The sequence below is a fragment of the Schistocerca piceifrons genome, chromosome X (assembly GCF_021461385.2).
Source record: "Schistocerca piceifrons isolate TAMUIC-IGC-003096 chromosome X, iqSchPice1.1, whole genome shotgun sequence".
Classification (NCBI taxonomy): domain Eukaryota; kingdom Metazoa; phylum Arthropoda; class Insecta; order Orthoptera; family Acrididae; genus Schistocerca; species Schistocerca piceifrons.
The window spans coordinates 15,736,953-15,809,041 of record NC_060149.1 but is presented as its reverse complement, the minus strand read 5'-3'; the positions used below and the strand labels follow the sequence as shown (position 1 = coordinate 15,809,041).

Below are 72,089 nucleotides of genomic sequence, written 5' to 3'. Positions count from 1 at the left end.
GCGACGATAGTGGGTGCTAGAACGCTCACCCAGGTGTCAGAACACAGAGGACCACACTGTCCTGGACACAAACCACTACATCCCCCCCCCCCCCCCTCCATCCCTCAAAGTCAGAAGTTTGGCTGCTACTGTAAAGAGCCTGGGAGCAGCTCATCCATCACACAGCACCAAGTCCATGGGCGTAGCAGAGGTGATGGCCCCATCTGACATTGGCTGTTTGTTCACCCAAAACCAGGAGGTGATTGGCCTCGCCCTTGCATTGTGGTGGGTGCTACTAGACTGACCCTGTCTCTGCTACAATCAATGAGTATTTATATTGGTTAATGACACATTATTTATGCCAATTCACAGTTCTCAACCACAAACAAATCAACACTTCTGTAGCTCAGTGACGTAGAAAACCCCTGGCCCATCCCACTGTTGGACTGCACTTCTGCTTTATCACCAGGACTGTGAGGTGTGGCTTGGCCTATTGATGAACTCAGCATACCATTGTCTCACCACCCATCTGTTGCCCATAGTTTTCAGCACAGCCATAACAGAGCTAGTATTTCCTGGGTAGTGCCCAAAATTTAGTGGTGGCATTACACATTTTCCCCCTTTAAGGTGACATGACCACAGGTCTCTACCCATGACCAGCCTGTAACAAAATACTCCACATACATGAACACAACATTATATTATTTACAGTTTCCATCTTAAAATTACATGACTTGAAGCACAAGGTTCACAGGCCATACATTCACTCTACAGTTCTAGTGCATTGGCTATAACACATCCATTCCCATTCAGCCTTGCATACATTATTACACAAAATTTCCCCTTTTGTTGCTAACTACCCAATATGCATTACATGATTTCTCACTCATTGTGCCATCACAACTCTTATCCATTTCAGCAACCAACAATGCTCGTACCGACAGTTTACTCGGGGTTTCATGCCCTCTAAGTTTCACACATTCTTCATACTATAATTCACATCCTTTATGACTATATTGACATTTACCTGAAACATACTGTGTTCTGATCCTCTATTTTTTGCACAAATAGTCAGCCAGTCAAGTAGTATTTGATACAATGGAGGATCACAAAGACAAATGGATCTCCATCTAAGGTAGATAAAGGCTGTGCAAAATAGAGTCAAAACTACCCATGTGCCCATTACTGTGATGCTCATAGTCATGACCTTGCATTGTTTCTCCTCGCAGTACTGCTGCACTTGTTGAAGCATCTTCTCAGCTGAAAGTCATTCCTCTTCTACGTCTATTGGTAAATTCAAGGAAAGGATTGCATCAGGATCTAATGTTTCATTCATGTAGGCCAAGTTTCGCATTGGGAGTGCTTCTAGTGGCTTATCTGTGTAGTACAACTGTGGCTGCATAATGTTTAACTTGGTGTCTCCTGTAATGGTGGCTGGCAGGTGAAATTTCAGCCCTGTAATGTTGCAAGCTGTTCTGTTAATCATCAATTCACTAACATGAGTTCAAATCACTTTGCTCCTACAAGCTTCCTTGCTCACAGCAGTTAGCTACCACCACTATGATACTGTTCACGGAATAAATCCAGTGTGGCCCCAATTGTTGGAACTAGGGTCATGCCTCTAGGATGTTATGCAGACAACCCTAGCTGTCTGCCTTATCTAAGAATAACTGAATTTCACATGTATCCGTGCTAGTCTGAATTATACTGGTTGGACAGTTTGTAGCCCTTTCCCTCTGACAATGCTGGAATTCTCTCCATGACATCGCTGCAAGTCAACCCCATCCCCTGAGATCAGCAATGCTTTGCCTGTTTTAACCTGTACAAACTTCCCTAAGGTCCCCCCACTTTACTGGGAAAGGGTGAATGGTGAAACACTTAAACCATGTATGACTATTGGTAATTGGAAATCAAATCAACACATAAAGATGTGTCTGGTCCATCTTAGCCCAAACTGCAGCTATGTTGTAGTACAACAGTAGATTCTCCTTGCTTGGCTCTGCAATGAGTTCCAGCTATGGTGACAGTTCCCTCTGTACTACTTGTAAGCCTAACAGGAACTAGTCCAGTGTTAGTAGTGCTGGACTCAGTTATCCATACACAGCAAGGAGAATGGCTTTTTAAAACCGTGTTGGATAGATCGTCAGTGATACAGCACCTCATGTTCTTGCTGCTACAAATGTGAGTACACCATTCATTTGTTGTATATTTTACAAGCTTCCAGCAGGAGCGACTTGTTTATTTATAGATACCTGTGTAGTTACTAGATTATTTTTGTAATTTCTTGCATGTTCAAGTGCTTACTACACACAAGCTTTCATTTTAATAACAATGTGGCATCCTGTACCACCATTGCTATCAACCCTTGGAACGTACTGGCTATTGTTTGTTTTGGTTAGTATAGCTCAGTGTTGGACAGACCATCAGTGACAGAGCACCTCGTGTTCCTGCTGCTAAGAAGATGAGTACACCGTTCGTTTTTTGTATATTTTTATGAGCTTCAACCAGGTGTGACTGCAGTAATGGATAGGAATTGTGATTGCTGTATACAGATGCAAGCTGAGTTGGCGACCCTTCGCTCACAGCTCCAGGCTGCGTTGGCTTCTGCCACACAGCTAGATGCTGCTGCCAAGGGGCATCGCTGTGGGGGGGTCAGATGCAGGGATGCGAGAGATGTCGAGCACATCTTACGTGTACCCCATTCGGTCCACTGCTGTGGCCGCCCCAGGTACTGCCTGCACTGAGGTTGACCCCTCATCGTAGGGTCTCCCCAGTTAGGAACATGGCTGCCCCAAGGGGGGGGGGGGGGGGGGGGTAGGAAGCCAGTGTGAAGTCCGTGTGCATACCAGGGGGAGTCATTCCGGATGTGGAATGGCTGGGTGCCATGAAGAGTACATTGCTTTGGATCAGAGGAGATTCACTCTGGTTTTGGGCAGCTAGGGTAAATGGTAAAGACTGCCAGTCTTGCTTGCAAGATAAAGGCGGAGCTCACCATCTGCAGCATCGTCAATACAACCGACTGTGGTCCTGAGCCGAGTGGAGGGTCTGAATCAGAAGCTCAGGCAGTTCTGTGACCATGCAGGCTGCAGATTCCTTGACTTGCACCATTGGGTGGTAGGTTCCACATTCTGCTTAATAGGTCAGGAGTCCACTACACACGGGTAGCGGGGGCTGTGTGAAAGGGACTGGGCAGTTTTTTTGGGTTAGAGGGCCCCAGGGAACCACAAAAAGGGGCATCCATCTAAAAGGGGGCAGGTAAAACACAGTAAGTTAGTTGTAGAAACAATCAGTATTGTAGTTGTAAATTGGCGTAGCTGTGTTGGGAAAGAACCAGAGCTTCAAGCCCTAACAGAAAGCACTGAAGCTCAAATAGTTATAGGTACAGAAAGCTGGCTAAAGCTGGAAATAACCTCAACAGAAATTTTTTCTAACAATCTAACAGTGTTCAGAAAGGATAGTTTAAATACAATTGGTGGTGGAGTATTTATTGCTGTCAGAAGTAGTTTGGCTTGTAGTGAAACTGAAGTAGATAGGTCCTACGAAATAGTATGGTGTGATGTCTCGTTTTGTATCTGCTCGATGGTGATGGTTGTCCCAGTCGAGATGACGTGGAATGGAGTCCGTGGATCACGACAACGCCAATCTGTAACTATTATAAAAACAAACTCCTCACGCAGTTTGGTTATTTTTCAGATACTGTCTCTCAAAACTGATATCAATGTCTCGATGGAGCAGCACGCCGGAGTGTGTGCACCGCCCTTGCTTGTAATTAAAGCAATGGTTTTTGATGTCTATTGATCTTCTCCACTTATAAATACAGTGAATGCACCACTCAATAACGCGATGACTCCCCTGATCTGAAATGATAACCAAAAGTCCTTTGGGTGTTCGTGACAGACTTTTCAGTTCACGCGAACTTGCTGACTGTAGTTCTTATGCCCAGTTTCAGAATGAGTATTCAAACATCGAAAATATAATGTCTTGAATCATCAATCCATCACCCGAGCCAATGTCACATCATGATTTTTGTGAGGATATTGAGTTGTTAATTATTATTCCATCGTCAAGGCATCGCTACGTCGCGTATTCAACAACTACACGACATAATTCCAGAGATAACATACCCTTGAGCAATGTTCAGAATGCGTCGTATTTCGGTGTAAACATATTGCTGTTTATTAATTAAAGTTTATTGTTCTTCGTAATTATTTGTCCCTACACTGAGCACACACGCCGATTTTTCATTCAGGGAATTGCGTCTGTTAACATCAGCAATTCTGTCTTTGACGATAGCTTCTGACAACACGGCGCAATTGTAAGTTCTTCGTGATTGCGTTTATCTGCTGCCTACTCAAGTCTAATAATTGAGTTTATGTTGGCGATCAGTCTCTTTCTGTGTCCTTTGATGCCAATGACTATTAAGTATCACGAAGGCTAAGTCCCATCACAAATCAGCAATCGCACAAGTTATTTTTCTGTCACATGTATCAACTTTCCCATTATCTGTCTAAATGGTAAAGATGATTTTACTTCAGTCCAACTTCTAACTAATACTTCCAACCTATACCGTAAAACTTTAAACTTCAGATAGGTTTTAAAACAATCTAGTAGTGCTTAACATGCGTACTACTATTGCAGGAGTACAAGGGAGAAGTGAACATCTCCATTGCCGAGTTACATTGTAGTCACAGCGAACTTACAGCTCGATGCAGCTACAACTCTCTTCTAGGATAAATGTTATCTTTGATCAATTTAAGGACTGGGCTTTAACCTTCGTAAATAATAATTTTTTGAATCCTTTCTTTAAGGTTTCTGTTTCATATCATAAGGTATTCTTTCATTTAGTCCTTTCTTTATGATAAGCATTAGTATTTACATAACATTCTTGTTAAACTGTCAAGAGTGTAAATTTTGTTGTCGGTAGCTGTCATCGCTGCCAGGATGACCGATTTTTCCTATTTCTTTTTGCAACAAAAGGGTTTTCATTATGGGTTTATAATGGGCGTGTTACAATGGGTAGAAGTATTTGACAACCGGACTAAACTATTAATTGGTGGTTAAGTGACAAAAATTTACAAAGATGTAAGTACTAAACATGTTCACGTTGTCGGTTTACCTAGATGAAAAGCAGTTTTACATTTATTTTTTAATTACCGACAATTACTTTAGCACAGTTTTTGAGATGTTGCTAACATTCCATCGGGCACAACTGTTCAAACTGATACATGTTGAAATTTGCTGTAAATTACTTGTCAACAACTGGCACCACTGGTGCTTCCTCACTAGTACCTTCTCTTCTCTTCTCTGAACACTTTTTATTATTGTGTGCTTCAGTATCAACACAACTGCTCTTGTTGAGATATGTGGTGATTGCTCTGTTTGATACACTGCATCTGTTCACATTTCATTCCAACAGATCATTTCTTTGGTTATCAACATAAGTTAGCAAAGTAGTTCGAAGCTAATTTAGAATACAAAATCCACTTACTTTCTTTTGGACTGTTAACTGTCTGTTATGGCTGTCTGAATATCAAGTATCAAATTGATACACTGCATCAGATCACATTATTTTATAAGAATTTTATGATTTTAGCTGTGATATAGTTGATCACAATAGGCTGCATTAAGATGTATAGCCTCCTTGACCCAAATCGTGTTGAAGAATGTTGTTTAAAGAGAATAGTAATGAAGTTCAAGAGGATTCTGACGACAAAGTCGACACAGTTTGTGATGTCTTAGCTGATGTTTGGTAGGAAGATTCAGAAACAGAAGATGAAGCTGGAAATGTAGAAGAAGCACTTGAGGGGAACTACCATTCCTATATTGGAAGGAGCTAAGAGAGAAAATGGAATAAAGTTCCGCCATCACAGAGTGTATGTTTCAGGACTCACAATATTATTCAGAAGTTATCTGGACCTATAGGTGTCTCAGAAGTAGCAAGAAAACCTTTGGAACTCTGGAATTGCCTCTTAGATGATGGCATTTTGTCTATTATTTTTTATACAAACCAGTATACTGAGAGCTTCAAAGCTTCATTTCAGTATGAGAGAGAGAGAGATGTAAAACCTGTAGATGTTACTGAACTGAAGCCATCAGTCATTTTTAGCTTGTATTAACAAAAGAACAGATTTAGTGTAGATGATCTCACATGCGGCCTGTAATCAAATTGTGTGAATTTCGTCACAGTTATGTGACTGCATTCATGATTTCCTGTCATAGAGGTCACAGTTCGTAGCAATTGATGGAAAGTCAGAGTAAAACAGAAGTGATTTCTGATGTTCCTTATCTATATAAACAATTTAGGAGACAATCAGAACAGTAGTCTTAGGCTGTTTGCAGATGACACTGTCATTTACCACCTAGTAAAGTCCTCACGAGATCAAAACAAATTGCAAAACAATTTAGAAAAGTATCTGTTTGGTGTGAAAATTGGCAATTGACCCTAAATAATGAAAAGTGTGAGGTCATCTACACAAGTCCCAAAAGCACTGCATTAAATTTCAATTACACGATAAATCAAAGCTAAAGCCATGAATTCAACTAAATACCTAGGAACTACAATTACAAACAATTTGAAATGGAAAGAACACAGAGAAAATGTTGTGGGGAAGGCAAACCAAATACAGCATTTTATTGGCAGAACACTTAGAAGATGCAGCAGATCTACTAAAGAGACTGCCTACACTACACTTGTCCATCCTCTTTTGGAGTACTGCTGCATGGTGTGGGATCACCACCAGATAGCACAGCACATTTTGTGCTACTGAGAACTAGGGGACAAAGTGTCATGGAGATGATACAGGGTTTGGGTGGAGATCATTACAGCAAAGGCGTTTCTCGTAATGACAGGATCTTCTCTAGAAATTTCAATTACCAACTTTCTCCTCCGAATGTGAAAATATTTAGTCAATGCCGACCTACATAGGGAGAAATGATCATCATAGGAAAGTAAGGGATATCAAAGCTTGCAAAGAAAGGTACAGGTGTTCACTTTTTCCACATGCTGTTCAAGAGTGGAACAATTGAGAATTATTGTGAAGGTGGTTGAATGAACCCTCTGCAAGACAATTGAGTGTGATTTGTGGAATATTGATGTAGATGTAGATCTGTGGGGAACTGGTGGGGATGGCACTGAAAAATTCCACCTCATAACGAATATAAAACATTTGAAATTCATTACATTGTGCCTTGGATTCGCCAGTCACGTGACTTATAATGAAAGATAATTAGACAAGATAACAGTGATTCAGGAAATATTTTCTCTGTTTGTACGGGACCACCACAAATCCCATACGCTCAGAGGAAATGTTACAGTAGATGAGAAAATGGAAGGATTCTATATAAGATGCAGTTTTCGCCACTATATACCTAGCAAATGAAACAAATATAGAATTGAGGCATATGCTCTTGAGGATTTCCAAGTATGTTACCTGAATAATTTGGAAGTACACACTGGATGGCAATCAGAAGGCAATAAAACTTCAGATTTTGTTCTGTGACTGTGTGAGCCTATTTATCAGTCACGTCAAAATGTGACAGCAGACAGCTGGTTCACTATTATTGATTTGCTAGAAGAGGTATGAAGGAAAAATCTTCCTTTTTTTTTTTTGAACAATGAAGAAAAACAAGCACTGAATTCCTTTGGCGTATACTACCAGTAAAGTAAGGGCTGTCCACAGTTCCCTTTTTGGCTTCAAGAAAGGCTGTACTCTTTAAGTTTCCTATGTTTCTAAAGAGGGGAAGTGTGGGATCCTGGTATCATCAAGTTTGCATGAACATGGATCAATAGATACTGCCACTGGGGATACATGGATGTCATCCCTTTTAACATTTTGTAGCAGCACCATAGGTGGAGTTGATCGACACTATGGACAAGTTGACTGCTTCGTACAATGTTGCAAAAAATGTTTGTTGTTGGCGCATGGTTATATTTTTTTGAAACGATCAATACAAGTGGAATCAATGCATAAGTAATTTATTGTGGCAACAATGAGAATTTTATCAGAATTTGAGTAAGCTCCCTGTTGCCGTTGGATAAGCAGCAGCCATCAGCAAGTCAAACTCTTACCTCACTCATTAATTTTATAGTTTAATTCTTAGTTTCTTTGAGTGTTTTTGGGTACTTGCATAGTTTAATTCACAAATTTCGGGCGTATTATAGTATTTGAGAGTTTTAGCATCGCGTTTTAGTACCTGAATAGTGTAAATTTCAGTCGTCGTCAGTCATTTGTTGGTTTTGAACAGCTTGCGAGATAAAAGAGAGGGGGGAAAAATTGTTAGGGATGGATAGGGACTGCGCCTGTTGTGTACGGATTCAGGGGGAATTGGCCACCATCTGTAAACAGCTGGAAGCTGAGTTGGCCATGGTTGACAGGCTCCAGGCTGTTGCCCTGGGCCACGGTGACACTGGGACACCCGAGGCGAGCACTTTGGCACCTCTGAAACCTTTAGCATGGCCTGGGATCTCTGATGCCACTGCACGCTCCGATTCGGATTTCCCTGCCGATCGTCACTTGCCCGACGGTGATTGGCGAACCGTGGTGGGGTCGCAAATCCTGGGCGGAAGGCGAAAGTTTGTGCTGGCCGTAAGGCTGTACCTTTACACCTCCATAACAGGTTTGAGGTACTGCCCACTGCTGGAAGTGCTTCTGAGCCAGCAAGGGCGGCCTCACCTGCTGTGGCAGTGACCGGTCTTCCTGAGAGGTCTGGACAAGCGCAGAGGGTGGGATTGCTTGTCATTGGGAGCTCCAATGTTAAGCGGGTGATGGAGCCCCTTAGGGATATGGCAGCTAAGGACGGGAAGAAAGCCAATGTGCACTCCATGTGCATACTGGGAGGGAGTCATTTAAGATGTGGAAAGGGTCCTTCCAGATGCCATGAAGGGTACAGGGTGCAGCCAACTGCAGGTGATGGCTCATGTCAGCACTAATGACTTGTGTCACTATGAATCGGAAGAGATTCTCTCTGGTTTCCGGTGGCTATCTGAGTTGGTGAAGACTGCTAGTCTTGCTAGCAAGATGAAGGCAGAGCTCACCATCTGCAGCATTGTTGACAGGACCGATTGCAGACCTTTGGTATAGAGCCTAGTGGAGGGTCAATCAGAGGCTCAGACAGTTCTGCGACCGTGTAGGCTGCAGATTCCTCGACTTGCGCCATAGGGTGGTGGGGTTTCGGGTTCCGCTAAATAGATCATATGTCCAGTACACACAGGAGGCGGCTACACGTGTAGCAGGGGCTGTGTGGCATGAACTGGGCGTTTTTTTTGTGTTAGACAGTCTCGGGAGTGATCAAAAAGGGCTCCAGTCTCAAAGGGTACAGGGCAAAGAAACGATGAGAATAGACCAAGCAACAGTCGGTATTCTAGTTGTAAATTGTCGTAGCTGTGTTGGAAAAGTACCAGAGCTTCAAGTGCTGATAGAAAGCACTGAACCTGAAATCGTTATAGGAACATAAAGCTGGCTAAAGCCAGAGATAAATTCTGCCAAAATTTTTACAGAGGCACAAACTGTGTTCAGAAGGGATAGATTAAACGAAGTAGGTGGTGGTGTGTTTGTGTCTGTTGGTAGTAGTATATCTTGTAGTGAAGTTGAAATACATAGTTCCTGCAAATTATTATGGGTAGAGGTTATACTCAACAGCCATACCAAAATAATGGCTCCTTCTACCGACCCTTCGACTCAGATGATATAATAGCTAAACAGTGCAAAGAAAACTTGAATCTCATTACAAGCAAATACCCCAGTCATACAGTCATTATTGGTGAAGACTTCAATGTACCCTCGATTTGGTGGTGAAAATACATGTTCAAAGCCGGTGGAAGATAGGAAACATCTTCCGAAATCGTACTAAATGCTTTCTCTGAGAATTACTTCGAACAATTAGTTCATGAGCCCACACAAATTGTAAATGGTTGCGAAAACATACTTGGCTTCTTAGCTGCAAATAATCCTGATTTAATAGAGAGCATCATGACATACAGGGATTAGTGAACACAAGGTCATTGTAGCGAGACTTAAAACCATATCAACCAAAACCACTAAAAATAAATGCAAAATATATCTATTTAAAACAGCAGATAAAAATTCGCTTGATGCCTTCCTAAGAGAGTGTCTTCATTGCTTCCAAGCTAATTATGTAAGTGCAGACCAGATACGGCTCAAATTCAAAGATACAGTATTGACAGCAATAGATAGAGTCATACCGCATAATTTAATAAGAGACAAGACTGATCCACCATGGTACACAAAACACTGCTGCAGAAGCAACGAAAAAAGCATGCCAAAATCAGAAAAACGCAAAATCCCCAAGACTCGCCAAATTTCACGGAAGCTTGAAATTTAGTGCAGATGTCAATTTGAGATGCTTTTAATAGTTTCCACAGTGAAACTGTCTCAAAATATGGTAGAAAACCCAAAGATATTCTGGTCGTATGAAAAGTACACCAGCGGCAAAAAACAGTCAATACTGTCACTGCGTGATAGCGATGGAAATGTTACCGATGATTGTGCCACTGAAGCCGAGTTCCTAAATAAAGTTTTCCGTAATTCCTTCACGAAAGAAGATTAACTAAATACTCCAAAATTCGAAACCAGAACAGCTGTTAGCATGAGTGACATAAAAGTAGGTATCTTAGGAGTTGCGAAACAATCAAATCACTTAAGAAAGGCAAGTCTTCCGGTCCAGTGGTATACCAACCAGGTTCCATTCAGAGTATGCAGACACAATAGTGCCTTTCTTAGCAATCATATACAACCGCTCACTTGATGAAAGGTATGTTCCTAAAGACTGGAAGGTAGCACAGGTCACACCAATATTCAAGAAAGGAAATAGGAGTAACTCATTGAATTACAGACCCATATCACTGACCTCAATTTGCAATAGGATTTTGGAGCATATACTGTACTTTAACATTATGAATCACCTTGAAGAAAATGACTTATTGGTACATAACCAACACAGATTCAGAAAATATCGTTTTTGCACAACACAGCTAGCTCTTTATTCCCATGAACTAACGAGTGTTGTCAACAAGGGATCTCAGATTGATTCCATATTCCTAGATTTCCAGAAGGCCTTTGATACCATTCCTCGCAAGCGACTATTAATCAGATCGCGTGCATATGGAGTATCGTCTCAGTTGTGTGACTGGATTCGTGATTTCCTCTCAGAGAGGTCACAGTTCATAGTGATAGATAGTAAATCATCAAGTACAACAGAAGTGATATCTGGTGTTTCGCAAGGTAGTGTCATAGGTTCTCTGCTGTTCCTGATTTACATAAATGATCTAGGTGATAATCTCAGCAGCCCCCTTAGATTGTTTGCAGATGATGCTGTAATTTACCATCTAGTAAAATTATCAGATGATCAATTTCAATTACAAAATTATCTAGAGAGAATTCCTGTATGCTGCGAAAAGTAGCAATTGGTACTCAACAAAGAAAAGTGCGAGGTCATCCACATGGGTACTAAAAGAAATCCGATAAATTTTGGGTATACGATAAATCGCACAAATTTAAGGGCTGTCAATTCGACTAAATACCTAGGAATTACAGTTGCAAGGAACTTAAACTGGAAAGACTACATAGATAATATTGTGGGGAAGGCGAAACAAAGACTGCGCTTTGTTGCCAGAACACTTAGAAGATGCGGCAAACCCACTAAAGAGACGGCCTACATTACACTTGTCCGTCCTCTGCTGGAATATTGCTGTGCAGTATGGGATCCTTACCAGGTAGGATTGACAGAGGACATCGAAAAAGTGCAAAGAAGGGCAGCTCGTTTCATGTTATTGCGCAATAGGGGTGAGAGTGTCACTGATAAGATATGCGAGTTGGGGTGGCAGTCACTGAAACAAAGGCAGTTTTCTTTGCGGTGAGATTTATTTATGAAATTTCAATCGCCAACTTTTTCTTCCAAATGCGTAAATATTTTGTTGACACCCACCTATGTACGGAGAAATGATCATCATAATAAAATAAGAGAAATAAGAGCTCAAACGGAAAGATTTAGGTGTTCCTTTTTCCCAAGCGCCAGTCGAGTGGAATGGTAGAGAAGTAGTATGAAAATGGTTCGATGAACCCTCTGCCAGGCATTTAAGTGTGAATTGCAGAGAAGGCATGTAGATGTGGATGTACATGTAGAAGAAAATGCTCTTCAAAACAACTCATATACATTAGTTCTACTTCACTTGGTTCAAAGAAGCTTGGACACTTCAGAAATTCACAGGGATCTTCCACTGGGTGCTACAACATCATAGGCCAATGTGTTAAGAAGAATCAGAAGCAGAAATGGAGAAAAAGGAACTGGGATCACAATGGAAAGTTGTAATATCTGCACAGTAAAGAAAATACTGACAAAATATTGTTGCAAAAGACGTCGAAAGTCCATCTGTTTGATATACATTGAAACTTTGCTCAAATTGCAGTAAAATTTCTCATTTGTTACCACAGTCCATCACTGAAAATAAGAAAACTGAATAATATTTCTATGCTGTTGTACTCTTCTGCCATCTTTGTCTTTCTTTAACGATACTTTCCATTTACAATGTGTGTTGATAACTGAATTTAATAAATAACCATGTGAATAAGCAATGTGATCAATTTGATACACCACGCCCAACAGAAGGTGTCACACTCACCCCCCCCCCCCCCCCCCCCACACACACACACACACACACACACACACACACACACACACACACACACGCGTGTGTTTTGAGGGCCAATAGCCAAAAGCTATAATTGTGAAAATCATTTTGTTGGGCCTACCTGCGATTCAGCATCTCCACTATATGGTGAGTAGCAACTTTCCTTCTCATAATATTGTAAACAGAGTATGAATTAGAATCAGAACAAAATTCCTCACCATTAGATTACATCACCTTAAGTTTTTATTTCATCACTCAGTCAAAAGCTGAATTAATCCTACATAACAGACGTGTATACAAGAAACTAAGAGTCCTACATGCCCCTATCTTTTAAAATCACTTTTCCATTTAAAATCAGGCATTGAACATTATTTAACACATTGCTACTTTATTATTACCTTAAACTTCAAGTGCAACTCATACAATAGATGATAAAATTCTGTTTACTTAAAGTTATGATAAAATGTATATTTTCCACTTTAAACTCCCACCATAACTCTCTCTCTCTCTCTCTCTCTCTCTCTCTCTCTCTCTCTCTCTCTCTCTCTCTCTCTCTCTCCCCCCTCCCCCCCCCCCCCCCCCTTTTTATCTCTCAGCGTTTTCGTGTTAAAGTTATTATGTGTGGCCCAGAAATACTCATTTTCTTCCAATGTGGCCCACATAAGCTAAAAGGTTCGGCACCCGTGACAAAACCCACCAGGCAAAGGAGCTGGTGGTTGCATTTTTCAATTTTCAACGCAAACCTGACAAATGGGTTTGTTAAATTTTGATTGCCTAACAAAGTACCCCTATTGAAAAGACTGCTAGTCCACTGTCAAGCAGCAATGTGAGACTAAGATGTGAAATTAACAATTCCTTTCCTCAAAAACTGCTTGAGAAAGAATTAGTTCCTGTGTGTGCATGGTGAGCACACAGACCATGTATCAGAGCAGCTACATGCTGTTGTGGCGGGAAATGCATTCTGCAGCAATCTGGTGACAGTACTGCAGGAGACATTGCATTGCTAAAAATCTCCATTGCACGACATCATTAGTAAGGGCTGTATCTTAAAATAAGCGTCACAAGATTCAGATGTGATTCTAAATGTTGCAGCAGTCACAGCACTGTTCCTGCTGCATCAGCATGAAGAACACCTTATACAAGAACTGTTTATCCTACATTCAGTCTTGCCATAATTTGAAGATGATTAACTTTGAACCACCAACTGATTTTTCTGAGAATTTTGTTAGTCGTCTTATCTATAAGAGGGCTGATAGTATTAATTATTCCTATACTTGTAACTTCATCAGCAAACATTTCACATCTTTACTTTCCAACAATGCAAGCTGACGATCATTTGTGTAAATTAAGAACAAAGGTCCCAAAATAGAACCCTGTGGTACATGTCTGACTACAAGTTTTGAGTACATACTGCTACGTGGTGAACATAGAATAGAAACACATTGTTTTCTGTTCTGCAGCAAGATGAAAGCCACGAACCTACTAGTAAAGTTACTGACCTGTTTTAGATATCTCTCAAGTCATACAAAGGGCGTTTGTTTTAACTTGAAATAACTAAGTATCTCAAACAATGCATTGTACAAAAAATTGTTGAAGGTGAAAAGTTAACATTAGTAAAGGGGACATCTGTTTAGGCTATAACTGACCATCTTCTAACCACTCCTCTTGTGTGGGTTTTGTATTTTCAAATAGGAATCCTTTATTTTCACAGCATATTCAAACTCTATGCCAAAAAATATGTATGGTTTACTCAAACCATTGCTTTCCATTAGTGGTATATGGTGCCGTAAACAACAAGTATCAAGTGTGCCTGTTTTCCCAATTAAGAACCAATGCAGTCGATTCTATATTTCATTCACAATTTAAATATAAACCTTGATGTTCAAAACAACTGATACTGATATACAAACATTACTTGAGAGTGGCAAATGTGACTGAACAGTACAAATAATACAACTAGATGGTGATATTTCTGGCAAATAAACCTACTTGTATGGTAACATAACTTTATGTTACCTATAGGGTTGATTGTGGTGAGTCCCCACAAACCATCAGAGTGCGATTTCAGTGGATGATACCGTACCCTGCCATCAGGGTGTTTCCATCCAACTGCTGTACCTCTCATGCTTGCCACTATGCAGCTACTGGCAGAATACAAACCACAACCATTGTAATAAGTTAAAATGTCCCTGAAGTGGCAGTGAAAGGCAAACCTGCCATGGATACCATATTCACTCAAATCTAAGCCGCACCTGAAAAACGAGGCTCGAAATCAAGGCAAAAAAAAAAAATTCCCGAATCTAAGCTGCACCTGAAATTTGAGACTCGAAATTCGAGGGGAGAGAAATGTTTTAGGCCGCACCTCCATATCGAAACAAAGTTGGTCCATTGTAATATGAGAGACAATTTAGGTAGAATGAATGACGATACAGCTACAGTAGTTTGGTTCAAGTTGTAAGCTTAGAAGTTAAGCTTTACCAGGTAGCCATTGCTATGTGTCAGGCGCTCCATCAATATTTATACGGGTACCCTTCCTTCTTCATGTGCTTCGTCTGGTTTGAATTGATTGCTTATTTTTCTTTGATCTGATAAGTGCCGTTCTCTTTGTTATAGGCGTTTACGTCACTCTAAGCCGAAGATGCATTACTGTACTGTATCACGCATTGTTTGTCGCATTCTGATAATGAGTGTTTACGGCCTGTCGCGGCTGGGCTTGCTTTTGTGTGTGCTACCGCCACTTAGAATTAGAGAGAGAGAGAGAGAGAGAGAGAGAGAGAGAGAGAGAGAGAGGAATCGTCTCATTAGTCTCATTAGCGAAACAATGGCAAGAGACTGCTATTTGTTGTTACTTACACTGCTGCTTTCTTTGATATGATCAACTGCGTATGATAGAAGATGTTCTGAATGAGAGTTTAGTGAAAACTTTTCTCCGTTTGAAAATCTTTGCAGATGCCTCTTTAGTACATTACATTCTGCACAGGAATTAGAGTCACCTTAGAGTTAAAAATCTAGTCAATTGCCGTGCTTCATTTCTGACTGTATCACTATTACGCATAAGGATAATACGGATATAAACATGACATGATATGTACATTCTTCCGCATTTGCTTTTGTCTCACTCTAGTTTCGTAGTTATTAGGCAGACAATTTAAATGAGATAGCAGCAAACACAAAAGAATACATGGCAAAATGTTTATATTCGTATTATTCTTATGGTGAAGAGAATACTGCACGAGATTCACAAGTCATAAAAGTTCCTATTAACAACCATCTCTTCTCACAGGTAGGAAAAAATTCAGAATGTAGAGTTGGCCATATTGACAAACATCCCTAACAGTCTTGCCAGTCGGATTTTCGTAGTACATTGAAACGCTGCAACATTCGAAGTTGAACAATACGGAATTTGTATATACTTTGATGGATAACTTATGAAAATGCAGTGGTCAAAACTCGGGGCGGAGGAAAAAAAGCTCGTCTTCCACCTTTTTTAATTTATTTACTGACGCAGAGGTTGTGGCACCAGTATTTATCTTTGTGACTGCAAAGCATGCCTGTGTAGCGCTACATATATTCAACGGCAGAAGTTAGTTGTGGTGGCACCTACCAACATTTTTCAGAACTTCCGCGTACTTTGCACTCGATTCTAAGCCGCAGGCAGTTTTTTGGATTACAAAAACCGGAAAAAATGTGCAGCTTAGATTCGAGTAAATACAGTACTCACTGAAATCAAGCACCAAATGGTGAGAGGCAAGGGGACTCACCGAAATAGAGCACTCTGGGAACTCACCAATATCAAGCATCCTGATGAGAACAGGAAACTACTACATCCACATTATTGTTTGTCGATCATGTTAAATGTAGTTTCTAACCAAACACTGAAATGGCTAGCCATATTGCCATATTTTACTGTACACTCAAATTTTAACACTAAGTTTCAAACCTGAAAACCATCGAAACACAAAGGTTTACATGTACATCGTGAATGAAATGTAGAATCAAATGCGCTTGTCTTAATCCCAAAAACAGGTCACTCTATATTTGTGGATTACAGCACCTTCCACCATGAATGGAAAACAATGGTTTGCACAAACCATACATATTTTTGGTGTAGAATCTGAATATGCAATAAAAATGTGAGGTTCCCATTTGAAAATATAGAAGTTGAATGTGCCATGCAGGAGGGATGGTTAGCTGGTGGACACTTCTAGTACAGACAGATGCCCCCCTTTACTAATAATAACTTTTCACCTACACCGTGTATATTCACATTTACCAATTTTTTCTGTCGATTACTGGGTAACTAAACCAGTTGATGACAATTCATCACAACACTGACAAATTTAATTTCTACTTCATTTACCTTTATTACTTTAAACAAATGATGATCAGCTTTTATGTAATAATTTTAACAGGTAGTGTAATACAGATCAGTAATTCTAAATCTGTGAGTGGTCAAACACCCATTCAAAAGTGGTAACAAGTTTTCATGTGCTCAAACATGACTGACTAAATGAACAAGCTGATGACACAGCAACTGCACTGACATACAGGAACTTTACATGATGATTACTAGACACCGAAACTATGCACTTTAAGAGCTCAACCATAACCGACTAAAAACAATGACCAAACTCTCAATGTTCATGGCTGACTGATGCTTTGTAAATGACACTTATGCAGGATGTCCCAAGAGGAATGGTCAGATTAGATTAGATTAATACTAGTTCCATGGATCATGAATACGATATTTCGTAATGATGTGGAAAGAGTCAAATTTTCCAATACATAACATAATTAAGTTAATTTAACAACATAATTAAGTTAATATAACAACTTTTTTATTTTTTATAATTTTTTTGTTTGGTTTTTTTTTCTTTTCTTCTTAATTTATATCTAAAAATTCCTCTATGGAGTAGAAGGAGTTGTCATTCAGAAAGTCTTAATTCCCTCTTAAATACTTGTTGGTTATCTGTCAGACTTTTGATACTATTTGGTAAGTGACCAAAGACTTTAGTGGCAGTATAATTCACCCCTTTCTGTGCCAAAGTTAGATTTAATCTTGAATAGTGAAGATCATCCTTTCTCCTAGTATTGTAGTTATGCACACTGCTATTACTTTTGAATTGGGTTTGGTTGTTAATAACAAATTTCATAAGAGAGTATATATACCGAGAAGCTACTGTGAATAGCCCTAGATCCTTAAATAAATGTCTGCAGGATGATCTTGGGTGGACTCCAGCTATTATTCTGATTACACGCTTTTGTGCAATCAATACTTTATTCCTCAGTGATGAATTACCCCAAAATATGATGCCATATACAAGCAATGAGTGAAAATAGGAGTAGTAAGCTAATTTACTAAGCTGTTTATCACCAAAATTTGCAATGACCCTTATCGCATACGTAGCTGAAAAACGTTTCAGCAGATCAAAGCGTTTCTTCCAATTTAATCTCTCATCAATGGACACACCTAAAAATTTTGAATATTCTACCTTAGCTATATGCTTCTGATTAAGGTCTATATTTATTAATGGTGTCATACCATTTACTGTACGGAACTGTATGTACTGTGTCTTATCAAAATTCAGTGAGAGTCCGTTTACAAGGAACCACTTAGTAATTTTCTGAAAGACATTATTGACAATTTCATCAGTTAATTCTTGTTTGTCAGGTGTGATTACTATACTTGTATCATCAGCAAAGAGAACTAACTTTGCCTCTTCATGAATACAGAATGGCAAGTCATTAATATATATTAAGAACAACAAAGGACCCAAGACCGACCCTTGTGCAACCCCATTCTTGATAGTTCCCCAGTTTGAGGAATGTGCTGATCTTTGCATATTATGAGAACTGCTTATTTCAACTTTCTGCACTCTTCCAGTTAGGTACGAATTAAACCATTTGTGCACTGTCCCACTCATGCCACAATACTTGAGCTTGTCTAGCAGAATTTCATGATTTACACAATCAAAAGCCTTTGAGAGATCACAAAAAATCCCAATGGGTGGTGTTCAGTTATTCAGATCATTCAAAATTTGATTGGTGAAAGCATATATGGCATTTTCTGTTGAAAAACCTTTCTGGAAACCAAACTGACATTTTGTTAGTACATTTTTACAGATATGTGAAGCTACTCTTGAATACATTACTTTCTCAAAAATTTTGGATAAAGCTGTTGGAAGGAAGATTGGACGATAATTGTTGACATCAGCTCTATCCCCTTTTTTATGCAAAGGTATAACAATAGCATATTTCAGTCCATTAGGGAAAATGCCCTGTTCCAGAGAGCTATTACACAGGTGGCTGAGAATCTTACGTATCTGTTGAGAACAAGCTTTTAGTATTTTGCTGGAAACACCATCAATTCCATGTGAGTTTTTGCTTTTAAGCAAATTTATTTTTTTCCTAATTTCAGTGGGAGAAGTGGGTGAGATTTCAATTCTATCAAATTGCATAGGTATGGCCTCTTCCATTAACAGCCTAGCATCTTCTAATGAACACCTGGATCCTACTATATCCACAACATTTAGAAAATGATTATTAAAAATATTTTCAACTTCTGACTTTTTGTTCGTAAAGTTTTCATTCAATTTGATGGTAATACTGTTTTCCTGTGCTCTTGGTTGACCTGTTTCTCTTTTAATAATATTCCAAATTGTTTTAATTTTATTATCAGAGTTGCTGATTTCAGACATGATACACATACTTCTGGATTTTTTAATAACTTTTCTTAATATAGCACAGTAGTTTTTATAATGTTTGATAGTTTCTGGGTCACTACTCTTTCTTGCTGTCAGATACATTTCGCTTTTCCGGTTCCAAGATTTTTTATACCCTTAGTAAGCCATGGTTTGTTACATGGTTTCTTACGAGTATATTTAACTATTTTCTTGGGGAAGCAGTTTTCAAATGCATTTACAAAAGTATCATGAAATAAATTATATTTTAAATTGGCATCAGGTTCACAGTACACCTCATCCCAGTCTAACTGCTGTAGGCTTTCCCTGAAATTTGCAATTGTTAAATCATTGACTGAACGTACTACTTTGGAGGACTGTTTAGTACTGCTGAATGGAGCTATGTCATATATTGTAACTAGCTGTGCACCATGATCAGAAAGACCATTCTCAACAGGCTGAGCATTTATCTGGTTAAATGTATCTTGGTCTATAAAGAAGTTATCTATCAGTGAGCTGCTATCCTTTACCACCCGAGTAGGAAAATCAATAACGGGTGTCAAATTGAAAGAACCGAGTAATACTTCAAGGTCATTTTTCCTATTACCCTCTTTCAGAGAATCTACATTGAAGTCCCCACAAATAATAATTTGCTTCCCCCTGTCTGACAGATAGCACAACAAGGAGCCCAAATTTTTCAGAAATAGATGAAAATTTCCTGATGGGGACCTATATACAGTTACAATTATAAATGTGCCTTTATTTAATTTAAGCTCACAGGCACATGCTTCTATGTTTCTCTGCACAAAATTTTTTTGTTTCTATACTTTTTGCACAATGACAACTTTTGACATATATGGCAACTCCTCCTGTCTCCATATTTTCTCTAATTACATGTGCAGAGAGCTTATATCCACTTACATTTACCTTATCCATATCAGTAACAATGTGATGCTCAGACAGGCATAGTATATCTATTTCATCTTCAGCTTATAAATCTTCTAAACAAACCAGAAGATCATCTATTTTATTCTTTAAACTCCCAATATTTTGATGAAATATACTTATATTATTTTTAATTATACTTTTATGAGAATCTTTCCTTATTCGAACATTTGGAGTACTCTCCTGTCTGAGTTTCTCATTGTGCTTAGGCCTAGTTCCTATATTCAGGGATATAATGGGAACAATCATTCGCAGTAAAAACCCTAGCAAACATGGGCTTTAAAACGCCTACCTTAAGAACTACAAGCACTACTTCATCTCCACCACTGAAGTAGTGCCCATAGCTCTTAAGCTACGCGTTTTAGAGCCAGGTTTACTAGACTTTTTTTGCTTCGAACCATCAATCCTGTCACATCTCTGAATATCAACCATTCTAATTGGGACACATTGCATAAAGATGCTTTTAGTACATAAATAACAAAATTTTAAAACACAAGATATTTAGATATTAACGTAAGAGAAAGAAAAGCAAAAAATACAAAAACACAATATGCAGTGATATTCTCTTTATGGGCACAGGGTGTATACACAAGGAAAGAAGAAGAAGAATTCATAGATTTCAGAGTGAAAAATATAGCTTTTCCCAGGTGAAAGAACATTTTTTCCATGTTAAGTGACAATATATGTTCTCTTGGAGCTGTAAAACTTGTCAATCCTTTGAATGGTAAAGGCTCTTAACACTGGCAGAGAACTCCCTGGCACTTTAGGAAATGATACCCAACAAAAGCATCATGGTTTGCAAAGAGTATTGATGTGTGAGCAACATGTAAACTGCAGTTTTCATATTATGGAAGTATAGATACTAATTCTGCCAAATACAGCGCAGTAGCTACCGAAACACTGAAATCGAAATTGCGCTGCACGATTAACTTTTGTCAGCCAATTATAGCTCTTGTCATGTGGTCTTGCCAGCCAATGACAGCAGATATTCAGAGCACAGGACACTTTATGTAGTCAGCCAACAGCAACATCACTTAGGTATCATAAATAGACAAACAGGAAAAGTTGTTCGTTTAAATTTATATACACACAGTATAGCTACAAAAAAACTGAGCTTTCACATATAATATTGATCTCTCTTAGCTTGTGTTACCCTTTAAAATATCTCAAACAAAAATGTGCCAGTGAAACTTCAAATAATGGCATAAATAGCTGGTCTTTTGGGCCCAAAATTTTTCTAAGAGGCTGGTCCCCAAAGTTTTAAGTTTTGAATGAGAGTCAAACACTCATTGACTTAAGAAATTCATTGCACTCTCTCACAGATAATGTAATTCATCTCGCATAAAAGGAAATTTTCTTTGAAAGTAATGCATCTCGATCTACCATTCACAATATTTTCCCACGAACTATTACAAATGTTAACAATTGTGATGTCACACTCATCGAAAGCAGTTTGTTGTTAAGTAGTATTGCATGGTCTTTGTCCTAAAGCCTTAGACCCAATTTTCCTGTCTGCAGACACTTGCGTGTGCACTGTATTTTGTGTTGTAAATGGTGCATTTCCTTTGCAACTAAAATTTTATTTTTATGTCATTCTCTTGTTTATGTTTTATTGCTGTGTATTATTCTTCAGTAGTGGGCTAAGGTAAAATTCTCTGTTAGACTATCAGTTCCTACCAATCAAAAGTACAAAAATTTAACTGAAAACTAAGTAATGAAAATTCCCAGAATTCTAAAACATTCTGTTTTTTCTGGCAAAAACAATTCCCACATTTTTCTCAGATTTCTGGTTGTCCCAGGCTGTGTACACCCTGTGAACTACAAGTCGTATAACAGAAGAATAGCATAATGATATCCACCGATTTAACATGCACAGGGAACTCCAAAGCCAGCGGAGTGATTTCTGTGAAGTTAAGCTATGGTCCTGTTGTTCATTAATAATTGTTATGTCTAAGAAAATTATGGACTGGTTTGCTTCAGGTTCTATTGTGATTTTTATTTTATTATGGTGTGAATTAAATAATACAATAAGTTCATCTTTTGTACAATCTAATACAATTAGTGTCAACAACAAACCATTTTTCTGCCAAGTTTATTTCCCCTTTAAAAAAATTTATTTTCCCTATCACCATTGTGCTCTCTGTCGGTCTCACACCACACACCTACCCTGGTAACTGGCAATGCAGGAGTGAGCACTACACCTGGTCAATGTTTCTGCTTCTGAATCTGCCTAGCAAAATTTATACGCTCAGAGAACTATTGCTTTTACTTCTTAACACACTATGTATCATAATTGCTTTTTGTCACCCATTATGAACACCTCCCCATACATAAACTAACATGGAACATTCTGCATGCATCCTGATGCACATGCAAAATGATGCTATTGGTTGGAGCATCACGTGATACACTGCGCCTTGCTACTGCACATCGCACCAACAGCCATCTTCTTATGTACAAACTGCTGTAGTTTAAGTAAATCAACTGAACTCTCCAGAAAGGTTACTTTTTGCTTAATAATGTTTCTTCAAAGAATTTCGATTGTCCCTTTGACAGGTATATTTGTGAACATAACAATGTCAAATAAGGCAAATCTAGCTTCTCTGGAGATTTTTATCTCTTTAATAAAAATTGTTAGGCACATATTTTTTTTATAGAATATGGGATCCAAAAGTGTAAAATTCCCTGGGGATATTAATTAATAATTGAGAAGGTATGCTGATGTGTTCTTGGAGATAACAATGGGTCTGAATGGGGTGACAGGATTGGGATTTTTTGTTGTGCTCCGAGTTTGGGGGCAGTGGGGTATGAGACAGTAAAAGTTACCTGGATTGTGTAAGCACTTTTTTTTTCAACATTTAGTGGTTGGATCATGGTTTTTTTTTTCGAGACAAAACTAACAGTTTTAGCAATGTAATAAGTTTTGTAAGGACAACAGTGGAGTTTCCAATTATTTAAGGAGTAGACTTCTAGTACATGGAGCTATTCTACCTTTCTACATTTCACGTTGCATGTACTATTCTGCAGTATGTAACTTTTTCATTAGAATAACATTGTTCACACTGTTAAGATCCCTGGTTAAGTCAAAAATATTCACAAAGGTGACAATTTGTTATTTATTTATTTATCTTAGTATATCACCAGCCAACATTGCTGTTCCGTTGACAGTTCTTTGAGAAATCCAAATTGTCTGCCACTGGGAAAGTGCTTCTGTAATAATCATATACTCGTTCGACTGCACATCATCCTTTTCTTAAAAAAATTTACAACAGATTTAAACCTACCTTTCTGATATATGGTTTTAAAGGGGGAATATTTAAGTGCCTGGGAAAGTACCAGTACAAGAAGATAAATTACGTAAGTTATTGTTACAAATAAGTGAATATTACAAGTCTCAACTGAGCAACATCTGACATTCACAAAACTTTCACTGAAATGATATTGTTAAAAACTGTGTGCTATCCACAAAGAAAGTGTTCAAACTTAAATTACTCGCTGCTGACAGATTATTAAAACTGTCTGTAGCCCTGGGGCCAGAAGAAAAAAAACCATTTCCTCTCTACTAAGATCCTGAATAGTAAAACAACGTGGTGTTTAAACCAACCTCCATAAACTGTTAACAAAATACCCTGCTTTGGCAAATGAATTGCCGATGAGTATCATGTTGCTGCAATGCTATTACAGAGTACACTAAGTTTTTTTTTCATATCTTATGCTAAAATACTTCTGTACACCGCATTCAGCTAAACTAAATTAACTTCAATCTAAGATTATTCACATTTCAGATAGGAAGAAAAAGTATGTTTTCAGCTCAAAACTATTCCCTGAAAGTATTTCACTCTTTTTTGTAGAAATTACGTTCAAGATCACTGCAATAGCTCTGCAAAATGTTCATGCTACAAAGTAAAGAGTATCTTGATCACATTTCAATGTTTTAAATAATTCTATTCACAAAAACATGAAAATTATCATTTAAAATGTTACTTTGTGGGCTGAAGCTTGAGAAATTACTGTATTTTTTAAAACTCAAAAATAAAACCACATACAATTTTTTATTCAGCATTTAATGATTGTGGAAAAACAGTAATCAACACAAAAACCACCAAATCTCAAAATGACAGCTGAACATAAAAGTGTGTAAAAATAAATGAAGTAACGGTATACACAGAAGTAACTGATGGTGGAAGACAGATGGCAACCTATGACTAGGTTCACTTTAAAATGTTTTATAATGCTACTTAAAGTTATTTCTGGACACAAAGTAACTGAAGGTATCTTACAATCATTTCTGTAATTAAGTTCACAGAGAAATTAACACAGATTCATATAAAATAAAAGAACAGCATAAAAACCTCCAACAAAATTTTAAAGCAATGCCTGTAGGCTATTATTATTTACAACGGTCATCAATTTCATTGCAAGAGAAATGATAAATGTTGCACAGTGTCCAGGTATTTTGCATTAACACACGTTAAATACATGCTTTGGCTTACGATTTGCCAACAAGAACACCACCTGCACGATGTCTTGGGCCATCCGTAATCTCTCCAGCACTATGATCCTGTTCCTTTAGGTCACCACTAAATTGTTGTCTATATGCTTTTATTTCTTTATCCTTTCCCTTTACATCATCAGTGACATCTTCAATGAATTTCACCAACTGTTTTAAAAAAAAGTACAAATATATTACCCACTCAAAATTGAATTTCTGCAAAATAAGTTTATCAGTCACAAAATTTTCTTGGCTTAACGAAATATTACAATGAATAAAATTTTCAGTTCAGCAAAACACACCACCAGGGGCACAGGAAAATGAAATCATACAAGTCAACTCAATTACACATGTGGGTACTGTTCTGAAAATGTCAAGGAGAAAAATTTGGAACTAACACAGAAGATGGCAATGATACTGACAAAATGTGTTTGCTATATCACTACACACTGCACATACATTTAAGTTAATGTTTAACTTTATTTGCTGAACAATTTTGTAATTCTGTTCTGTGTGCTTTCTTCAAATGGATAAACTGGAATACTGCACCATCATAAAAGGTCTTATTTTTGGAATGCTTAACACTAAACTGAAGTTATCTACATATGAATGGGACGATACAGACATTGCCTCATATGAACGTATGGTTCTATTATGGAACATTCTTCACAGATCATTTTATTTCTCTGATAAATTAGTAATATAGGTCATACAATTTTAACAGACATGACTGTCTGTAGTTCAAAGAGGACAACAACTATTTTCTATTAGTTTGATCATCATACTCACCATTTCATCACCCCCCCCCCCCCCAAAGAATACTTTGTGTTTTCTCTACCTTCTACACACCCTTCTTTAAGGCCTAGGTGTTATGCATGCCTTAAACCCACAGAAAACATCCCAAGAAAGATATGATGACTACTAATTACTTTGCAGATAGCAGTAGTCAGTCGTGGAAGTAGTGAATAATACAATAAAACTCATCAGCTTTGACCAGTAGCTATCATAATAGCAACTATTTGTCTGTACTATGTAACCAGCATAGTGACTGACACCATACAATCACACATATTTTAACTGTATAAGGATCCCAGTGGGAATATGAGGCTATGGGTGGAATGTGGTTATCAATTGCTTCAAACATATAAAAAACTTGTAAACATCATATTACAGTTGGGAAATTAGGAAAAGTTCTATATGTAGAAAACTGGAAAATTTTTCCAAACTCCATTTGCTTCACAAGGTACCTATACAGACCAAGTAAAGAATCTCTTCTTTTCACATATGTGAAGGTGGTTGTCATGACAATAGAAATGGTTACATATTTGTACTATGAAATAAGTGTCTAGATTTACTTTCATTTTCCATGTTCTATATTTTGTAAGTGTCAGGACATCAGGAAAAGGCTTACATCTCTTACTACAGATCAAATATTTAATCAGTTTAATGCAACCACTGTATACAGTACAGAGCAATTATTTAAGGTAACAATGAAACATATATGCCCAAAGGAACTATCACAGCACTCTGAGTATTATAAACTTACTAGGATAAGAGGTGGATGGGGAAGACTGAAAATCAGCTCTACAGGAATCAATTTGGCTTCCATAATCAACAAAATTTTAGGAAATGGAATATCACCACCACTCTGGCTGGTTTGAAAACTTGCTAACACAGCTCTCTCTATTTGATTCTCAACAGAGAAAACAATCTTCAGATGTGAAAGTAGTAGTAGTAGTAGTAGTAGTCTTCAGTCCAGAGACTGGTCTGATGCAGCTCTCCATGCTACTCTATCCTGTGCAAGCCTCTTCATCTCCCAGTACCTACTGCAACCTACATCCTTCTGAATCTGCTTAGTGTATTCATCTCTTGGTATCCCTCTATGATTTTTAGCCTCCACGCTGCCCTCCAGTACTAAATTGGTGATCCCTTGATGCCTCAGAACATGTCCTACCAACCGATCCCATCTTCTAGTCAAGTTGTGCCACAAACTCCTCTTATCCCCAATTCTATTCAATACCTCCTCATTAGTTATGTTATCTACCCATCTAATCTTCAGCATTCTTCTGTAGCACCACATTTTGAAAGCTTCTATTCTCTTGTCTAAACTATTTATCGTCCACGTTTCACTTCCATACATGGCTACACTCCATACAAATACTTTCAGAAACGACTTCCTGACACTTAAATCTATACTCGATGTTAACAAATTTCTCTTCTTCAGAAACACTTTCCTTTCCATTGCCAGTGTACATTTTATATCCTCTCTACTTTTACCATCATCAGTTATTTTGCTCCCCAAATAGCAAAACTCCTTTACTAATTTAAGTGTCTCATTTCCTAATCTAATTCCTCAGCATCACCCGACTTAATTCGACTACATTCCATTATCCTTGTTTTGCTTTTGTTGATGTTCATCTTAGACCCTTCTTTCAAGACACTGTCTATTCCGTTCAGGTGCTCTTCCAGATCCTTTGCTGTTTCTGACAGAATTACAATGTCATCAGCGAACCTCAAAGTTTTTATTTCTTCTCCACGGATTTTAATACCTACTCCAAAGTTTTCTTTTGTTTCCTTTACTGCTTGCTCAATATACAGATTGAATAGCATCGGGGAGAGGCTACAACCCTGTCTTACTCCCTTCCCAACCACTGCTTCCCTTTCATGCCCCTCAACTCTTATAACTGCCATCTGCTTTCTGTACAAATTGTAAATAGCCTTTCGCTCCCTGTATTTTACCCGTCACCTTCATAATTTGAAAGAGAGTATTCCAGTCAACATTCTCAAAAGCTTTCTCTAAGTCTACAAATGCTAGAAACGTTGGTTTGCCTTTCCTTAATCTTTCCTTCTAAGATAAGTCGTAGGGTCAGTATTGCCTCACGTGTTCCAACATTTCTATGGAATCCAAACTGATATTTCACGAGGTCGGCTTCTACCAGTTTTTCCATTTGTCTGTAAAGAATTCGCGTTAGTATTTTGCAGCCTTGACTTATTAAACTGATAGTTCCGTAATTTTCACACCTGTCAACACCTGCTTTATTTGGGATTGGAATTATTATATTCTTCTTGAAGTCTGACGGAATTTCGCCTGTCTCATACATCTTGCTCATCAGATGGTAGAGTTTTGTTAGGACTGGCTCTCCCAAGGCTGTCAGTAGTTCTAATGGAATGTTGTCTACTCCCAGGGCCTTGTTTCGACTTAGGTCTTTCAGTGCTCTGTCAAACTCTTCACGCAGTATCATATCTCCCATTTCATCTTCATCTACCTCCTCTTCCATTTGCATAATATTGTCCTCAAGAACATAGCCCCTATATAGACCCTCTATATACTCCTTCCACCTTTTCGCTTTCCCTTCTTTGCTTAGAACTGGGTTTCTATCTGAGCTCTTGATATTCATACAAGTGGTTCTCTTCTCTCCAAAGGTCTCTTTAATTTTCCTGTAGGCAGTATCTATCTTACCCCTAGTGAGATAACCCTCTACATCCTTACATTTGTCCTCTAGCCATCCCTGCTTAGCTATTTTGCACTTCCTGTCAATCTCATTTTTGAGACGTTTGTATTCCTTTTTGCATGCTTCACTTACTGCATTTTTGTATTTTCTCCTTTCATCAATTAAATTCAGTATCTCTTCCGTTACCCAAGGACTTCTACTAGCCCTCGTCTTTTTACCTACTTGATCCTCTGTTGCCTTCACTATTTCATTCCTCAAAGCTACCCATTCTTCTTCTACTGTATTTCTTTCCCGCATTCCTGTCAATTGTTTCCTTATGCTCTGCCTGAAACTCTGTACAACCTCTGGTTCTTTCAGTTTATCCAGGTCCCATCTCCTTAAATTCCCATCTTTTTGCAGTTTCTTCAATTTTAATCTGCAGTTCATAACCAATAGATTGTGGTCAGAGCCCACACCTGCCCCTGGAAATGTCTTACAATTTAAAGCCTGGTTCCTAAATCTCTGTCTTACCTATATATAATCTATCTGAAACCTTCTAGTATCTCCAGGGTTCTTCCATGTATTCAACCTTCTTTCATGATTCTTGAACCAAGTGTTAGCTATGATTAAGTTATGCTCTGTGCAATATTCTACCAGGCAGCTTCCTCTTTCATTTCTTAGCCCCAATCCACATTCACCTATTATGTTTCCTTCTCTTCCTTTTCCTACTATCGAATTCCAGTCACCCATGACTTAAATTTTCGTCTCCCTTCACTATGTGAAAGTATGTTCAGGTAAACCCAAAGGAATTTTTACAGAATCACTACTTTTAACAATACATCTAAAGAAGCTGCTGGATAGCACTGCGGAAACTCAATGAGGTTCCTTGTGGATGAAGCTAGTGTCCACAAGAAGCCTTGATACCAGAAAATTGTAGCAAAATACAAAAAGACCAGCGCAGATTGGCACTTTATGTGGGCACTAGCAGCTTACTTGACACAAAAGAATTTAACAATGTGCAGAAATAAATAAATAAATGGAAATCTCTATTATTGTTTTATCAATGGTTACCCATTAATGGGGTCATAAAATAACTGATGATGGTCGAAGTAGAGAGGATATAAAATGTAGACTGGCAATGGCGAGGTAAGAATTTCTGAAGAAAAGAAATTTGTTAACATCGAGTATAGATTTAAGTGTCAGGAAGTCATTTCTGAAAGTATTTGTATGGAGTGTAGCCATGTATGGAAGTGAAACATGGACAATAAATAGTTTAGACAAGAAGAGAATAGAAGCTTTTGAAATGTGGTGCTACAGAAGAATGCTGAAGATCAGACGGGTAGATCACGTAAGTAATGAGGAGGTACTGAATAGAACTGGGGAGAAGAGAACTTTGTGGCACAACTTGACTAGAAGAAGGAATCGGTTGGTAGGACATGTTCTGAGGCATCAAGGGATCACCAATTTAGTATTGGAGGGCAGCATGGAGGGTAAAAATCATAGAGGGAGACCAAGAGAAGAATACACTAAGCAGATTCAGAAGGATGTAGGTTGCAGTAGGTACTGGGAGATGAAGAAGCTTGCACAAGATAGAGTAACATGGAGAGCTGCAACAAACCAGTCTCTGGACTGAAGATAACAACAACAAAATATCTAGGTGACTGTGTCTAATGCAATGGAAGGTGGAACACCCACATAAAACTCAGTTAATGAGGTGACTTAGAAAAACTTAGACACATCCTTGAACCCACTATGAGGTAGAATCAGCAGAGATAAACATGCACTATTTATTTAAAATACTGCCACAGTATGACAGATTCATTAGGGTCCTGTACCTCAATCGGTAAAAATGAAACCCTTATAGGACCACTTTGTCGTCTGTCAGTCTGTCCATCTGTTAAGACCAATTTCCTCAGGAATTACAATAGCAAATAAAAAATTACACAAAAAATTTAAGCTTAAAGCATTCTTGAAAGAGTTGGAATTCCCAGGATCGATATCTTGCCAGTAATGATATCGTTAACAGGCAAAAATGGTTAAGATTCTCGATTCCTGGGATGGGTGAAGTATCTACATACATAATTAGATTTATAAGGAACCATCAGAGTGGGAGTCCAACTCGCACTTGGCCTTTTTTTGTAATACTATTTTTACTGTCGGCTTATATTTCAAATACATCATAATCTTTAATTTTATGTTTCATTTTTTTCATCCATGGTGTAGGAACCCTATTGGCATTCAAAACTGTTTCCAGTCATCTCAGAATGGATAAATATAGGTGATGTGTGGTTCTGAAGGCAACCTTACAACTTTCTACCTGCAAAATTGTTACAAGTACAGGTGGCAACAAAAGAGATGGTAGCAATAGTACACTCTTCTCTCCGAAGTAGACCACAACAGCTCAATAACTTTGAGACATGGTGACTGTGCTGGCCAGGGGAGATGCAACAATTCATCCTAATGCTTACAAAACCAGTCTTGAGTTATAGGAACTGTGTGAACAAAGGCCCTGATCTTTGAACACTGCATCACTATTAGATAGCAAACTTTGTAGCATGGGATGGAGTTGATGAGCCAAAATGTTCTCATAACCCTTGGCAGTAATGGGACCTTGTAGAGCAAGCACTGGGCCATGGAATACCACTATATGGCTCCCCGAATTATCACTGAGGACCCTCCATGTCCCATTCTTGGGACAAACTCAGCCAGAAGTTGCAAACCATGTGCACCAACAATTATCTGACGAAATGCTTTTTTTCCATTGCTCTGTAGCCCAGGTTTCACAGCTTCAGCACCATGATTTCCTGTCATGGGAATTTGCATCACTCTTGAGTAGTTATGGAATTACAGCTCGTCCTTGAATTCCCTGCTTATGGAGCTGTCTTTGTGTTGTCTTGGTGCTGAAGGGATTCACGAATGCAACATTTAGGTCTACAGTGACTTTTGCTGCTGTCTTCCTCTTTCCTGTCACAATCCTCTTCAATGATGATCAGTCACAATCACTCAACACACAGCTTTGTCCATATTGTGACTTAGCTGATGATGATCTCGCGCTTTCCCTGTAGGCAGTTTAAATCTTTGATACAGTGTCTCTTGAAACACCAAACACTTCGACTCCCATTTTTATGGAAGCACCCATCATACAAGCACCAACAATTCACCTATGTTCAAATTTACTTTTCTCTGATATAATATACTTGCAACTACACAGAACGTTGGCCTGACTACAACTGACACTTGTAATGCATTACAACATTGCCCAGGCACCATTTGTAGTCATATACAACCTGCAAACTTGGCTGGCATCTGCATTTATGTTCAAGCATGCATTTCTCGCAGTGTTTACATATTTTTGTCCAATCCTTAAAGATATGAATAGATGTTTACTGCAACAATAGAAACTGGATATAAACTTATACAGTTAAGCAACAGTCAGAGTCTCACTTTATTTTTCCACATCGATTATTATTATAACGCATTTTGGCAGACGACCACCATTATCAGATGCAGTCTGCCAAATTGTATTATAACAATTGCTGACAAAAAATGAAGTGTGATCAAGACAATTTTTTTTTATAATACATACATGAGCACCATTCATGATGACATCTATCAAGACTTTTCATCTTTCATCATCATGGTTATGTAACAAAAGATTGTTTTTTTTGTCAGTTGATCACATGTCAAATATGATTCAATCACAGTAGACTTCTCTATCGTGACAATGCCACACTTCACAGAGAATGAAGATTCAAAAAAGAGCTGTGTGCTTGGTCACTGAGTCGTTGAATATAATACAAGTGCCCAACAGATATGCTCACACAATTCCGTGAGGAAAAACGGATATTAGGTTTAAACATCTTATGAATGACAAGCTCATTAGAGAACCAGTCTTCATTCTCATTCTCAAGGAAGCTATCTTGGCATCCAATTCAATTATTTTAGCACCACACTGTTCAGAAAACTGTACCCCAGCAGTACACATTACAAGACAGCATCCTGAGTCATGGATATGCTTCCTTTTAAAATCCAAACAATTTTTCAAGAAGAACCAAGCAATAAAAAAAATTCCACATACTAACAAAATATCCACAACAGCATTTTTTTTAAATGTAGAAAGTTGAGCTTATACATTGGCTTACCAACAGCCACATCATTTGTGAATGTGATGGCAGAGGAAAGTAGACAATGTTTCCACCAAAACAACCTGCAAGGTGGCTTGTGTAATATAAATATAGATGTATAAAAAATCTACTCACTAACTGGCAGCAGAACACACACATGAAAGACAGTTGTCAAGAAACTCAATGTGAGATCTTAGTTTTAATAGTGTGTTCTGTTGCCGCTTGATGAGTAGATTTTTTTATCTATCCAATTAAATAATTTTGTCAATAATTGATTGTTTGCGTTGTTATATTAGCCCATGTGGCCATCATTCCTTCTTACGTAACCCTCTTCTCAGCCTTTTTCGTTGTCTTTTTACTACCTTATGTGCTAGGTAATCCATTCGTCTGCACTATCTAAACTAAGGTCCCACATTTCGTTTCTTGACAACCATCTTTTATTTGTATGTTCTGCCTCAGCTTGGCGAGTACATTTTTTTTACCTATCCCAATTAAATAATTTTGTCAAATAATTGATTGTTTTCACTGTTATAAATTTAGATTTAAATGAGTTGACAGGCAGGGTCTATGAATCTTGTTTTCTTTTCATGAGTGACCACATTTGTAGTAAATCTAGTGATAGTCTTGAAGCAGGTTTTTCCAGAGACAGATTTTGCACTATTTCACTGTCTCCAACTTGCTCCGGTTGAATGGGAAGCACAAGTAGTTCAAATAGGTTACAGATCTGAATGTCCTGTTATAAGTTTGATACATCTGGATACAAAGATCTTCAGGAAGTGTGCTTCAGAAACATTATACATATGGAGAAGAAAGAAAGTGCCTAAAATCTCCTGCTATATTTTGAATGCACAAGAATCAAAAATTTCCAATCAATACTGCTGAATAGTGTTCAAAGTTGACTTTGTGATTAGTGTGATATAGTGTACTGTTTTCTAATTAACATCTACGTGATTACTCTGCTATTCACAATAAAGTGCCTGGCAGAGGGTTCAATGAACCACCTTCAAGCTGTCTCTCTACCGCTCCAATCTCTAACGGCATGCAGGAAAAACGAGCACTTAAATTTTTCTGTGCGAACCCTGATTTCTCTTATTTTATTGTGATGATCATTTCTCCCTGTAGGTGGGTACCAACAGAATGTTTTTGCAATCTGAGGAGATAACTGGTGATTGAAATTTCATGAGAAGATCCCATTCCAACGAAAAACGCCTTTGTTTTCATGATTGCCACTCCAATTCACTTATCATGTCTGTGACACTATCTCCCCTACTTCGTGATAATACAAAACAAGCTGCCCTTCTTTGTACTTTTTCGATGTCATCCGTCAGTCCCATCTGATGCTGATCCCACACCACACAGCAATACTCCAGAATAGGGCGGACAAGCGTGGTGTAAGCAGTCTCTTTAGTAGACCTGTTGCACCTTCCAAGTGTTTTGCCAATGAATTGCAGTCTTTGGTTGGCTCTACCCACAACATTATCTATGTGATCATTCCAATTTAGGGTGTTTGTAATTGTAATCCCTAAATACTGAGTTGAATTTACAAAATTCAAATTTGTGTGACTTATCGCATAATCGAAATTTGGAAGATTTCTTTTAATACTTACGCCAATAACTTCACACATTTCTTTAGTCAGGGTCAATTGCCACTTTTTGAACCATACAGATATCTTATCTAAATCCTTTTGCAATTTGTTTTGGTCATCTGATGACTTTACAAGATGGTAAACGACAGCATCATCTGTAAACAATCTAAGACGGCTACTGAGATTGTCTTCTATGTCGTCAATATAGATCAGGAACAATAGAGGGCCTGTAACACTTCCTTTGGGAACACCGGATATTATTTCTGTTTTACTTGATGACATTCCGTCGATTGCTACAAACTGTGACCTTTCTGACAGGACATCACGAATCCAGCCTGTGAGGTAATGGGTGAGTTGTGGCACCCTGGAAATATTCTACGTTCGGAGTTGGGGCAGCCATACAGGATGCTCGTTAGCAACCGTGTGATGCCACACAATAGCTGGACCACGTGGTTGCTAGTGGACCGCGTGGCTGGGAATTCCTTGATGACGCTGTGCCAATGAAAGAGATTTTTATGCCGAGAGTGCCAAAGATGTCGGACTTTGTGGAACCTTAATGGCAGACATTTCACAGTTTGTATAGAAATTAATAGCAGCCAGATAAACCATGATACCTCAAAAAGAAACATGTACATTACCATTATTTGCATGATGATTGTGATGGTGTAATCAGATTTTCAATACCTTTATTAGTTCAAAATTTAGTGTGTGAATAAATTAAATTATACAAGTAACATTCAGCAACAAATTTCCAAAATCTAAACAGTTAATACGATTTTGTCTATCAACATGTCTTTAGAAAGCTATTAGTGCGAACCAAATTGGTATGAATTTCAAGCATGTAACTTGAAGTACACAAGTTACTGGAGGTCAAAGTGGCGTACTACTACTTATTGTGTCAGGCCACAAGTACTTCACAATTACACAAAAAACGGTAACAGCATGCTTATAAATATATTTATTCATCTATGTCTGTTTATATCCGATATATACTATTAATGAAGAAATTGGTTGAACATTCAGTGTGTTTTAGAAAGCACAGAGACATTAGCCTACAGGCCTACCTTTTGTTTCTATTCCTTCGATATGTTTATTTGATTTGTTTATGTATTTAATAATGTGTATTAGAGCATGTTTATGGTCCAGCCGTAGGAATAGTTATTTAATTTCAAGTTATTGAAATATAAATCCAATATTTCATGTGTGTTTCAATATGTTTGAGAGTGTGCGTTGGCTTTGAGACATGGCGGGAGTGCTCCAGCCAATCACAGGGATCATTCCAAAAAGGACACGTGGAGAGACGTATGGAGGCTGGGGAGGAGCATCGTTTTCCGGAGAGGACGGGGAGTTCTGAACAGTGCGGCGCAAGGGACAGGCACACAGGACACGGGAGAGTCCTGGACATTACAGTGCGACGGATGCAGAGTCACGGGAATGACTTGCCGGAGAGTGGAGCAGTTTTGCGCATGGTAGTGGGAGACAGAAATATTTCTTAGTGCCGACTTGTGCACTTGTGAGTTTCCGTGGCTTCTGCAATGAAGACGTAGAATGCATCAGAAGTGAATATCCCGCGAGCTATGTTGTTGTTCATAACTAATTACGTGAAGTAGGAATCTACTGTTTCCCTGTTATTCAACTTATATTTTATTTAATTGCTGGACCATCGACACCAATAGGTGTTTTGCAGTAATAAACTGCATTCTAAAAGGTACTTCTGCTATCGTACTCATCATCTAAAGTCGTTAAGATAGTACCTGCAGATTTTATTTAATTGCACTCTTTCATTTATAAATTACTATGTTGCATAAAAGATTCGCAATTGCCGAGTGATATGAACCTTCAACCATTCTATTCATGTGTCTATTCAGACTGTAAACTGTAGACTCAACAGTATTTGGCTTGTAATGCAGCAATTATGTATCGCAGCCCCTAGACAATGAAACCAGCCAAAACTTTTAATATTTCAACTCTGAGTTTGAGGGTACATAGTTGAGGGCCATCACACACAATTTTTATTTGAAAGCCCGCAAGTTGCACAACTCAGAAGATATTCCATAGGCACGCAGTTTGGTTAGAAGACTGCTTGTGAGGGACGCTGTCGAAAGCCTTCTGGAAATCTAAAAATATGGACTCAAGTTTACATCCCCTGTCGATAGCACTCATTACTTCACGAGTATAAGGAGCTAGTTGTGCATCGCAAGCACACTTTTTCTGAATCCGGCTGACTACGTGTCAAAAATCATTTTATTTGAGGTACTTCATAATGTTTGAATACAGTATATGTTCCAAAACCGTACTGCAAATCAAAGTTAGTGATATGGGCCTGTAATTCAACAGATTACTACTCCTTCCCTTTTTGGGTATTGGTGTGACTTGAGCAATTTTCCAGTCTTGAGGTATGGATCTTTCTGTGAGCGAGCAGTTGTATATAATTGCTAAATATAGAGCTATTGTATCAGCATAATCTGAGAGGAACGTGACTGGTATACAATCTGGACCAGAAGCCCTGCTTTTATTAAGTGATTTAAGCTGCTTTGCGACACTGAGGATATCTATTTCTGTGTTTCTTAACTTGGCAGTTGTTCTTGATTGGAATTCGACACTGAGGATATCTATTTCTGTGTTTCTTAACTTGGCAGTTGTTCTTGATTGGAATTCAGGAATATTTACTTCGTCATCTTTGGTGAAGGAGGATGAAACTGTTAGAAGGGTATGGAAAGGTCTGGAGATAGTGACTTTCCTTAAAGTAATAGAAATGCGGTAAATTTAAATGTGGAAAGCAAGAACATTAAATTGTGAATAATGACATATGTATTTTCCTTTATATAAGGAAAACAAATACTGGCTCTGTTCAATTATATAAAAATGAAACACTTTATGATAATTAAGTCTGCAGTGACGTGCAACGACTGTAATTTGTGCATGTTTAACTTCCTGTTGCTCATTTATTCAGACCATCCCTCCAGCAGTTCTTTGATATCAATATTCATAATTATGTGGCATGGGGTCACATCTCTGCTTGAGATAATGGAATTATTTCTTCCACTGCAGCAGAGAATGCCTCCAATGTCTCATTCAAGTAGGCAGTCTTTTTTTTTTTAAGCAGTTGTTTCTATAAGTAGCTCTCTTCTAAGCACTGTCTCTCTGAATGTGGGAATGTTGACACCTTGTCAAATGGTCCTTGTTTCTTAATCACAATAAAGACATTTTTGATAGCTATATGCCCTGTTCGTGCCACCTATCAGGCTCACTAATGTGTTTGGGTGTTATGGTATTGTGCAAGTAAGAATGTGCATCTGTGATGCATGCTGTCGGGATTCAGAGATTCAATAAAAACTGCATAGTTGGTGGACTTTATCACAGTCAATTGGAGAAACCTATTGGGATCATTGTCTTATTTGTTTTAACTATTTTGATTACATGCAGATGATCAACTAAATTAAAGTTAAACACAGCCAATCATCAAGGGGAAAAAAAATCATGTTTTGACCTTAATTCCTGGTATATTAAGAAGAATATGGAAGAATTCTGTGTTTAAGAAGATGTTTCAATGAAGCAAAGAGGTTGAAGATGGAAAAAGGAATACTGGCAAAGTCAAAGAGAGTGCATCATCAGAAGCTTCCACAAAATATATGTAAAAGGTTATAGAATTCTTTGAAGCTCAAGAATTCAGAAGAATTCATCCAGGCAAAATGGCCTGGTGCCATTTAAATAGATGGAGAAAAATTACAGTAGGAAACGTACTTGCTACTGAACTATTTGGAAGAAATAATAGTTTATGATCAAAACTGAATCGGACCTGAAGTAAAATTTACAAAAATTTTTAAATTTCTTCTACAGTGGTATGACTGTAGATGCCAGAAGGTCCACACTCACTGTGTACTCTATACATCAGAATGTAAAACTAATGTTGGTACACAACCCATATGAATTGCTGCTTAGCGAAATACTACAAATGCTGTAAATGTAGATTTGCCTTTCCTTAACCTATCTTCTAAAATAGGACTTAGGGTCAATATCACCTCCCATGTTCCAACACTTCTGCAGAAACCGAACTGATCTTCCCTAAGATTGAATTCATTTTTTACCGATGTTCTGTGAATAGTTCGTGTCAGAATTGAATTAGGGATAATTATGGCTTGGAAGCCTGAAAGAGGGCCAACTGTGGCTTGGGAATCCTTTATTCATATTTAGGCTGGGAAATATTAGTAAAAATATCCACCTATGGTTGACCTTGACTGCCTATAAGGCATTGCCCCTTGGCAGTGGAGTTACCTAATAATTGCAACATAGCAGCACGGCCACGATGCACCAACACAAGGATTTCTTTTTATCATTTTTTTATTACAAATGTACACAAAATCTATGCAACTTGACTGCAATGACACCAACATGAAATAGGTGTTTTTGTTTTCTGGTGGCCTTAAATGCTCTCTTTTCAGTGGTGTAATTAATCTTATAATCATGTGTCAATTTCAAGATATATGGTGTCAGATACAGATAAAATTTTGTACTTTTGTTAACTTTTGAGGCAGATAACATGGTTAACGCAGTTGTTGAAATTTTCTTCTGTTACTGAATTGTTTACAGGCATATAGACAATGCACTGACAAACATTCATGTTTCCAGTATCCTTTACTCACTACCTATTCCTTCTTTTCACACCAGGCAATTTCCTTGTGACAAAATTTTTAATAAGTTTTAAGAGATGCTGGCCAATGGCCACTGCTTTCTGTTCGGTTATTTCTGTGTTCTGCACAAATAGTAGTAAGGGGATGACAGGTCGGAGGATCCCATTATGTCAAACAATGGCTTGCTACATTTGAGAATGTTTTTTTGGGTTTTCCAGTTAACAAGAAAGTGGTCTTTGGGAAAGCAACTCTAGTACCTACACAGAAATACAGATGGAGCTGAGACTTTACAGACATTCATGGAGGTCCCTTAGGCACTTTAAGCCCACAAACTAATTTTGTCGAACTCTATAAGGTCAAGTGGGGAGCATCTTCCAGATTCAATCACTTGATAGAGATTGACCATGAAGTAAGAGTATACACACTATCTTGTCATATTATTGTGACCAGCTGTCAAAAGCTTGAATAACCACTGTTTGTAGCTTGGACTAGTGTGAGTCATGCAAGAAGAGAATCAATTAGGTTTTGGAAGGTACTGACAGGGCTGTGAAACCACGTCGACTACAGTGTCATGGCCAGCTGCGTTAGGTTTCTCAGATGAGGATTCACAGTGCATACAGCCAGATCTGTGTTCATAGATTCTATACTAGGTTTAAATCCGGCGAGTTTGGTAGTGAGGGGAGTATGGTAAACTCATCCTCGTGCTATTCGAACCAAGCATATGCATTGTGAGATGTGTGACACGTTGCATTGTCTTTCTGGCAGATGCCATCATGCTGAGGAAAAACAAGGTGTATATAGATGCCATCATGCTGAGGAAAAACAAGGTGTATGTAGGGGTGGACATGGTCTCCCCAGATAGATGCATACCTGTGTTGATCCACTGTGCCTCTCAGAATGACAAGATCAACCACAGAATGCCATGAAAACATTCCCCAGAACATAATGCTCCCTTTTCTAGCCCAGACCCTTCCAATGATTGTTGCAGCGCATTTGTTTTCAGATGTTTCCCATTGTACATGCCAATGGCCGTAAGTACAATGGAGCATAAAATATAAGTGATCTGGAAACACCATCAGTCGCCACTCAGTGGATGTCCAGCTGCCATACTGACATACAAATTTCAGCCTTCATCGCCAAAGAACAGCCATCAGAATGGAGGCACGAATCAGATGGCTATTGCAGAGGCCCATATGCAGTTAACAGTCACTGAAAGGTCATTTGCTGCGCGGTTAGAGGCACCATTTCACTGACTGCATGGCCCCTCCCTCCTGAGGTTCGAGTCCTCAATCAGGCATGTGTGCATGTGTGTGTGTGTGTGTGTGTGTGTGTGTGTGTGTGTGTGTGTGTGTGTGTGTTTGTTCTTAGCATAGTTTAAGTAGTGGGTAAGTCTAGCTAGGGACCAATGACCTCTGCAGTTTGGTGCCGCAAGAGCTCGCACACATTTGAACATTTTGAAAGGTCATTGAGGAGACCCTGTTGGTAGCCCTTTGGTCCATCTGGTGTTGGGGGGGAAGTTGCTCAATAGTTGTACGGTATGTCTGTGTGCATGTGTATGTCTCTGCAGCCGTTGTTCACCCTTGCCATCTATGGCCTGTGGTGCACCACAGCTGCCTCAGTGCCGGTTTTGGGTTGCGCCATTTGCCACGCACTGCATAATTTAGACCTGGGAGCACAAGAACAGTTTACAAACTGAGCGTTTTCTGAAATGCTTCCACCCTTGGCCCGAAAGCCAATGATCATGCCCTTTTGGATGTCAGATAAATCACTCCATTTCTGCATTGCAACGACTGCACTGTTTTCCACATCCCTCCCGACACGCTTTATATACCCTCCACCGCTAGTGCAGCCACCTGCCATCTGAGTTGTTACGGCACGTTGATGTCTAACATTGGCAGTGGTCACATTAGTGCCACTGAAACGTGTATAAAGTTGATACCCAAATATTTTCATGGACCTTGTGTTTCTTACATTTATGTGGCAATAAATTTACCTGTATTTGTAATAAATAATGTAAGAGAATTTAGAAACTCAGAATCATAGAACTAATAGAAGAATACATTCCACACAAACCATGCTTACTGGCCAATGGTTCAGAAAAGAACTTTCTATTCTGATGCAAAATCAGTAACAAAATTGAAAATCCATGGATATTTAAGAACAAAGTACAAGACTGCCTTATGAGACATACTTTCTACAATTTATCTGAACATTTCACCTCAGAAAAGTAAATCGCAGTTAATACTAATGCTTAATATTAAACATATTTATAACTTTTCCAATAAATATGACAGCACAGATGGTGTCTCAAATCAGTAGTTACACAAGGTGTCACAGGAGAAATGGTCAATAATCAGGGATATGACGGGAACAGCCCTTCTAAGAGCAACGAAGTCTAGTAAACATGTGATGTAAAATGCATACCTTAAGAGCTATGAGCAATTATTCAGTAGAAGATAAGCGATTCACAATGACTAAGCTGAGCAAGTGCTCATAGCTCTTCAGGAATGCATTTTATAGCCCATGTCTAGTAGGTGTTTTTCCTCTGAATGATTGTTCCTCTCACACCTCTGAAAATTTACCATTCCTCCTCTGTCACACTGTATAAATGTGTCGTTTGTCACAGCAGCAGTAGCCTATATACATACAGCACCTAAGCAGTGTAAGACAAGTGGCCTGTTTTCTTCTTCAAAGTAGCTCATTCTCGGCAACTATTCCCACATATACACAAAATAAACTAGAAATAATCCTATAATTGCCAGTGTAGATCAGTCGGCACTGGTTGCGATTTCTTATATTAGGTTCATGCACAAATTCACAAAATTTTGGTTTTGTATGTTGGCATTCTGGTTGCTATGGGTTCATTTATCAATTGTCATTTTTATTTTTAGTTCACTGTTGTTATTTGAGTTTACACATTGTCATTTGGAGATAGTGAGTAGAGCTGTATATGCTAGAAAATGGAGTGCCTAGTGGACAAGTCTAAACACTGCCGACACATTCTTCTGTTTGAGTTGAACAGAGGGGTGACAGCAGTGCAGACAGCCAGAACCATTTGTGCTGTGTGTGTGGATAGTGCCACTGGAAACAGCACGGCAAAAAAATTATTTTCCCATTTTAAGGACTATTGTTTTTGACATTAGTGACTCAACGTTGATGAAGAGCTTCAGGGTTTGATGAAGATAGTTCAAACACATTAATCCACTATGATCACAAAAATCAGCAGATGGCCATATGTGCATCTCTGCTTGCTCGTCATAAATTGACTCTTAAACAACACCGACCATTCCTACCCTGCATCATTACTTGTGATGGGAAGTGGTATCTTTATGCAAACAAAAGGAATGGTTGAGCTCAAACAAAGCAATAACTACCAATACGAAGACCTGCTCGCACCCACAAAAGATAATGTTATGCATCTGGTTGACAGGTTGATTTGGGGGAAGGGGCCAAACAGCAAGATCATTGGTCGCATCGGATGAGGAAGGAAATCGGCCATGCCCTTTCACAGTAACCATCCCGACCTTTGCCTGAAGTGATTTAGGGAAATCATAGAAAACCTAAATCAGGATGGCCAGATGTGGATTTGAACCATCGTCCTCCCAAAATCGAGTCCAGTGTACTAACCACTGTGCCACTTTGCTCGTTATGTGCATCTGGTGGAACATTGGTGGTGTGGTGTACTACAAACGGCTTCCATGAGGCGTAACCGTCACTGCTAACATTTACTCTTAACAAATGTGGTATCAACAACAAGGAATACTGCATGAAGCTATATTAATTCATAATAACGCCAACCCACATTCTGCTAGACTGACAAAAAACACTATACAGGAGTTGAGTTGGGAAGTCATTCCACATCCACCTTATTCACTTTACCTTGCATTCTCAGATTTTCCCCTTTTTGCTCTATTGAACAACCTTCGAGGAACTTCCTTTCCAGATGAGAATGCACTCCGAACATGGCTCAACGAGTCCTTCACCTCCAAACCACGTGATTAGTACCCAGTGTTGGGAGGCTGTTGTGAATAGTGAAGGAGAGTATATTATTGACAATTAAAGTCTCTGTAATGGGTATCTGTTGTGTTTATTAAACTTATGCAAAAACACTATGTACTTGTGCACCAACCTAATAGCATATTTTACAGAAGTTGGCTGCAACAGATGCCTATGTTTGACAATGTGTAACTTTATTTGATCCAGAACTTTACTCTCATTTGCAGTGGGATGTAAGGAATTCTATCTAAATGTTGCCGTTTCCATAACAAAACTGGGTCAAACGTATCACCACTGATACTGAGCCCAAGATTTTGTTTTTAATTTTATTTGTAATTATATTTATGTCATAGTTTCCTGAATAAACAAAAGTTAAATTTCATTGTCCTGAAAATATCCGTCACAAAATTATTTGAGGAAATTTTGTTAAAGTTGACACTTCTGTAGATGAGGATGGAGGACAAAAGTTTGCTTTTTATACTGGAAGCTATTTAAATTTAAAGTTGCACCCACTGTTGCTGTTTCAGTTGTTAAGTTATCTTTTGAACAAACTTCAAGATTTAAAGAAAGGTAAGATGTTAAGTGTATACCTAATTCGCAAAAACAGCTCTGCATTTAGTGCCCCACTAATGACGAAAAACATGAGAACTGTAAATCTATAACTGAGCAATTACATTAATTCTGTTGATTTTAGGCTAGGAGTGAGAGAACCCAATAAAATATCTAGAGAGCCATAAAGCAGTGTTTAATATGTAAATAACCATGTATAAACATTGCAAGAAATTGTGTTCTATCTGTGACAGTTTTTTGGATTATTACTAAAATCTAAACCATTTTCTGTCATCTTAAGTTAAACTGGTTGGTGTAACTAGTGTCTTAATGGTTTACACTAATACTGTTTTGACAAAGGGCACATTATTGCGGTGCTCTGGCTGCAAATGAGAATCTCAAACGGCAAAGCTGGTCACCTGCTTGCGTGCTACTGTCATGAGCACTTATGGAAAGTGGTTGAAGGTCAGTGGAATAATGAATAGGGCGTATGGCATTGGATTCCACATCTCATCGCAGATGGCAGAGATCGGAAGATCCCCCACAGTGTAATCCAGGATAGGCAGCGATCAGTGGCAGATCTGATAGTGTACAATGCTGGTGCAGGTGCAAGCCTTCCAGAGCACACCTATGAAAGGCCATTAACATGAAGCTCCACATCACACGACACCTGTGTCTTCCTGTCTTGACCTAACAACATCGTCAGTTATGATTGCAGTGGAAATAGCATCACTGAGTTTCCACCGTGGAGTGATAGAAATATGTTGCCTGTCAAATGGCTTGCATTTCTTGTTACACCAGGTTGACAGTTGGGTCCTTACACACCATCACACAGGCAAATGGCTGCTTGAAACATGCACCGTACCACAATTGCTGGCCGCTGAGAGCAGAATTATGCCATGAGGTCCTATGGTAGTTCTCCAAGACACCATGACAACAATTAACTACGTGAACATTATCGTGGACCACCTGCCTCGCTTCATGGTTGAAGTCTTCTCTGATGGGGATGACATCTTCCATCAGGGTAACTTTTCATGACAAGGCCAGAATTATGCTTCAGTGGTTTTAGGAGCATGATAGTGAACTCTCATTGATGCCTTAGCCAGCAAATGCTCTGATCTGTAATCACTGGAACACTTATTGGGCACCAGCTACGTGCCCACAACCCACCACCCCATAATTCGTGGGAATTTAGTGACTTTTGAATACAGTGAGTTAGTTAGTTGGTTCGTGTTCCACTGGTCAATCGCACGGTACAGTAGCCATTATGATGTGGAATGTGTCAAGTGCACAAGAAATGCACATATGAAACAAGATTTTTTTTAATATATAAAAAAACAAAGATGATGTGACTTACCAAACGAAAGCACTGGCAGGTTGATAGACACACAAACAAACACAAACATAAACACAAAATTCAAGCTTTCGCAACCAACGGTTGCTTCATCGGGAAAGAGGGAAGGAGAGGGAAAGACGAAAGGATGTGGGTTTTAAGGGAGAGGGTAAGGAGTCATTCCAATCCCGGGAGTGGAAGGACTTACCTTAGGGGGAAAAAAGGACAGGTAGCGCGCACGAGTGTATACCTGTCCTTTTTCCCCCTAAGGTAAGTCTTTCTTGTGTGTGTGTGTGTGTGTGTGTGTGTGTGTGTGTGTGTGTGTGTGTGTGGATGCGCGCGCGAGTGTATACCTGTCCTTTTTTCCCCCCTAAGGTAAGTCTTTCTGCTCCCGGGATTGGAATGACTCCTTACCCTCTCCCTTAAAACCCACATCCTTTCGTCTTTCCCTCTCCTTCCCTCTTTCCTGATGAAGCAACCGTTGGTTGCAAAAGCTAGAATTTTGTGTGTATGTTTGTGTGTCTATGGACCTGCCAGCACTTTCGTTTCGCAGGTCACATCATCTTTGTTTTTAGATATATTTTTCCCACGTGGAATGTTAATACAGAGTTAAAGATTAATATTCCTATTATTTAGCCCATTCCCTTAAATGGCACAAAATGCATATACTATATTTATTGACTTATTTATTCCTAGTCAAGAATTCATCTATGGTATACAAGGAGTTGTCAAGGAGATACGTTTTCAATTTATTTTTGAAGCTGTTGCTGCTGTCTGTCAGACATTTTATTTCATCTGGTAATTTGTCAAAAAATTTATAGCAGCATATTTTACCCCTTTCCGTGCCAAAGTTAGGTTGAGTAAAGGATAGTGTAAGTCTTTCTTTTTTCTGGTATTATAATAATGAATGTCATTGTCGTTTTTAAACTGGCCCATGTCGTTGAGAATAAATTTCATTAGTGAGTAAATGTACTGTGAGGCTGTTGTAAGAATTCCAATCTTTTAAAAAGATTGCCTACAAGATGTGCGACTATGAACCCTACACATTATGCTAACCACTTTCTTTCGAGCAGTGAATATTTTTTGTCTAAATGTTGAGTTACCCCAAAATATTATTCCGTATTACATCAGAGAGTGAAAGTATGCAAATTATGTTAGCTTACTAATTTCTATATCCTCAAAATTGGCAATTGTTCTGATTGCAAAAGTTGCTGAACCTAGTCGCTTTAGAAGATCCAAAATATGAATTTTCGAATTAAGATTCTCATCTGTATGAACAAACAAAAACTTAGTATGCTCTACCCTGTCTACTGACTTCTGCTGATGTGTTGTATGATCAGGAAACAGTGTCAGTTCAGCTTCTTGTTTCAGGTAAGAAGGGAGGTCATTCACATATATCAAGAACAGAGCCATGATTGAACCCTGTGGAACACCTAATGTAATTTCACTGCAGTTAGATGAAGTGGCAAACTTATTTAAATAAATCACTTGACCCATATAAAGAACCTTTTTGTTTCCTGTTCTGTAGGTATGACTTAAGCCACTCACATGCTATTCCATTTATACCATAGAATTGTAATTTCTGTAACAATGTCATTGTTCACACAATAAAATGCTCTGGACAAGTCACAAAATTCCAACTGGTGACATTTTACTATTTAAAGCCTATTATGTGGACAGTGAAATTTTATATAGCTGTCTTAGTGGAACAGTATTTTTAAAATCAGAACTGTGATTTACTAAGTATCCCATTACTGTTGAAATGGCTAACCACTCGAGTACATTACTTTCTTGAAGATTTTTGAAAATGCTGTAAGCAAGAATACTGGCCGATAATTATTGACATCTGTGGTGTCCCCTTTTTGTAGAGAGGCCTGACAATGGCATATTTTAACTTGTCTTGGAAAATACTTTGAGTTAGTGATGCATTACACATGTGACTCAGAATAATTGCTCCACATTGTTTTAATATCTTATTAGACATGTCATATACTCCAACAGAACATTTATTTTTCAAAGATTTAATAATTTTACTTATTTCACAGAGGTTGTTAGGTGAAACTCAATCTGACTAATTTTTTTCAAAACAGACTCTTCCATGTACTGCCTGGCTTTTTCTTTTGAACTGTTCTCACCAATTTTTTTCTCCTACACTTAAGAAATGGTTGTTAAATACATTAGCTACTTGTGTACTGTTGGTTAGGATGGTCTCATTCTCCTTCATAGTAATGCTACCTCCCCCAGAGGTTACTTTTCCTGTCTCGCTTCTAACAACATTCCATATTGATTTGATTTTATTGCCGGAGTTGTTAATTTCTTCTCTTACATACATATTTCTTGATTTCCTTACAACTTTTCTCACTATGTTACAATAATTTTTATAGTGTAGAACTACTTCTGTAACTTTACTAGTTCTTGCTGTCTCATAGTTTTCTTTTTCTTTCTGAAGACACTTTAATACCTGCAGTAATCCAAGGTTTCTTTGAAAAGTGTGTGGTGCTACATTTAGTAATTTTCTTTGGGAAACAATGTTCAAAAAGGAATATAAATGTATCAAGAAATATGTTGCATTTATCATTAGCATTTGGCTCATTATATAATCTCCCCAATTAACATTTCTTAAGCTTTCTCTGAAGTGCTCTATAGATACCTGGTTGAGCGACCTCACACTTTTACTTAATGGTTTCCAAACTGTACACCCTGTTAGGTTTCCCAAGTTAAATCAGTTGTGTGTCATGGTCTGACAATCCATTTACCACAGGGAAAGCATGAGTGTTTTACATCCTCTTTCTGTACAAATACATTATCTATTAAAATGCTACTGTCTTGAGCTATACATATAGGGAAATGGACCACTGATTCTAAGTTATCTGTTGTTAATAACACTTCTAGTTCACTTTTCATATCAGAATTACTTACAAAGTTTACATTGAAATCACCAAAGATTAATAACTACTTCTATTTGTCTGACAGACAGCATAATAGAGTGTCAAACTTTTATGAACAGCTCCTGGTCTCCTAGTGGGGACCTGCACACTGTTGCTAATATCAATACTACATTATCTTGCTGAAGTCCACATGCACAAACCTCAAAGTGCTGATCAACACAAAATTTGCTTACTTCTACAGTTTTGCATTTATACGCTTGTTTTATGAAAATGGCAACTCCTCCTCTATCCATCCTAGATCTACAAGTGTAAGATGCTAAGTTATACCCACTTATACTGACACTACCCGTGCCCACAGTTACCTGGTGTGCGACAGAGTATATCAATCTCATTTTTATTTTTGAGATCATCTAAACACACTAATAGCTCATCTACTTTATTTTTTATTCCCCTGATATTTTGATGAAGTACACTGATACTGCCTTAGCTTTACCCGTATTTACTGTACATGAAGTTTCTTTTATTCTATTTATCTTGATTGTCATCTGTCTGGACTTTGGATTTAACCTAAAAAATCTGTCTGCCTGGACCCATTAACCAGAGGGATCACCCCTTGAGTGACTGTGGACCCCCTTACAGTTTCTGTTAATAGAGAAGCTAACTTATTTTCCCCCCATCCTATTCAGGTGCAGGCCATGTGTAGTGTATCCCCACCTACCAATAGCATTTACTGGAACAACACTTATGTGAGACACCAGCTGCCTCATACTTCTTGAAACCTATCAAGGCCCTTTAAAATCCATGTCAAGCAATATCAGTGTTGTACTGTGTTTGAAAAGCAGAACAACACACAAACAGGCAGTCATTGTTTTAGCTCATCAGTGTAAATGTCTCCCTCAGTAAAGATACTTCTTTGGTAAAGAAACTGCTTCCTTCTGAGCCTCCAAAAAAATCAGCAGCTGTAAAAAAATCTATGGGAATAACTGTCTAAAAAGGCAACAAGCAGATTTTCTTAGAAGACAAGAAATAATCTTGTTAACTTACAAGTAAAATCAGGAAGCAATTACCTAGTATGAAGGACGTTAAGTCTCTTGTAGAACCAGCTACTGTGGAAAGAGTTAGCATGCAGAAATGTTACAAGAATATGACAGTAAAGGAAGCCTGCTTTCTTCCGTTTTTTAAACCAAGAATATCCAGATACTGAAATCTAATTTTTCACCTTACACCCAGTGTACATTCTCTTATCTGTAAGATTCTGATGAGTGATCAACAATCATATTTCTAAGACCAACACAGACAAACAATCTTGAAGGTGTAGTGTCAGAACAAGACGCCAAACAATCATGATAAGAACATTTATTTTGTAAAAGTTTCAATTTTCAAGATAGAATTCACACAGATTTGGGCATATAATTATATAATTGTTAAGGCTTTTGTGGCCACTTGTTGACAAACCGCCTGCTGGTTTCTGTCTTTAAATCTGGAGGAGAAGGAGGAGATTAGTGTTTAAGGTCCCGTCAACAACAAGGTCATTACGGATGCAGCACAAGCTCGGGTAGGGAGGATGGGGAAGGAAATTGGCCGTGCTCTTTCAAAGGAACCATTCCAGCATTCATCTGAAGCAATTAAGGGAAATCACAGAGAACCTAAATCTGGATGACCAGATGTGAGTTTGAACCACCGCCCTTCCAAAAACGAGCCCAGTGTGCTAACCACTGGGCCACCTCACTCAGTCTGATTCTTTGGCAACATGAGTGGCTGGCATTGTCAAAGCTTCAACATCCGTTGCTGGTGATGGATTGGAGTCGATCTTGTGGCCACACATGGTATGTACCTGACACGCCAACAGCCAAGGACTTTTCCATGGCCATTTCCGCTGAGATTCTCCCCTTGCTACATGCAGGGGTCATTTGCTGCAGCAGGGGACTCCAGGATCTGTTCACCATGAAGCTATCATCTTGTATATTTCTATAGCTTCTCTGAACAAGCTGGGGTGATAGTTATTCTCTACAGCAAGAACTTCCATTTTGACAAAGCTTACTATGTTATCAGTCTCTCATGGTGTCTGTTCCACCACCGCCAATTTCTCCACCTGCCCCAACCTACAATGCAGTTTATGTTCAGTGATCCTGGTGTCGACACCAAAGAGTGAACAAGTTATTCCTATACTTCCAAATCAAGATATCAAACATGTTAGTAAGATCAAATAAAACTATATGTTTCCAGAGACCTTTTCACGTCTCAAATATATATGGTGTATACATGCAGACCAAAGCAACAAATGAAAATTTGTACCAAATACGGGACTCGAACCCAAGTTTCCTACTCAGTACGTAGTTATGCTAACTGCTACATAACCCTGGCTCAGTGGCTTCAAGCAGCTGCACAGACTACCCTATCATGCACCCCTTCTCAATCCAAATTCCCATTCACGCTTCAGCCCCCTTGATATTCCCCATAAACTAATAGCATTGCAGAAGCTCTCTAACTACACTGGACAGCACGTCAGCATCAAGGAGTGAGGCATGCTAGGGTAGTCCATGCAACTGTGCCTAGCTACTGTCCAGGGTGGCAAAGTGCTTAGCATATCACCATCGGTAATGCTGGAATTCAATATGGTGTTGGCCCACCCTTAGCCTTTATGACAGTTTCCACTCTCGCAGGCATACGTCCAATCAGGTGCTGGATGGTTTCTTTTGAATGGCAGCCCATTCTTCGCGGACTGCTGCACTGAGGAGAGGTATCTACGTCAGTTGGTGAGGCCTGGCACAAAGTTGGCTTTCCAAAACATCCCCAAGGTGTTCTATAAGATTCAGGTCAGGACTGTGCAGGCCAGTCCATTACAGGGATGTTATTGTCATGTAACCACTGCCACAGTCGGTACATTACGAACATTTGCTCGATCATGTTGAAACAGGCAACCGCCATCCCCAAATTTCTCTTCACCAATGGGAAGCAAGAAGGTGCTTAAAACATCAATGTAGGCCTTTGCTGTGATAGTGCCACGCAAAAGGTGTGCAAACCCCCTCCATGAAAAACATGACCACACCATAACACAACCGCCTCTGAATTTTACATTTGGTGCTACACATCCTGGTACATGATGTTCACTGGGCATTCGCCATACCCACAACCTGCCAACAGATTGTCATGTTGTGTACTGTGATTCATAACTCCACACAACTTTTTTCCACTGTTCAATCATCCAATGTTTATGTTCCTTGCACCAAGCAAGGCGTCATTTGGCATTTACCGGCGTGATGTGTGGCTTATGAGCAGCCGCTCGACCATGAAATCCAAGTTTTCTCACCTCCCGCCTAACTGTCATAGTAGTTGCAGTGGATCCTGACATGTTCGGAATTCTTGTCTAATGGTCTGTATAGATGTCTGCCTATTACACATTACGACCCTTTTCAACTGTCGGCTGTCTCTGTCGGTCAACAGACAAGGTTGGCCTGTACACTTCTGTGCTGTATGTGTTCCTTCACATTTCCACTTCACTGTCACATCAGAAACAGTGTGACCTAGGGATATTTAGGAGTGTGGAAATCTCGCATACAGACATATGACGCAATCGCCTTCTCACATTCGAAGTCCTCAAGTTTAACGGAGCACCCCATTCTGCTCTCTCACGATGTCTAATGACTACTGAGGTCGCTGATATGGAGTAGCTGGCAGCACAATGCACCGAACATGAAAAACTTATGTTTTTGGGGGTGTCTGGATACTTTTGATCCCATAGTGTAGGAAGTGAGATCTAAGAGTGTAAACTTGTCATTCATCTGTAAATTAATAAAATAAAATTAATTTTAACTTAGAAAAACTGATTTCCACTTCATGAGCCCCATCCGAGACAATTTCTTGTCCCACCTGTGACGGTCTCCTATTGTAATTTTTGTAAATAAATATTAATAACGTTACATTTATTTATATTTAACCACAGAGAACTGTTTTAATAGTGCAAATTCAATGTGTTTGAAACACTAAGTGTTTAATTCACAGTTCTTGTGAAATGTTGGTGGGTCAATTTGCTGTCCCACCTGTAATAAGATTTTAAAGGGGATAAACAGCTGACTTTGCAAATTTCTGATATTTGGATTCAAAGGGAAGGTGGAACAACTATTCATAATTCATCGACCAATCTTTAATTTATTTGTATTAATACTCTGTTATATTACCTTTTAATTATCAAGAAACAAAGTGCAAATTGCCCCACCCATAACAATGGAATCTTGTCTTTTGAGATGCTGCTAGTCCTGTGAATTTTTATTTATTGTTTTCAGTTAGTTCTTACGGTCAAAAATTATATTCTTGTTTTCGTGACCCTTTCATCCCATACTAAAGGAAGTAGAGCAGAACAATACTCTTTTTCAACTCTATCGTAGTCTGTATTCCCAGGGTATAATTATTTACACAAGGAAAACAGAACATAAGACTGTGATAATCGCAACAGAGGAAACAGTGGACTGACATGCTACTAAAAGTGGGCATTGCTCATTTATTTCTACAATAAGTGATAAGAGTGTGAACTTCACAGCCCAACACACAAACATTTCAAACCTAATTTATTGAAAGTTCAGGTCAGGTCCATGTTGATACCATATGCCCCAATCTCAACATTGAATTATGTTGCCAAAATATATGTAAACATTTAAAATGTTTCAGAAAGATGTAGGTGGCTTCATAGAGATACCAGCTATTTATTTTTAAGACCGCACGTGGAACTCTACAGCAAAAGGGTCTTTAACTTTATAAAAATTAAGTCATAAATAAGAATTTTGTATGATAACAACAAGAAACTGCTATGTGTATGGAAGCTTGTTCCTGTTGCTGTTCAACTACCAAATATAATGAAAGTTTTGGACTCTACTCTGGAATTCAGTTACCAACCCAGTGCAACGGTGGAATACAGTACACACAAACATTTGTCAGTACGGGAGTTAAACACTGTCGTTTTCTGAGACATTTGTTTCAAATCGTCTCCTGCTAAAGTTACGTACTGGACCCCGCGCCCGAAATTCTCAGTTAGGATGGAAAGTGGAAATTTTGTTGGGAGTTTGCGAAGTCAGTGAATGTGAATGCAGAAAATCTGGTTGTGGTAACAAAAATACCAGTAATAAAGCCTAATTCTTAAGTCCACATCATGGTGCAAAATGCAAGGGGAATCCAGTACAACTTTTACCATGGCCTTCATCTTTCAAACTGGTGCTCTCATCCTTTAGAAGATTACCTCCCCCTTGAACGAACTTTGAAGCCAAGGAATGAAATGTTAACAATATGCCTATGATTTTAGATTTACGTAACTCCTGTACATTGCAGTAACAAAAACCAAAGTAGTGTCACTCCGATGACAAACATTCCAGGCATAGTTGCACTACACATAGAATTCAAGAATGAAAAACTGTGAAAATGGATATTAATCTCACAAGATAAGCAATGCACTAATGATGCGCCATGTGGCTACCTCTTGTTCTTAATGAATCTATCAAATGTAAGCCAGATAGTCCATAAAACAACTAATTACTGAACTTTCGAAATCCATGTTATTATCTACATATTGAATTCATCTGACGTAGATTGTATATAACAATTATTGAACTGACAATTACACTTGGCAGTAAAGAACACTATGTAGAATAGAAATATAATAAACTTGGGGCTTGCACACGATTCAAAAGTGATGTTTTAAGCATGTACGTACCTGTTCAGCGTTGCTGGCAAGAATAGGTAACACATCTTTAACAGTTAACTGGCACAGTATACCTCCAACCATTCTGTAACATTTCCTTGAACTGTCAACTCCCTTCAGTGTCTCTGTCACCAGCCTGGAACAAAAAAAGTTTTCTATTTGCTAGATACAGCAAATTGCAAGATACTTATTATACCTCTGGCTGATAAACACATATTTACCGATGTTCTTCCAAATCCATTTCCATTTCAGCAAGTTTCGCACCCAAATAACGCCGTTCAGCTATCATGTCGCGGTATTTTTCGACGACATCGTTGTCTCTGGGCTTCTTCCTTTCCTCCGCCATCGCAACCGTAGAAATGTGAACATATGCTCACTTGCACAGAATGGCAACAAATCTGCGGCAAACCTCCCCACCATCTTGCAGATATTTTAAACAATTACTTATTTTCAGAACCGTACAAGTCCACCAAATATGGCAAGTTCCTGCAAACCCACTACATTCCACAGATACGTTTAAAATTAGCGCTATCCAATCACGCAGAAGAGAAGTCGATACGTCAAACACACTCGCCGATTGGACACTTGCACAAATTTTAAGCTGAGCTTTCACTTTAGTTTCTGATCAAGTGAAAGAAATTAACAATATTGTCCATACGTTATTTGCAATTTAACAGCACAACTGTTGCCGAAAATAGTTTTCTGCAATAAATTCTTTCGACAGGAAATAATATTGATGCCTATTTTGTGATTCAAATACGATTTCCTTAAGTTCGTCCTGATGCATATTAACGCTGTTTGTTTCCTCGTGATCTCTCTGTCAATACATAGATACATCGCCTGTGACTCGGTACATTGATAGTCACTCTACATCTACCTGTTACTCCCCAAGCCATTATTGCACTGTGCATATTAGAAGGTATTTCGTAATAATGTTAGCGATTTTCTATAGGATTAGCGTATCTGCTTCGGTGTCAAAGTGGGCGAAAAACTGATTACTAATTTAAAGGTCCGGAGGTTAATAATCAGTACGGTTAGGTCCAAGGATTTATTCTGAAGCAACTTATCGCTAAATTCGTTAACTATGGTAATGATTTGTTCATGTGTAAAATGGCGAAGTTGCACCTTGATTTGTAGTTCACACAGGACCTCTATAATAGGATGGGTAAGGGCTAATTCACTGTAGACGTCAACGGAAGAGAACAGCAAGCGACAACGCCGTCAAATGGTGACGAGCTCACACTAGACAGAACGTCAGACTTCACTGTTTCACTTAGCTCATCACGAGCTCCTCGTCCAGGCTGCGAAGGCCCAAGAGATGTCCACCGGCCGTCGTGTCATCCTCTGGCATGTGGCACCATGCGGACACTGTGTGTGTGGTCAGTACACTGCTCTCCCAGGCGTTTTACAGACTTCCCAGACCATGGAGCCACTACTGCTCGGCCAAGTAGCTCAAGTGGCATCGCAGGGCTGAGTGCACCCCGCACCACTCTACCTACCAAGGAAAAATTCTAAGTATGGCAACCACCATTGCTGACCACCCGGTTGTGGAGGCAGACAACCTCATTACGGAATGTATGGTGAATGTGGGATTACTAAATACCATTCGTGGTACACAGTGTCATAAGACAGTATCAGAATGAAGGAACTAGCAATGATATTGTTTATTAATAACCAAAGCTAGCTTCACAATGAGTGTTCTTGACAAAGATTGTATCGTAAATTGGTGAAAAGTGGACTAAGAGAGAAAGTGTCATCCAAACATTTCGAAACATCATTAGTTATTTACTAGAGAAAACATAAAAATACAAAAAACAATATTTACAATGCAATACATCGAACCTGTTAACTTTGTTCCACGCGTTTTTTAAGTACTAAATAACATCAAAATAACTGTGTTTTTCTTCCTCAATAGAACTGCCTTTTACACTGCTAGGAAATCTTAATTAATGAAAATTACTTCATCAAATTTGCATTCTTATTCATACACGGTATCTGGATTTTTCTCTGTAGAAGTATTGGAAAAGCTAGATCATTTTTCGCTTTCAGGTATCTGGCCTCTCTTGCGGAAGAACATTCAATAGAAAAAATACCCAAGTCGTCACAGAACATTTACATTTTGTCCAGAGAACAAAGCAGCATAAGAAAATAAAGACCAAGCAGACGCAAAAGCACAAAATGCACTACTATTAAATGAGTGACGATGGCGAAAATGAGTTCACTTCCAATGTTGGACTACGGACAACGACACAATTCTCGTCTCTCCCACGCTCTCCTTCGCTCGCCACTAACGTCAACGTCAATAAATTTCGACCATGGACGCGTGCAGGAAGCTGGGTGTATGGGGGGGGGGGGGGGGGGAAGCGAGAGTAATTGCCCCTAGTGAGAATTCATTTAGTTAGTGAATATGAAAACGATCCTGTAACCATAGGGCTCAGATTTTTATGACGTAAAATACCTGGGAAATTATCCCTGAAATGACCTAAAAGTTTCTCTAAAATGATGTAAAATTATGTCACACATAATATGAAAAGTAAGTTATAAAATGAACTATAGCAACGAAAAATTTGGTAAGAGGTGGGAACTGAAATTACGAAGACGTTAACCAATTAAAAAAATCTCTGTGTTCTTCCTTAAGAAATCTGATTCTTTGAATATCTATGAAAATTGTTGTATAATGATTTTAGTAGTATTGCAGTGTATGAGAGTCAGCATGCAGAGGGTCTCAAAGGTGAGGGAAAATCTGTTGTCAGACAACATGTGCCTGTAGAAATTTTTTTTCGATATTTGCTAAAGCGACTGGCGCAAGTACTTCGATATTTTCTTTTAGTTTTAAAAACTAAATTAAGTAATCGACACACAGATATCAGTATTTCAAGAACTGACATTATGTTCGATAAAATATAGATAGTTTTCTATCAGTACCCATACCTGGTACAAGTTGACAACTGTAAGTGATATGACGATGACAGTAAGCAGATAAACCATGAATTTATTTGTAACATGTGGAAATACGTTCTTTGTACCTGGTACAAGTTCACAACAGAAAGTGATATGACGATGACAGTAAGCAGATAAACCATGAATTTATTTTTAACGTGAGCAAATACATTCTTGAGCAATGTTGTTGCCTTTTAACTAGAGATACGTGCATTAATTGTTCCTGGTAACATTAAAAGAATGCACTGTTGTGTCATAATTGAACATTAAAAACAAATATGTACAAAAATTAAGTAAAATCTTAAAAATTACATCTAAAAACTAAACTCTAGAGATCGAGCAGTGTCGAACACCCACAGTGTCATCGTCTGGCATCTGGCGTCATGCAAAAGTAGTATGAAGGAGCATGCAGTCACCACTCTCCCAAGCGTTTTACAGACTTTACAGACCATGGTACCGCTATTTCTCAATCAAGTACATCCTCAACTGCTATCATGAGGTTTGAGTGCACATTGTTCTAGACCTCCAACTATGTGAGAGCCAAATGGAGTGACCAATCAGCTACAGAGGTGAACCAAGGGTGACATCATACTTGAAAAATTAAATTCTGTACGGTACCTAAATGTTAAAAACTGCAAAATTAAATGTACATTTATATAAAGCCTCTGTGGTGGCACTCAACTTTAGCTACGCCAACTTGAATCATAGTAGTGGAAAATTTTCCCTCCCAGTATTTGTCCAGCAAGGGGTGGAGAGGTGGTGGCATAAAATTTGTGCCAATGACCTGGATTGAATTCCAAACCACTCTGGATTGCCACATGAAGTGAGGGCATGTGACACTGTTGATGGTGATTCATCCATCAGATGGGGATATTATAGTCTATGGTGGCCTTGGTGCTATTTGAGAGGATTACACTACGTACCAGCATTAAGTTTCAACCTCTCCCTTCCCTTCCCCCAAAACAACTCAAATCCAACACCACACTCTCAAGAACTCATCAGTTATCCACACAACACAGATTCATTCTTGACACCTTATAACAAGATGGAGGAAGGCAATAACAGACCACTTCCACCAGGACCTTGCCTAGAATCGTGATACAGGAATCCTGCATATGCTCCCCTACACTCATTCCCTGACAATGAGACCAATTTGACTTTCATAGTATACTGGGATGATAGTACTTGTGAATAATGTGTAGCTCATAAGAAAATAAAGATTTCATCTCAGTCAACTTATGTTACTAATAAGATATAATGAAATCAAATTAAGCTACCAATTAACTGGGTGACGAAACTACCACATGTATGCATGGTCCTATTAGGAAGGATATCCATGGTGAGAGTTATGTTTTGGCAATTTTGCCTTCCTATGGGATGAAAAAGTCATCCTCCCTCTTCCCACATCATTAAGTGTGCACATCCACAAGAACCTTAAATGACTGTTGGTGTAACAAAACAGTTGCATGACAAAACACACTCTACAAAATTCAAATAATGGGTAACAACTATCAGGAGCTAATTTAAAGTAGAATATTGTGCCATACTTCTTTTCATTTGCAGAAGTGGTGTCCATTTGCACTGCATGACATCTGAACATGAATGTGGACGTTTCTGCAATTCGCTGTCATGAAACTCAACTGATAGGTAAGGTTTGAGAATGTTGTCGGCAGTGAATTAAGTTACCTCTCAATGTTCCAGCAGTCACGCATGAGTTGTAAGCAGTGGAACATGAATGTGGTCTACTTAGAATTTTATATATTGTGAGATGCAAAAGTATAGTGAATAGAGTGAAAAAACTACCGATATTCGTAAACTGTTTGTTGTTTATGAACGAGTGAAAACCGAAAGTGAAAATTATGCTGTTTGCGATATAATATCACAAGAAAAGGGCAAGTCAAACTTATATAGCTCGCTTAAAAATCGCAGTAATATCGTGGAGGAAATATTGACCTAGCCAGTACATTTACTGGCTTCAAATGATTTGATGAAAGCGATAGTTGTCTCATGCTTAGAATTTCTGATGTCGGAAATTGGATTGAGAAACGGGGGAATTACTATTTCTATAGCATGAGATTTTATCGAATCGATGCAACCTGTCAAAAATTAATATTTCAGGAATGACAAAGATGACATAAAGACGCATTTCAATTCGACTGGTGTCGATATAGCTATGCTTGGTTTATTCTAAGGCAGTTAAAAGTGCGCTTCGTAAGTTGTATGTACCTTTCCAGCCATGTATGAAACATACAGACATTACGGAGCATTAATTAGCTGCCCATTCAACGATTTCAAATATTTCCACGAATCTGCAAAAATGCATATATATTCCGAATGACAGAGAGATACAGTTGAAAACTGAAGCAATTTTGTTAATGTATTGGCAAACATAACTAAGGGTGCATAAGAATTCCTCAGCGAAAATCCTGCGAAATTATCGCAAACTAACTGCACAAAGCTGATATAAATTGTTTTTCCTATATTGTTTTCTGCATTACACGATTTTCCTTTAAGAGGAGAAACAAATTGAAATGCTGTTTCTTATTATTTACTTCAGTTTAGAGTAGTCAGATGACGAAACATTGTGGACATATTTTGAAAGTGCCCTTAAAATACTATCTATATTTCTCATATAACCCAAAATGATTTACATTCTGAAACAAAATGTGTAGTTTTACGTTATGCATTATTTTAGAGGTTGTTTGTGTGTATGAACACGATGTATTTTACACAAAAATCGATGTTGAAAGATTTGGCTGTGGTTCAAAAGCACAAAACGTGGAAAATGTTGTACATCCGAAAATTAAAAGGCAAGAAACAACTTATTGAAATAATGGGGCATGTGACGAGATCAACAGAAAATAATGTAAATTGTGAGAAAATATAAAATCTATGATAGTAATAACAACTTTTACTGTAATTACACTGTTAGCTTGTTTACATTCATAACATTGACCTGGTACTAAAACTGCATTGTGGAAACCAGTAGGAGGATATGAAGAGCAGACAATAACATCCTCAAAAAATCTGTATCACATGTACAGGAAAAATATTTTGCCCATACTGGCATGATAACCTGAGGAGGGCCCTGGTTCTGAGTCATCTCATTTGAATGCTGCCATCTGAAATGCATTGTGGAATGTTTTGATGTTCCATTCCATACTGTTCTTTCTGGTCAAGTGTGAATCGACTTTAGATCCACTTGAGCAGCTGTCAGGCGGCTCACACACATGTGTAAAGTTTAAATCATTTTTTGAACAGCGCCTTTTGCACATTCTGGCTATGTGGAGTGTGGTGTTTGCTGTTTGAGCAGCATTTATCTGGTAGCAAGGAGCAACCATATCCATCAAGAAAATTTTTTCTGGTACTCTGAAGTTGCAAGATTTGAGCATGTGTATAGTTGTCAGAGTGTAATATGCGTAGTCTCTACATGATCTGTGTTTGTGTTTCATTATTTTGCTGTTTACAGCTTTTACATCATGTACAGCACTCAAGTCAAATGAAAACAAAACAGATTTCTGTGACTGAAAGATATCAAGTGAATTAAAATATATTCACATAACCACAAAAGACTAAATAACATGTTATTAGTTTCAGTTTTCTGATGTTATTTTATTTGCGTGATATTAGCATATAAAACATTAATTGTCCTGCAGAAGATTGAAGTTATTTTTGTTAGTTTGCTACACTAATTTGGCTTTTGTTAATCCACTTAAATGAACGGTTTTCTTCTGCTGAGTTTGTCAATCCATTTAAGTGAACTGTTCTTTTCCACTGAGATGGACGTGTTGTTTGAAACAAAGTGTTTCATTCTGCAGTGTTTTCTAGTTTTTAATTGTTTGCTCAATTTGAAATCTACATTTTCGTTTCCACGTGTGTATGGCATTTGTAAATCACAAATTATACAACAATAAAAAATCAAACATGAGAGAATATTCTAACAAAATCGGCATGCCAAAACCGCAATGACAGTTTAATACCAGGTACTTCAGGGTTAATCTGGACATAAGAGTGTGTAATTTAAAATGAATTATTTTTTAGTATGGCTTACAGAATTTCACTCAACTTGGAGTATTCTCTGATGTCTTGCTTCTTTAATGGCATAATGTAAGATCTGTTAATGGAATGTGTATGAACATATATTCAATAAATGTTCACTTGAAGGTAGCTAAGCACACAAATTTGGTCAATAGTATGGAATAAAAGTTTTGTTTCTGTGGGCAAGACTTGCAGACCATATAGAACAATGTACCTATACTTTAAGTGCGCAGAATTAATTTTATTATCCATAAAACAGATGTTTTCTTGACAATATACGATCCAGACACATAGGGAGAATTCAGAGACAATGATTTGTACCAAAGGTAATATGTACTAAAATCAATTGCTAGATCGATTATTCCTACACAGCCCTCCCCCTCTCACCAAATAGTGTGGAGTATCTGGAATATAAAGGAACTGAAACTTTATTTGCTGGCTGATTCTTTTGCAGACTGCTGGCTGCAACTTTGGTGGTGCAGCTGCTGGTGGCAGTGACACTGTGGCCACTGGGTGATAGCAACTCCAGGTGAGGTCTGTGCAGGCAGCTCCTGGCATGGTGTGGTTTGCAGCTTTGATATCCAGTCTTGTGAGAATGGAGGTATTACTCATGCTGGCTTGACTCACTCGGCAGAGACCTCGGTGTTTTTGTCATTTTGCAAGATCCCACAGTGTCACCTCTTAGCTGTAACACAAGAAAGAGCCAGGATATAGTGCCTGGAGCAGCGTTTGACGTTTATGCTATGTCACTGCCCATGTTAATTACGTTTTTGTTGCTATGTTTTAATGCACAGTATAGGAAGATTTTGTTATGGGAAGCTAGTGAGTACGTAGGATCACAAGATAGACTCGTTGAATGATGTGCCTAATGGTCACACAATGTGAGGACGACCAGGCGAGCAAGAGCAATATTGTACTGGAGCAGAGAGGAACAGTGGAGATTCATCTACTACTCCAGGCGCTAGGAAGTGAATCTTTTATTATTCATATTTACTGTTTAAATATTAATATACAGCTCCAACTAGTCTTATGATGTTATTTGCACTGAGAACTTGTTATTCATAGTTTCAGAATCAATCAATTCATAAGGAAATTCTTACTACAAATATCAGCTTCCGTCAGTGCTTGCTGATTGAAAGGATGGGCCAATCACAAGTGCGACATGAGAGGACAGGCACCAAACTGTTAAGATAGTTCAATACTAGTCTCTGATCGGTTTCCAAGGAGGTAATACATGAATCCGTGTACAGAATCTGTCTCATGTAAAGACGGAACGTTTGTTGTAAAACTGTCTAAGGTGACATACCTGTGCGATGTTGTGTTAATCCAAGGCGGTCTGCAATCGTATTTCGAGGTGTCAACACGTGACCTAGTGTGTAAAATGCAACTCTGTGTAAAGACGGAATTAATTGTTAAAGTTTCCTTGGAAGACATATTTGTGCGATCTCATATAGATTCTAACATCGAGTGGAGCACTTCTGTGACTTTTACGGTGATCGGGAACTAATGATTAATGATGAGGAATCTTGTTATGAGTATTAACGATAGACTGGCTCTAGAAACCGTTGTATAACTTTGCGATTGGTGAAATAAAACAAAATTAGTTGGCGTCTTAACATTTTACGATTCTTATTATGTTTAGCATTTAAACTTACCCACTTGTCATATTATTAGGCAGTGTTTTTGCACAAGAGCTCGTGACCGATGGAAAAGAAACCAATTGGGGCAACATCTACGAGACGTGAGGTAAGTGAGCTGGCTACAGCTCAATTGTGAGTGGTAGAAGGCGGAGACACTGACTTTAATCTGCACATGTCAAAATGGCGTCGAGTATGCAAGCAGTAGTAAATCGCGCCGTAGAAAATCGTATTACATTCAGTTTAAAGTGCATAGTCTGCCAAAACAGTGTTCACAGCGGTATCCGTTTGTGCTCTTTCTCACATATATGGATCCATCCATGAAGAACAGAAAAGTGATAAATCCGAATTGTGTATGTGGCTTTGTTCAGTGCAGTGGTCGAAAAAGTGCACTCAAGATGTATAATGCTGCTACTGAAGAACTCATCTCTGATGTGCTGAAAGAAGAACTCGCAATAGCTAAAAAATATATCAATGACATCGAATCGTTAATTAATTCTTTGAATGTCGATTTTAATCCTTTCGTGAAAAATGTACCAAGTGAAACCTACAACCCTCTCAAAGAAACCGTTAATGAAAGTCAAAGTGCTCCAATATCTGCCATAGTTACGAAAAACTCTTTTGCACCCATTGCACAACAGAAACACCAGCAAATGAAATTATTGAGAGAAGACGAAACAAAACCAAAAGTTTGTATCTTAGCAGACAGCCATGGACGAGATTTAGCCACTATTCTTATGAATATGCAATCTAAATTTTCCGTTACTGCCACAGTGAAACCCGGGGCCCCTTTCCAGCAAATAATTAAAGATTTAAACCCTCACCAAACGGTGTTTGTGTAATTATTGCTGGAGTTAACGATGTTTATAAAAATGAGTCGAAGAATGCAATCACAGCATTGCGAAATGCACTGGAAAGAATGTCGCCAAGAAAAACAATCGTCGTTAGCATCCCGCACAGACATGACCTAATAAACAGTTCATGTGTAAATAATGAAATCAAATTCACAAACAGAATGTTTCAAAAGGTATGCAAAGCATTCAATGACGTGAAGTTTTTGGACAGTAATTCCGAAGAGAGAAACCATTTTACTCGACATGGAATGCACAGGAAAACGTGTACTCGCTAAAGCACTATTAGCAGGAACATTCAAACTATTTGAAAACACCACTCCTCTAACACTCTAAAAGCACCTGTGCCCATTGAAACTGTACCATTGGAAGAAATACAGACAGTGTCATCAAAATACTCTTTCAACCCTCATGGAACAGCTGACGAGAAGACTTCATATGCAGCAGCACCTGTATGTGAATCAACACAAACAGGTCTTTTATACAAAAGCAAGACAGCACCATCAGTTACAACTCAAGTGGGAAAAGTTAGTCCACTACCAACTTGTGAAGCAGCAGCAGCATTTAAGAAGGAAGAACAGTCATCAATAGTAGAAACAGCAACACCAACCCCCACAGGATCAAGTGTACAAGCTGACAGTGTAGAAACCTCACCAACAGGAGATCCATCCTCTGTGGCAAAAAGGAGCACAGTAGTGACTGCAGCTGCTCCATATAGGATGTGCCTGAGATCAAGAAAGACCTCAGCTGCAAATGGGGATTTTTTTGTGGTACTGGGGCAGAAGGGGGAGGTTCCAATCAGAATGTAAGTAATGAAGTTAATAACAACAAATGTAAGTGTTACCAACACAGCAGCTCCCCCTTCCCTGCAGCAAACTATTCCTGTAATACTGGTATGTCAAAAGAAATAAAACTCAGTCCCAACAGTGGCAGCACCAAACCAATCATGTAATTAAAAATAAGCTCAAAATTTTTCACCAAAATATTCAAAGCCTGCTCTGTAAGTTAGACCAATTTATTGTAAATATTGATGAACCAACAGGCGCAAGTTGTGCTCATATTCTCTGTCTGACAAAACACCATGTCACTTTTGGCATAGAAATGCTCAACATTCCAAACTATGTTTTAGCTACCTCATTTTGTAGAAAGCATACGTGCGAAGGTGGGGCACCTATTTATATGAAAAACAGCCTGTCCTTTAATACAACAGATGTAGAGAAATATTGTGTAGAGAAAGACTTTGATGCATGTGTCACAGAAATAGTAGAAGCTAACAAGAAATTGGTAATTGTAGCAGTATACAGGGCTCCATCTGGTAATTGTAAAGTATTCATGAAACAATTAGATTCTGTGCTATTTTATCTCACAAGGAAAAATAGGAACATTATATTGAGTGGAAATTTTAATATAGATTTCCTAGAAAGTTCATCTTCTAAGACAGAGTTTGCAAATTTAATGCATACCTACAACATTGTCTTCACTGTCAGTTTTCCCACAAGAACTAATGCCACTTCCAGCACTCTAATAGACAATATCTTTCTAGATATGAGTAGAACTCATGACATCAAAGTTGAAAAAGTCATAAATGGTCTCTCTGATCATGATGGGCAAATACTCACAATTGACAGCTGTAGTGGACTGGCAAGACAGCCAATCCACAATGACGGCTAGCCGAAAGGCACGCGTTTAAGCTCACGCAGGATGGCGTGAGGTCTGGAACAGGTCAGGGATATGAGACTAGCAAAAATAGTACGTATCTGTTGGAACACTTAACTTTAATCCATAATTGTTGAACATCGGTCTGATGGTACGTGCATCACAAGATAAATAGCAATTGATAATGGCGCCTTGCTAGGTCGTAGCAAATGACATAGCTGAAGGCTATGCTAACTATCGTCTCGGCAAATGAGAGCGTAATTTGTCAGTGAACCATCGCTAGCGAAGTCGGTTGTACAACTGGGCGAGTGCTAGGGAGTCTCTCTAGACCCGCCGTGTGGCGGCGCTCGGTCTGCAATCACTGATAGTGGCGACACGCAGGCCTGACGTATACTAATGGACCGCGGCCGATTTAAAGGCTACCATCTAGCAAGTGTGGTGTCTGGCGGGACACCACAACAGCTTTAATACAAATCAGAGCAAAGTTAGTGCACAGTGGAAAACCTTTAGAAACATGAATGAGGAAAATATCCAAAAATTCAAATTATGCATTCGAGAGACTGACTGGAGGTATCTTTATCTTGCAAATGATGTTAATACAAAATATAATTTATTTGCTGATGAACTATCAGGTATATTTGAAAGTGTCTTTCTAAAAAAGGTCTGCAGACTACAGAACAATCAATCAAGCGAAAAAACATGGCTTACCAAGGGCATAAAAATATCATGCCAGAGAAAAAGAGTACTGTATATAATATCCAGACAATCCAATAATCCCCTCCAGATGAACTATTATAGAACATACTGTAAAATTTTAACTAAAATCATTAAAAATTCTAAAAGTATGTGCATACAAACTGAAATTAATTGTTGAGATAATAAAATCAGAACGATTTGGAATGTAATAAAGAGGGAAACTGGTACTGCACCATCTTACAATGAAAAAACTGCTGTCCTAAAAATTAACGATTTGGAAATAACTGATAGTAAACAGATAGCAGACACATTTAACAACCACTTTCTAACTGTCACCTCTCAAATAGGTTGCTGTGGTGACCTAAGGGAAGCTGCAGATATTCTGAAACTTAACCTCCCACAATGTTTTAATGATATAAATGTAATACACATAACTGTTAATGAAATAAAAAAAATAATTCACTCATTGAAAAGTAAAGGATCTTCGGGTATAGATAATATGTCTAGTAAACTGTTGAAGTTCTGCAGTAATGATGTAAGTGTAGTACTTGCTCACATTTGCAACACATCTCTTTATGAGGGAGTTGTTTGAGAGAGAATGAAATATGCCATTGTGAGACCTCTTTTCAAGTCTGGCGATGCTAGAGATGTCAAAAATTATCGTCCTGTCTCTCTCTTAACAACATTTTCAAAGGTTCTTGAAAAGGCAGTGTATAACAGGCTTGTGGTACATCTTGATAAACTTAATATTATTAACCAGAGACAGTTTGGTTTTCAAAAAGGGGTTTCCACAGAGTGTGCCATATACTCACTCACAAATGATGTCTTGGAGTCTATTAATAGTAAGAAGTCACCAGTTGGTGTCTTCTGTGATATTTCCAAGGCCTTTGATTGTGTAAACCACAAAATACTCTTGGAGAAGGCCTATCATTACGGAATCAAAGGGCCTATAGGTAACTGGCTAAAATCATATCTTGAAAACAGGAAACAAAAGGTGGTTCTAAACGGCTGCAACAAAGGATTTTCTGATCTAGTGGATTCTGAATGGGGCAAAATCCATCATGGGGTTCCCCAGGGATCTGTCCTTGGACCCTTGCTGTTTTTGATACATGTTAATGATTTACCCCTGTCCATTAGTAAAATTTGTGAATTCACAATTTTTGCTGATGATACAAGCATTGTAGTAGATGGTAAGTCTACTGCTGATCTGGAGACTGATGTTAATGATATACTCAGAGAAGTTACAGCTTGGTTTTCAATTAATTCTCTTTAAGTTAATATTAAAAAACTAATTTTATACAGTTCCACACAAAAAATAAAACTCTAGAAAATATAGTAATTGCCCTTGACAACCAGGAACTAGGACAGGTGCACTCCACTAAATTCCTGGGGATTCACATTGACAGTGCGCTCAACTGGGAACAGCATGTGTCCCTTACTCTAAAAAGGCTTTCATCAGCAACTTTTGCTCTAAGAATCATTACTCATTTTGGGGACATCAACATTTTAAAATCAGCTTACTTTGGGTATTTTCACTCATTAATGATTTATGGAATAATATTATGGGGTAATTCACCAGCCTCAATTAAATCTTAACTGATCAAAAGAGAGCAGTCAGAATCATGTGTGGGGTTCCTCCACGAACCTTATGTAGAAAACGTTTCACACAGTTAGGTATTCTGACCACAACATGTCAGTACATATACTCTCTGATGAATGTAGTTAATAAAGACTATGCTCAGTATGAAACAAATTGTTCATACCATAACTACAATACTAGAGGTAAAGATGATCTACATGTTGAACTAAAAAATTTATCACTTGTACAGAAGGGAGTAAAGTATGCTGCTATAAAGACTTTTAATGCATTGCCTAATTATATTAAATGAACAAGAGAAAATGAAATGCTGTTCAAAGGTACGTTAAAAAATACCTGCTAGACCATCCACTGCACTGCTTAGATGAATTCTTTTCCTCCCTAAATAATAGATGTATTTAGTCTCTTAGTTATTAGATGGATGATACAATATTGTGTTAATGTTATAGTGTTAATGTTACAGTTATAATATTATAGTGTGAATTGCTATACTAGTTAAATGAAAGCTTGTAAATGAGAAAAAGTGATACATATTAATATCTATATCATCGTATTATATTACTATTCTGTAGCATTAATTGTATTTGTACAACTGTATTGACACGTTCCACATCCAGGCGAATCACTTGCATGTACGGATCAATGGAATACGCATACCAAATAAATAAAATAAAAATCAAACATAGCGTCACCCGTGTGTCCCTGTGTACATATTATGGCAAACGATATTTCAAACATTCATTCCCCTGTCTGCTGTGGCAGTGATACACTTGGCGTTCCTGTGTGTAGATATGTGACTGAAGTGGCAGACTGCATTTTGAACACGTGCTTTTGCAGTTCTTATGTGATGGTGTCACACTTGGTATCCCTTATATGTGGAAAATGCATTTAAACAGCGGTTATTTTAAAGACAGAAATATTGTCTCTACTGAAGTCGAAGTTTATTGTGACTGTGAAGTCATCTGGTCGCATATCACAGGTGCAGATGAAACCAGGTTAACTGCCGGATGTTTTTACCGGCCACCCGTTTCTGCTGCGACAGCTCTAGAGTAATTCTAAGAAACAGTCAATAGAGTATAAATATCCATAGCATGCAATACTGGCCGGAAGCGACTTTAGCCTGCTGAATATAGACTGGGATGTCTATGGGTTCACTGTGGGGGGGTACAGACAGACAGTCATGCGAAATACTTTTGAACACATTTTTTGAAAAAAAAACAATGGAAACATCATAGACCTCATAGTTACAAATAGGCTGGACCTTATCAACAATGTCAGTAAAGAAACAGGGAGTAGCGATCCTGGTATCATTATAGCAATTATGATTACGAAAGTTAATAAACAAGTCAAGAAGGCCAGGAGAGTGTTTCTGCTAGATAGAGCAGAAAAGCAGTTATTAACATCTGACTTAGACAGTCAATTGGCATCATTTAGTTCCAGTAAGATAGATGAAGAGGAATTATGCGAAAAGTTTAAGCAGATTGAAAATCGCAGTCTGGAGAGTTACATGCCTAGTAAGTGGATAATGGATGGAAAAGACCAACCATGATTTGATAACGAAATTCGGCGAATGCTGAGGAAGCAGAGGCTGTTGATCTCTCTATTCAAAAAGGAACGCTTAAATGACGAGAAGCGAAAGTTTGTAGATATTTGTGCGTCTGTGGAAAGATCTATGCACAAAGCATACAATTACCACCGTCACACCTTAGCAAAAGATCTGTCAGAGAACCTGAGAAAATTCTGGTCGTGTGTAAAATCGCCAAGCGGTTCAAAGACTTCCATTCAGTCCCTTGTTGACCAGTCTGGTGTGGAAGTTGAAGATAGCAAAACGAAAGCTGAAGTTTCAAATTTCACATTAAAGAAATCGTTCACACAGGAGACTCATACAAACATACCGTCATTTGGCCATCAGACTCCCGTATGCACGACATAGTGATAAGCATACCTGGTGTAGATAAACAACTGAAGATTTGAAAGCAAATAAATAAAAAGGTGTGGATGGAATCCCAGTTAGATTTTACAAAGAATAAGATACGGCATTGGCCGCTTACCTAGCTTGCATTTATCGTGAATATCTCGCCCAGCGCAAAGTCCCAAGCAAATGGAAAAAAGAGCAGATGACTCCAGTATATAATAAGGGCAAAAGAACGGACATGCAAAATTAAAGACCAATATCCCTAACTTCTGTTTGCTGCAGAATCCTTAAACATATTCTCAGTTCGAATGTAATAAACTTTCTTGAGGCTGAGAAGCTTATGTGCACGAATCAGCATGGTTTTAGAAAGCATTGCTAGTGCAAAACTCAGCTTGTCCTTTTCTCACATGATATAGTGAGAAATATGGATGAGGGGCAATAGGCAGATTCCATATTTCTAGATTTCTGGAAAGTATTTGATACACTGCCAATTGCAGGCTGTTAACAAAGTATTGATTTAAGTGTCAGGGAGTTGTTTCTGAAAGTATTTGTATGGAGCGTAGCCGTGTATGGAAGTGAAACATGGACGATAAATAACTTGGACAGGAAGAGAATAGAAGCTTTCGAAATGTGGTGCTACAGAAGAATGCTGAAGATTAGATGGCTAGATCATATAACTAACGAGGAGGTATTTAATAGGATTGGGGAGAAGAGACGTTTGTGGCACAACTAAACTAGAAGAAGCGATCGGTTGGTAGGACATGTTCTGAGGCATCAAGGGATCACCAATTTAGTATTGGAGGGCAGCGTGGAGGGTAAAAATCGCAGAGGGAGACCAAGAGATGAATACACTAAACAGATTCAGAAGGATGTAGGTTGCAGTAGGTACTGGGAGATGAAGAACCTTGCACAGGATAGAGTAGCATGGAGAGCTGCATCAAACCAGTCTCAGGACTGAAGACCACAACAACAACAACAACAACAAAGGTACGAGGAAATGGAATAAGTTCACAGATATCTGAGTGGCTTGAAGACTTCTTAAATAATAGATCTCATTATGTTGCCCTCGAGGCGGGTGTTCATCAGAGGCAAGGGTATCGTCCAGAGTGTCCCAGGGAAACGTGACAGGGCCGCTGTTGTTTTCTGTATACATAAACGATTTGACTGACAGGGTGGGCAGCAGTCCGCATTTATTTCCTGATGATGCCGTGGTGTACGGTAAGGTGTCGAAGTTCAGTGACTGTAGGAAGACACAAGATGACTTAGACGTAATTGCTCGTTGGTGTGATGAATGACAGCTAGCCATAAATGTGCTAAAATGAAAGTTAATATGGATGAGTAGGAAGGAAGATCAAACCTTTAATGTTTGGATACAGTATTACTAGTGTTCTGCTTGACACAGTCAACTGGTCATAACATTGCAAGTGATATGAGATGGAACATACATGTGATAACTGTGGTAGGGAAGGCGAATTGTCGACTTCGGAATATTGGGAGAATTTTAAGGAAGAGTGGGTCATCTGTAAAGGAGACCGCATGTAGGATGCTGCTGCGACCTATTCTTCAGTACTGCTCGAGTGTTTGGGATCTTTACCACGTCGGATTGAAGGAAGACATCGAAGCAATTCAGAGGCAGGCTCCTAGATTTGTTACTGGCAGGTTCAAACAACATGTAAGCGTTACAGAGATGCTTTGAGAACTCAAATGGGAATCCCTGGAGGGAAGGCGACGTTCTTTTCGAGAAAATATTGAGAAAATTTAGAGATCCGGCATTTGAAGATGACTGCTGAATGATTCTACTACCGCCAAAATACATTGCCCATAAGGGCCATGGCGATAAGATACGAGAAACTAGAGCTCATACAAAGGCATACAGACAGTCGTTTTTCCCTCGTTCTATTTGCGAGTCCAACAGGAAAGGAAATGGCAAATAGTGGTACATTATACCCTCCGCCAAGCACCGTACGGTGGCTTGCGAAGTATCTATGTAGATGCAAATGAAATGAGAGAAATGTAAATTTGTATTTTGTTGTGAATTATGACACTGTGAACAATGAATGTAAAGATTCCCATATGACTATTGAAAAGACGTGATGTTATTTGTCATGGACGATGGAAGTTGGGGACCACAATGGTTTTGAACTGTGGATGTAAAACGGATTTTACGACCTATGAATGGATGGTAATTGCAACGATCTTAAACTGAAGGCGGCTCATATACTGTGAGTGGAGCTGGGAAAGTTAAGATAACGTCATCATCGGATGGCGTGCACGACTTCGAGTGCGGCGGCGGTAGTGAAACAGCACCGGCGACTGGAGGCAGTACGGTCGGCAAAATCTGACTGTCGGGAGCGTCTAGATGTTGGCGGTTTTGGCGGCGCATGGAGTGATACTGGCGACTGACAGGGGATTCGATTGGATTGGCAGCTCGACACACACAGCGGGTTTTGTGGCAGCGTGGAGGCGGCACCTGACTTCACTGTAATTAATGTAAGTTGTTCTTACAAAATTATTAAAGAATGAACTTTTGTTGTGATTTCAGGGATTTCATCTTGCAATTTTAGAATTTGTAAATTTTGTGTTTTGTGAATTACTAGTGGCACAAGATGGATTGTACTTATGACAGTATGGGTGATGAGAGCACCACTCAAGCAGATGTTGCTAACATAGAGGGCAATACTAATGAATTAATTAATAATGACAATAGTAATTTACTACCATTGAGTGAATCTCATAACATAGCATATGACGAAACTATTGATGTAAATGGGAACAAGATGTTAGTGACAGTGTAAATCACATTGATAATATAGTTGATGATGATAATGTTGATGTAAATGGTGAACAAAAGGTTATTGTTAATGTAAAACATGCTGAATTAACAGAACTGTCAAGCAATGATGATGAAGTCAATTCTCGGAATCACACTGGGTGTGATTTTAAATTGTTGTTATGCAAAATGAGACAGATCTCAAAGAACTTTTATAAGATGAAAAATGGTTTGTCAAAATAATTTCGTATGGATCCGAAAATAACCAGTTCATAAATTAGGGAAGATCTATCAAAAACCAGTAAAAAAATCAGTGATGAGTTAAAACAAACTAGGGGAGGTGTATCAGACACCATGAAATAAGCCAATGATGAATTAAAACAAACTAGACAAGATCTATTAGACTAAAGTGACGAGTGAATCAATCAGCTGACCAAATAGTATGATGAATTAAGAAAGAAAATTGAAACTGAATTGGCAAAAATCAATTCTGCATTGATGGACAGGAAAATACGTTAATGTCTAGGAACTTGGATACTGAAAACGGTGAATTAAATATTACACAGGAAAAGTTAGGAGAGGTTATTTGTGATGAAAATGAAGTACAAGAATATGACAATGAAATGGGAGAGAGTAAGGTTGAGGGTTATGAATTAATGTGAGACATAGGCGTAGTAAATGGAAACATCAAAACAGAAATGTTTGAAGCAGAGATACGGGTTAGATATGTGGAAAAATGTGGTGAGAAAGGTAACTAGAATAATGTTAATGATGAAGTAATGGAAAATGAATTTAACTGTTGTGCATAGGGATGCAGTAATAGAATAATGAAAAATGCAGGTGACATGGATGTGTAGTATAAAAATAAATCGCCTTTTCACAAAGATAATACTGTTTTTGAAGTCGTAAACCAGAAAAACGACTTTAAAATCTGCAATATAAAGTATAACTTTATTTGCTCGAATAATGATATTAGTGACGTAGTTTACGATCGTATAGATCATATTAACAGGTTATTAT

At 38.5% G+C, this 72,089-nt stretch overlaps 1 protein-coding gene across 1 annotated transcript; it reads right to left on the bottom strand.

The window, feature by feature from the left end:
• Positions 1–24,283: 24,283 nt before the first annotated feature.
• On the bottom strand, positions 24,284–53,456 carry LOC124721812 (prefoldin subunit 2-like). The gene is made up of 3 exons (XM_047246932.1): positions 53,191–53,456; positions 52,982–53,105; positions 24,284–24,910 (listed from the first exon to the last, which is right to left on the bottom strand). Exons 1-3 carry the CDS (start codon positions 53,313–53,315, stop codon positions 24,740–24,742), a joined length of 420 nt encoding a protein of 139 aa, XP_047102888.1. The 5' UTR covers positions 53,316–53,456; the 3' UTR covers positions 24,284–24,739.
• Positions 53,457–72,089: the final 18,633 nt, after the last annotated feature.

What these genes read in the sequence shown, in the direction of transcription:
- LOC124721812 (XM_047246932.1), bottom strand. Translation starts at nt 53,315, where the DNA reads ATGGCGGAGGAAAGGAAGAAGCCCAGAGACAACGATGTCGTCGAAAAA. An exon ending in ATGGATTTGGAAGAACATCG is followed by an intron (nt 53,106 to 53,190) that starts GTAAATATGTGT and finishes TTTTTGTTCCAG; the next exon opens with GCTGGTGACAGAGACACTGA. An exon ending in TTGCCAGCAACGCTGAACAG is followed by an intron (nt 24,911 to 52,981) that starts GTACGTACATGC and finishes TTTTTAAAACAG; the next exon opens with TTGGTGAAATTCATTGAAGA.